The 71695-nt window shown below is 40.3% G+C and overlaps 3 protein-coding genes across 5 annotated transcripts in view; 2 read left to right on the plus strand and 1 right to left on the minus strand.

The window, feature by feature from the left end:
- The window catches only part of FRS2 (fibroblast growth factor receptor substrate 2), a 111166-nt gene extending 83754 nt beyond the window's left edge, over positions 1 to 27412 (plus strand). For all 3 annotated transcript variants that reach the window (XM_047064926.1, XM_047064925.1, XM_047064927.1), the window contains 6 exons: positions 11103 to 11197; positions 17792 to 17883; positions 19135 to 19321; positions 20151 to 20309; positions 20697 to 20860; positions 22256 to 27412. In XM_047064926.1, the coding sequence (XP_046920882.1) occupies positions 17818 to 17883; positions 19135 to 19321; positions 20151 to 20309; positions 20697 to 20860; positions 22256 to 23206 (1527 nt within the window). In that variant the 5' untranslated portion in view covers positions 11103 to 11197; positions 17792 to 17817 and the 3' untranslated portion in view covers positions 23207 to 27412. The remainder of the gene's footprint in view (positions 1 to 11102; positions 11198 to 17791; positions 17884 to 19134; positions 19322 to 20150; positions 20310 to 20696; positions 20861 to 22255) is intronic.
- Positions 27413 to 31234: 3822 nt separating this feature from the next.
- Positions 31235 to 50046, plus strand: CCT2 (chaperonin containing TCP1 subunit 2). Its single transcript, XM_047066676.1, has 16 exons — positions 31235 to 31371; positions 32124 to 32198; positions 32300 to 32365; positions 33030 to 33141; positions 33464 to 33540; positions 33847 to 33959; positions 34945 to 35147; positions 36842 to 36942; positions 37380 to 37507; positions 41001 to 41104; positions 43708 to 43827; positions 44221 to 44349; positions 44546 to 44649; positions 44928 to 45027; positions 46702 to 46843; positions 49763 to 50046. The coding sequence occupies exons 1-16, from the start codon at positions 31369 to 31371 to the stop codon at positions 49791 to 49793; spliced, it is 1608 nt and encodes a 535-aa protein (XP_046922632.1). The 5' UTR covers positions 31235 to 31368; the 3' UTR covers positions 49794 to 50046.
- Positions 50047 to 56025: 5979 nt separating this feature from the next.
- On the minus strand, positions 56026 to 56865 carry LRRC10 (leucine rich repeat containing 10). The gene has a single exon (XM_047065494.1). It carries the CDS (start codon positions 56863 to 56865, stop codon positions 56026 to 56028), a length of 840 nt encoding a protein of 279 aa, XP_046921450.1.
- Positions 56866 to 71695: the final 14830 nt, after the last annotated feature.

Here is a 71695-nt window from a genome sequence, read left to right on the forward strand (position 1 = left end):
ATATGTATTTTATAAAGTAATATCCATGTTACAGCAAGATTATGGCTCCATGTAGTGTCTATAACTACATCTTTCCTTTCACTACCTCCAAGCACCTTTTGTAAGCCTTCTGCTTCTGGGAAGAAACCAAAGACAGTTAAGAAGTCATGGAGAGTATCTGAGACATTCATGTTTCAGAGTCAAAGGCAGGACACTGTGGTCCATTGGGTTGTTTCATTCCAGGAGTGCTTTGGTATATCAGTTATTCAGAACTCAGAATGTGTTCTTGTATATCCTTTTAAATGAGGCCATAATGTCTATTAATCCCTGATACAACTGACATACTAAATATTTGCGTAGAAAAAGCAAGCAAAGAACTTCATGGTACTTTGGCAGTGCTAATAATCAAGTAATAAAATAACAAAAATGAATATATATATTGATACTCAAAAAGAGGTTCAGAGAGAATTCTGGGAACATGGTAAAATAGGAAGCATCAGGAATCAATCTCCCCACATAGGCAACAGTTGCCCTGGCAGGATCTTACATAACTGTTTTGGTAAATTGGAGTTATTAAAGATTTGCATCTGCTAGGAGAAGTCTTGGCTATAAATTGTGATTAATTTTGGTCAGTTTCAGCTCTCAGCACAGCTACCCATCCTCTTCTCTAGTCCTGTGTAGCTTACACATAGCTTGTGAGAGCCAAGATAGGCAAAAAGGATCTTCTCTTCCAAATGTCAGAAATCTGTGCTTGGGTCACTGACTGCTGCTTCTGATCACAGAAGTACACAGGAAGAGATGGGCAATCAACCACTGTTGTTGAGCCTCTCCCTGTTGTTGTAAGCTCTTCCCCTCCAGCTGAAGTGACTTCTGGGAGATTTAAAGGGCTAGCACCTTCTTTTGCCCCATTCAGTTTTCTCTTTCTCCCCCTCTGGGAAACAGACATTAAAGACTACAACATTCTTTTTTTTTTTTTTTTAATTTTTTTTCAACGTTTATTTATTTTTTGGGACAGAAAGAGACAGAGCATGAATGGGGGAGGGGCAGAGAGAGAGGGAGACACAGAATCGGAAACAGGCTCCAGGCTCTGAGCCATCAGCCCAGAGCCCGACGCGGGGCTCGAACTCACGGACCGCGAGATCGTGACCTGGCTGAAGTCGGACGCCTAACCGACTGCGCCACCCAGGCGCCCCAAGACTACAACATTCTAAAACAACTGCATATACAGGAAGATTTCAAAAGTGACTACACATGCCCAGAAAAAGGCCCAGAAAAGACCTGAGAAGACCTTAAGTTTATATCTTAGGCTGACTGTTGGCAAAAGAGGGAGCCTATGACAATCAAAAAAATAAAATGGCAAGAAACAGCAAAGGGGAAAATCTGATTTCCAGAGTTACCACATTAGATTAAAATACCAGTTTTCAACAACAACAAAATCACAAGGCAAAGGAATAAGAAAGTATGGCCCATTTGAAGGAAAAAAAGAAATCAACAGAACTTGCCCTTGAAAAAGTCCTGATGACAGATGTATTACACAAAGACAAAAACAATTGTCTTAAAGATACTGAAAGAACTAAAGGAAGATTTGGAAAACAAATACCAATAAAGGAATAAATAAAAAGAAATCAAATCCTGGAGCTGAAAAGTACAATAACTAAAATGGAAAAATCAGTAGATTCAAAGGCAGATGTGAATAGGCAGAACAAAGAGTCAGCAAACATGAAGATAGGACCATGAAAATGATCAAGTCTGAGGAACAGAAAACAGATTGAAAAAAAGTGAACAGATCAAACAAACTGAAGAAAAATGAACAGAATCTAAGAGACCTGTAGGATACAGTCAAGTGGAGCAACATACATATTGGAGTGCTAGAAGAGAGAATATTTGAAGAAATAAGGGCTGAAAACATCCCAAATTTGATGAAAGAACCGATGAATGTAAACATCCAAGGAGCTCTTTGCACTCTGAATAATTTAGATTAACTCAAAGAGACACACATCAAGACACATTTTTAAAAATTTATTTATTTTTTAATTTACATCCAAATTAGCATATAGTGCAACAATGATTTCAGGGATAGGTTCCTTAAGCCCCTTACCCATTTAGCCCATCCCCCCCCTTCTACAACCCCTCCAGCAACCCTCTATTTATTCTCTATATTTAAGAGTTTCTTATGTTTTGTCCCCTCCATGTTTTTATATTATTTTTGATTCCCCTCCCTTATGTTCATCTGTGAACATATAATATTTTATGTTATAATATTTGTCTTTCTTTGACTAATTTCACTTAGCATAATACCCTCTAGGTCCATCCATGTAGTTGCAAATGGCAAGATTTCATTCTTTCTGATTGCTGAATAATCTCCATTGTATATATATACCACAGCTTCTTTATCCATTCATCCATCGATGGACATTTGGGCTCTTTTCATGCTTTGGCTATTGTCAGTAGCACTGTTATAAACATTGGGGTGCATGTGCCCCTTCAAAACAGCATACCTGTATCCTTTGGATAAATACCTAGTAGTGCAATTGCTGGGTTGTAGGGTAGTTCTATTTTTAATTTTTTGAGGAACCTCCATACTTACTGTTTTCCAGAGTGGCTGCACCATCTTGCTTTCCCACCAACAATGCAAAAGAGATCCTCTTTCTCCGCATCCTTGCCAACATCTGTTGTTGCCTGAGTTGTTAATGTTAGCCATTCTGACAGGTGTGAGGTGGTATCTCATTGTGGTTTTAATTTGTATTTCCCTAATGATGAGTGATGTTGAACATTTTTTCACGTGTCGGTTGGCCATCTGGATGTCTTCTTTGGAGAAGTGTCTATCCATGGCTTTTGCCCATTTCTTCCCTGGATTATTTGTTTTTTGTGTGCTGAGTTTGGTAAGTTCTTTATAGACTTTGGATACTAACCCTTTATCTGATATGTCGTTTGCAGATATCATCTCCCATTCCATCGGTTGCCTTTTAGTTTTGCTGATTGTTTCCTTTGCTGTGCAAAAGCTTTTTATCTTGATGAGGTCCCAGTAGTTCATTTTTGCTTTTGTTTCCCTTGCCTCTGGAGACGTGTTGAGTAAGAAGTTGATGCAGCCAAGGTCAAAGAGGTTTTTGCCTGCTTTCTTCTTGAGGATTTTGATGGCTTCCTGTCTTATATTTAGGTCTTTCATCCATTTTTGGTTTATTTTTGTGTATGGTATAAGAAAGTGGTGCAGGTTCATTTTTCTACATGTCGCTGTCCAGGTTTCCCAGCACCATTTGCTAAAGAGACCGTCTTTATTCCATTGGATATTCTTTCCTGCTTTGTCAAAGATTAGTTGACCATATGTTTGTGGGTCCATTTCTGGGTTCTCTATTCTGTTCCATTGATCTGAGTGTTCTTGTGCCGGTACCATACTGTCTTGATGATTACAGCTTTGTAATACAGCTTGAAGTCTGGGATTGTAATGCCTCCAGCTTTGGTTTTCTTTTTCAAGATAGCTTTGGCTATTTGGGTGTTTTTTTTTGTTTGTTTTTTGGTTCCAAATTTTAGGATTGTTTATCCTAGCTCTGTAAAGAATGCTGGTGTTGTTTTGATAGGGATTGCCACATCAAGATACATTTTAATTAAACTTTCTAAAGCCAAACACAAGGAATCTTGAAAGCAGCAAGAGAGAAGCAAATCATCATATATAAGGGATCTTCAATAAAGTTATCAGCAAATTGCAAAGTTAAAAACTTTGGAGGCCAGGTGGCAGTGGGCTTATATATTCAAAGTGCTAAAAGAAAAAAACTGCCTGGGGCACCTGGGTGGCTCAATGGTTAACCATCCGACTTCGACTCAGGTCATGATCTCACAGTTCATGAGTTTGAGCCCTGTGTTGGGCTCTGTGCTGACAGCTCAGAGACTGTAGCCTGCTTTGAATTCTGCGTCTCCCTCTCTCTCTGCCCCTTCCCTGCTTGCATTCTGTCTGTCTCTCTGAAAAATAAATAAACATAGAAAAAAAGTGCCAACCAAGAATTCTGTATCTGGCCAAACTGTCCTCTAAAAGTAAGGGAGAAATTAAGACATTCCCAGATAAACAAAAGCTGAGGAAGTTCATTATCACTAGACCTGCTCTGTAAGAAATTTGCAAGGGAGTTCTGCAACGTGAAATGAAAGGATGCTAGACAGTAACTTGAAGCCATATGGAGAAATGAAGATCTCACTCGAGATGAATACAGGGGAATTATAAAAACTAGTACTGTTGCAACAACGATTTATAACTGCATTTTTTGTTTTCTACATGATTGAGAGACAAATAACATTTAAAGGTGAAAAAAGGCTAATATTGTAATTGTGGCTTGTAATTCTTTTGTTTTCTATATAAGAAACTAATACATCGGAAAAGAATTATTAGTTTATCTTTTGGGGCACTATGAGTATAAGCACAGAGCTTTGGGACATCAGTAACTGAAAGGAGTGGGGATGGAGCTGTAAGAAAGCAGAGTTTTTATATGTTATTGATGTTAAGCTGGTATAAATTCACATTGGATTATTATAACTTTAGGATGTGATCTAATCCCCATGATAACCACAAAGAAAATATCTGTAGAAAACACACACAAAAGGAAATCAGAAAGAAATTTAAACATTTCACTACAGGAAAAAAAAAAAAACAAAAAACCTAAACACAAAAACAGTAATGTAGGAAATGAGGGACAAAAAACCTTAAGGCATATAGAGAACAAATAGCAAAATGACAGAAGTCCCTTCTTATCAGTAATTATTTTAATTGTAAATTCATTAAACTCTCCAATCAAAAGACAGATTGGCATAATGGATAAAAACACATGATCCAACTATATGCTGTCTACAAGAGGCTCACTTTAGAGATCCAAAGACAAGTAGATTGAAAAGATGGAAATATATATTGCATTCAAATTGTAACCAAATGAGGTCAGAGGTGGCTGTACTAATATCAGATAAAATAGACTATAAATTTAAAAAGTTTGTAAGAGACAAGAATATTATATATTAATAAAATATTCAACAGAGCAAGAAAGTATAGCAATTATAAACATTTATGTACCTAATGACAGATCATCAAAATATACAAAGTAAAAACTGACAGAATTGAAGGGAGAAATAGACAGTTTTACAATAGTAGTTGGAGACTTCAGTACCCTACTCACAATAATGGATAGAACAACTAGACAATATCAGTAAGGAACTAGGGTGCATAACCAACCGAATCTAACAAACAAACGAAACACTCTACCCAACGATAGTAGCATCCACGTTTTTCTCAAGTACACATGGGACATTTTTCAGGATAGATGATATGTCAGGCTGTAGATTAATTCTTAATACATTTTAAAAAATAGATATCATACAAAGTATCTTCTCTAACCATGGGGGTGAAGTTAAAAATCAACAACAGAAGGAAAACTGGAGAAAAAATCATAAAATTCTGGAAATTAACACACTTTTAAACAATCAGTGTATCAAAGAAGAAATCACAAGGAAAATTAGATAATACTTAGAGATAAATGAAAATAGAAACATGCCAAAAAGAATGGGATCCAGAGAAAGCAGTACTAAGGGGGAAATTTACAGCTATAAGTGCTTACATTAAAAAATTAGGAAAACTTCAAAATGACAATGTAACTAACTTAAGGAACTAGAAAAAGAAGAACAAACTGAAACCAAGGCTAACAGAAGGAAGGAAATAATGATGTTTAGAGCAGAGATACGTTATACAGAGAATAGGAAAAAAAGAAAAAGCAACGAAATAAAAAGTTAATTCTTTAAGACAACAAAGTTGGCAAATGTTTACTAGATAAAGAAAAAAGAGGGAAGATTCAAATTACTAAATTAAGAAATGAAAGAGATATTATTACTGATTTTACCAAAATAAAAAGTACTATAAGAGAGTACTATGAACAATTGTACACTAACAATGTATCTAACTATCAATTAGATAACATTGATGAAGGACAAATTCCTAGAAATAAAATCTACCAAGAAAATCACAAATAGAAAATCTGAATGGACCTAGTAAGGAGATTGAACCAGTAATCAAAAATATCCCGACTAGAAGAGGATTGGTTTCACTGTTGAGTTCTACCAAACATTTAAAGAGTTAACATTAGTCCTTCTCAAACTTTTCCAAAAAACTGAAGAGGGAACACCTCTTAATTCATTCCATGAGGACAGCATTACCCTGATGCCAAACCCAGACAAAGACACTGAAAACTACAGACCAAGATCCTTTTTTTTTTACAGATTTTATTTTTAAGTAATCTCTACACCCAGCATGGGGCTTGGACTCACAACCCCAGGATCGAGTCGCATAGTCCACTGCCTGAGTCAGTCAGCCAAGTGCCCCCCGATATCCCTTATGAACATTGATGCAAAAATCCTCCCCAAAATACTAGCAAATACAAGCATACATTTAATATGTAAATCAGAAACATATTAAATCCCACATGACAAAGTGAGATTTATTCTTGAAATGCAAGAGTGGTACAACATAGAAAAATCAATCATCATAATGTATCATATTAATGACGTGAAGGGAAAAAACCACATGATCATCTCAACTGATGCAGAACAAGCATTTGACAAAATTGAATATTTTTTCATCGTAGAAAAATTTAAAAAATGAGGAATAGAAGGAAACTACCTCAACATGACAAAATCCACCTCTAAAAACACACAGTGAACATCATACTCAGTACTGAAAGACTGTAAGACTTTCCTCTAAGATTGGAACAAGTCAAGGATGCCTGCTTTCACCACTTTTATTCAACATAGTACTGGAAGTTCTAGCCAGAGCAGTTAGGCAAGAAAGAGAAATAGAAGGCATCCAAATTGGAAAGGAAGAAGTAAAACTATCTGTTTGCAGATGATATGATCTCATATGTATTGAAAGATTCCACACACAAAAATTTTTTAGGACTAATAAATTCAGCAAAATACTAGGATACAAAGTCAATATGCAAAAAATAGTTACATTTCTATATACTAGCAGTGAACAATCTGAATGGAAATTACAAAAACAGTTCCATTTACAGTAGCATCAATAAAATACTTACGAATTAAGTTAACCAAGGTGGTGAAAGACTTGTACAATAAAATCTACAAAACATTGCTGAAAGACATTAAGGAAGACATAACTAAACACACCTGTGTTCATGGATTAGAAGATGTAATATTGTTAAAATGTGAGTGCTCCTCAAAGAGAGCTGCAGATTCAGTGCAACCCCTATCAAAATCCAGTGGTGTTTTTTTTTTCAAAAAATAGAAAAACCCACCCTAAAATTTATATAGAATCTCAGGGGACCCCAAATAGCCAAAACATTTTTTTGAAAAAGAACAGGGGGCGCTTGGGTGGCTCAGTTGGTTAAGCATTCGACTCTTGATTTTAAAGCTTGGGTCACGATCTCGTGGTTTGTGGGATCGAACCCCACATTGGATCTGTGCTGACACACAGAGCCTACTTAGGATTCCCTCTTTTCTCTCTTTGTCTCAGTCCCCCTGCTCACACTCTCTTTTTCTCTTTCTCAAAATAAATAAACATTTTTTTAAAGTATTTTTAAAAAGGCAAAACAGGGCGACTCACACTTCCAGATTTCAAAACTTATTACATAGCTACAGTAATCAAACAGTATGGTATTGGCATAAAGACAGACTGATAGACCAGTGGAATAGAATAGAGAATCCAGAAACAAACCCTCACATACATGGTCAACTAAGTTTTGACAAAAGTGCCAATACCATTCAATGGGGAAAGGACAATCTTTTCAAAACATGGTGCTCGGGAAACTCTATATCCATATGCAAAAGAATGAACTTGTACCCTCACCTAACACCCATACAAAAATTAACTCAAAAAGGATCAAAGACCTAAATATAACATAAAACAATATAGTTCTTAGAAAAAAAAAAACATTAAACAAAAGCTTCACGACATTGAATCTGGCACTGCTTTCTTGGGTATGACACCAGAAGCATAGGCAACAAAGGCAAAAATAGACAAATTGGACTTCACGAAAAATAAAAAATTTTGTACATGAAAAGACACTATTCAACAGACTGAAAATGGCAACCCACGGAATGGGGGGAAATATTTGCAAACCATATATTTGATAAGAGATTAATATGCAAAATATATAGAGAACTTCTAAAAGTCCGGAACAGGGGCGGGCGCCTGGGTGGCTCAGTTGGTTAAGCGTCCGATTCTTGGCTTCGGCTCAGGTCATGATCTCATGGTTCATGAGTTCAAGCCCCACATCAGGCTCCATACTGACAGCACGGAGCCTGCCTGGGATTCTCTGTCTCCCTCCCCCTCTGCCCCTCCCCTGCTCACTCTCTCTGTCTCTCTCTCAAAATCAGTAAACTTAAAAAAAATTTTTAGAGTCCAAAACTAAAAAACATACCAACTCAAAAATAGGCCAAGGACTTGTATAGACATTTCACCAAAGAAGATATATGAATGATTACTAAGCACATAAAAAGATTCTCAAGATCACTAATTATTAAGGAAATGCAAATCAAAACTACATGGAGATAACATCTCATACCCATTAGGATGGCTAATACCAACAAACAAAAACAGAAAACATGTTGGTGAGGATGTGGAGAAATTGGAACTCTTAGGCATACTCGTGGGAACATCAGTGGTACAGCTGCTGAGGAAAACAGAATGGCAGTTCCTCACAAAATAAAAAATAGAATTACCATGTGATCAGCAGCATTGAATTGAAAGCACAGTCTCAAAGATATTTGTACATTCACATTAGCAGCTGCATTATTCACAGTAGCTAAAAGGTGGATAAATGTCCATCAATAGATGAATGGATAAGCAAAATCGTGTGTGTGTGTGTGTGTGTGTGTGTGTGTGTGTGTGTGTAGTGGAATATTGTTCCAGCTTTAAAAGGAAACTGTGACACCTGTTACAGCATGGATAAGCTTTAAGGACATCATGCCTAGTGAAATAAGGCAGGCACAAAAAAGATAAATACTATGATCTCATTTATATACAGTACCTAGAGTAGTCAAACTCATAAAAACAGAAAGTAGAATGGTGGTTGCCAGCATTCGTTGGGAGGGGAAATGAGCTATTTAATGGGTACAGAGTTTCGATCTTTTAAGATGAAGAAGGTCTAGATATTGGTTGCACAACAATATTGAATATATCTAACTCTCCTAAACTGTGCACTTAAAAATAGATAGGATAATCAATTTTATGTTATGTGTCTTTTACTCAAATAAAAAAAAATTAGGAAAAGAAAAAAAAAGAGGACTGAAGGTAGGACAGAATAAAAAGTTTTCATAGATTTTGTTGGATGCTTTTCAATATTTTCTAGAGCCTTATAGGTTGGTACACTGATTCTTTGATATATTTTATTTCAAAACTTAAGATTATTCCTTGGTATAGGGTTATAGAAGGGTCACTGTCACTTCTGTTAGTCATATTTACTATAATTAAACTTATTTCAGAAGGGAGGTTGTGAGATGCTTGTAAGTGGAATCAATGAGAAGAGAGATTTTCCTGAGTTAATTGGCTGACATCTCTCAGGAGAGAGAGATGAACAAACAATGTGTATTCTTGTAAGAGCAATGATTTGTGTTGGAATTAGCCACATAATTTTATAAGCCAAAAAGCATGATATATGTTAATCTCCTGGAGAAAAGAAGGGTGTGCTAAAGCAGAGGCACTGGGTAGCCGCCTGCTCTAACATGGGCTGTAGCAGCAGCTTATGAGGGGCACAAACACACCTGGCTGAACTGCTGATTTTGTATATAGGTTCGAAGTCCAAAATTGAAAATTTTGTTTGCATGTGGATTCATGATTTAAAAATGTTCATTTTGTAGTTTCTTAAATTTATTTTATTTATCTAATTTTTATCTTCTTAGAGAGTGGGGGGAGGGAGAGAGAGAGAGAATCTTTTTTTTTTAATGTTTATTTTTGAGAGAGATAGAGTGTGAATGGGGGAGGGGCAGTGAGAGGGGGAGACACAGAATCTGAAGCAGGCTCCAGGCTCTGAGCTGTCAGCACAGGGCCGAACACAGGGCTCAAACCCACAAACTGCCAGATCATGACCTGAGCCAAAGTTAGACACTTAATCCACTGAGCCAGTCAGGTGCCCTGAGAGAGAGAGAGAGAGAAAGAGAATGAATCTTAAGTAGGCTCCACGCTCAGTGCAGAGCCCGATGCAGGGCTCAATCCTGTGACCGTGACCCTGGGATCATAACCTGAGCCATATCAAGAATCAAACGCCCAACAGACTGAGCCGGCCAGGTATACCTGGAAATGTTCATTTTGGGAATCAATCATTTGTTAACTCTAGTTAATATATAGATTAAAATGAGACTATTTGCAAAACCCCTAATGCCTGATACAGTGTAGTTATTCAGTAAATGTTAGTGCCCATGTTTAAGTTTGATATTTTTCTGTGTTATAAAAAGGGAATTGATTGACCAGAAATTTCCCAAAAGTATGTTGGAATCTCTTGAAACTTTAAATTGTAATTTATTGCTATAAGTTATACCATTATCCTGTGACTCTATGACATGCTTGTTCTAATGACCGACTAATGACTGACTTGACTAATGACAGTCCTAATGACTGACTCCTCTGATTTGGTTCTGGAGGGGTCTTGTAGACTAGGAAGGTACAGCAAGTGGACTCTCAAGTCTGCTCTTTGGGAGGAGTGCCAGAAAGGTTTAAGAAAAGTGACTGGAAGTGGAGAATTAGCCTGCCACAGGATGAAATGGGGTTTTAGAGTTGGAAAGGAACGTCGGAGGTGGTTTAGTCTGACCTCTCATTTTATGGCTGAGGAGATAAGTATAGAGAAGTGAGTTGTCCAGTGTCATAGCTGTAGTGGAGAAGCCAGTCAATGCCTTATGAAGGTTCTGATATCCAAACATTACAGAACTTAGACTATATAGCATGTTTACTTCTTCCTTTGAAAAGGCTGTGTGAATGGTAACATGTACATGTCATTTTAATTTTAAAAATAGATCTTCTATATTTGTCAGATTTTTATACTTTTGAGTTTATTTAAATAGATTAACTGAACTAACAGTGCTACTGGAAGTCTTATAAGGAAAATCATTGCTTTAAGAGAAATAAATTCTTGCCTTTTTTCTGTTTCTAGGTTAAGTCACCAAACAAAGAAAACATGGTATTTTGAAGAATGATTAAACTCCTGATGCTGCAGAAGAGGCTAAGAATATTAATGGCTAGATCTAGGTAAGTTGAGGTTTATCTTAAAAAAAAAAAGAAAAACATTAAGTTCACAAATTATATTCTCTTTTTTTCCCCCACAAATTAAACAGGATATTTTAATTGTTTTCTTGAATGTAGTCACATTGCGGCCTGAGTTGCTGTCCCCTCCAAAGAATAAGGACAAGTGGCTTTAATTAAACTAATCCAATGTTTACAAATTTAAAATAATCGGGGCGCCTCAGTGGCTCAGTCAGTTGAGCATCTGACTTTGCCTCAGGTCATGATCTCACGGTTTGTGACTTTGAGCCCGGAGCCCTGTGTTGGACTCTGTGCTGACAGCTCAGAGCCTGGATCCTGCTTCAGATTCTGTGTCTCCTTCTTTCTCTGCGTGCACCCCCCCCCCCCACCAAATAAATAAACATTAAAAAAATAAAAATAAAAATAAAAATATTCAGGCAACTTGGTGCAATACCAATCTTCCCAAACGGTAGCTATCTTTTGTTCTTGAATGTAATCTCAGCTACTTTCTTGAGTGAGCATAGTTAGTCTATATAGGTTTTTGCTGAGTTATGAATTTGGTTGGGTAAGATGGTGAAATCATATGGTTTCTTATCAAGTATTTACAGTTTTAGTGCACATTATTAAGTCTTACATAACTCAGATGTGGTCTCCAAATACTAATCTGGTGGTCATAAATGCAGAATATCTAGTATCTTGCCTTTCCCCTTGCCTAGGAGTTTGTGGTTCTGGAGGAGGAGTCAGAGATGTGCAAGAGAGCTCCACACTAAAAAGTCTCCTTCTGTGTTGGAAGATTGACCACAACCTCCCGTTGCTCCAGCTGTCTAGTCTCTCACTCAGACTGAGCCTTTTCTTTAACCTTACGGAGGCCTCCTGTTCCTTTTTGCCTCTGGTTTGTCCATTTCATCAGCCCTCTTCTTTTTTTACTTCTTTCCCGACCGGACCTGATGTTCCATCACTTCAAACCCCCTTATTGCCAGTATCCTCTAATTTCCTTGTCCTCTTACCCTCTGAGCCTGGGTCGCCGGAACCATCTGCCCTCTGGACGGCTGAGCACTGCTGCAAAAACAGTGCCATCTTCCTCTCCAACCTCTGCTGAACTCTGAGTGCAGCCTACTGAATAATCCTGCTACCTTTCGTGGGTAGCCCCCTGGTGAATAATCCTACCGTTTGCCTCAAGTCCCTCATTCTGCAAACTTGCTTTCTATTTTACAAAGGGAATTTAGGATGATAAGTGTTACCTACTTCAGTTTTTCTGCTGGGTCCCACCCATTCTTATTTTCTTCCCTCTCTCCTCAGGACAAGGCAGTCCTACTTCTGTGGGCAGACTTCTCATTCTGAGCCCTGGAACTCCTCTTCTCCAGTCTCCCTGTCTGTCTTGATCTACCATATAACTCATTTTTTTCCTTTGGTTTTTTTTTTTTCCTAAAAATTTTAACCTTTCTTGACCTACTGATTACAAACCTGTGTAAATCTATGTCATCTGAAAACAAATAACTCAAGCAGCATATTTTCTTTTGAAACCATGTCTGTCTACGCTGTCACGCTCTGCCCTTCCCTTTCTGAACCTGTTCGGGAAAGAGCAGTTTCTGTTCTCTGGGGGGCTACTTCCTTATCTTCCATTTGTTCACTTCAGTTTGGTTTCCGCCTCTACCAGTCTCCCATGATGGAACCCTCCTTCTTGACACTTTCTTTTTTCAGTTTGTACAATTCTGGTTTTTTTTTTTTTTTCCTCCTTCACTCGCTTACCTCTAATCCAGTATTTCTACATTTGTATTCCCCAGAATTTTAACTGTAGACCACTCTCGATACTATCCTTGGGCAGTGTTTTCTGTTTGACAGCTTCAAATATTCTGTGTGTATCAATATTTTACCCCTTCCTCAAATCTATACTTGTGTATTTAACTCTCTGTTGTATATCTCCATTTGGTTGTTCTCTAGCATCTCAACATGGCTAAAACTGAGCTAACCACCATCACTTCCACTTGAAAACTACCATGCTTTTTTCTGTCTCAGGTAATGGAACCAGCCCCCTTCATCTGCCACACTGGAAGCTGCCTCTTCCTTTCCGTATGCCTAGCCAGCCACTTCGTGCTGCTCACTTGCCTTCCTAAATATTTTAAAAATTCATCTCTTGTGTCTCCCTACTACTGCTGCACTGGTTTTAGGTCTGTAGCATATTTCATTTCTCAATATTCCCTAACTGGTTTTTCTTCTCTGAACTGAACTGCCACTTCAATTTATTCTGCAGGTGGATATATTTAAAATGAAGTCATGAGCAACTCGCTTTCCTGCTTCCCATTCTTTACTGTGTTTCCATCATGTGTAGGATGAAATCCATTCTCCTTAGCATGGCACACGAGGCTTTTGTGTCACATATTAGGCTTTTCATTAATTGTTGTTGTGCCGAATTGAAACACTCAGTGTGGATAGAGTTTCTAAGTAGTTTGCACCGCCATTCAAATGTCCCTGACCGCACGGGAGGTGCTGCCTTAACAGGTAGCCCATGAAGGTGGCAAATAGAAGAATGATTTTCTAGGGGCGTTTAGTGGGCCAGCTGGTGGAGCGTGCGACTTTTGATCTCAGGCTTGTAGGTTTGAGCCCCAAGTTGGGTGTAGAGATAACTTAGAAAGATATTTAAAAATCTTTAAAACAAAACAATAACAACAACAACAAAAAAGAGGGATGATTTTTTATTTCATTTGAGGAATTGTTTAAAAACACTCCTTTGAATGTTTTGAGGCAGAAGCCACACTATAGTAATCTTTTAGCTCTTTATATTCATGAGCAGGTCATTGGTAAGGATAGATGTATAATTTTATTTAAAAAAAATTTTTTTTTCAACGTTTATTTATTTTTGGGACAGAGAGAGACAGAGCATGAACGGGGGAGGGGCAGAGAGAGAGGGAGACACAGAATCGGAAACAGGCTCCAGGCTCTGAGCCATCAGCCCAGAGCCTGACGTGGGGCTCGAACTCACGGACCGCGAGATCGTGACCTGGCTGAAGTCGGACGTTTAACCGACTGCGCCACCCAGGCGCCCCTAGATGTATAATTTTAAAAAGACTTTGTTTCTGTCAATTATCCCTCTACTTTAAAAAAATGTTTTAAATATTCTTTTGCCTCTTTCTCATCATATAATTTATTAAATATTTTCAGGCATACCTTGTTTTATTGTGCTTTGCTTATTGTGCTTTCCAGATACTGTGATTTTTATGAATTGAAGATTTGTGACACTCTTGCTTTGAACAAGCCTATCAATGCCATTTTCCCAACAGCATTTGCTCACTTTGTGTCTCTGTGTCACATTTTGGTAATTCACACAATAGTTAAAACTCTTTTATTATTGTATTTATTATGATAATCTGAGATCGGTGATGATGACTCACTGAAGAGCTTAAATGATGGTTAGCATTTTTAGCAGGAAGTCTTTTTTAATTAAAGTACATTGTTTTGTTGGACACACTACTACACATTTAATGGACTGTCATATAGTGTAAACATAACTTTTTTTTTAAAGGTTTATTTATTTTGAGAGAGAAAGAAAGAACGAGCAGGGGAAGTGCAGAGAGAGAGGGAGAGAGAGAGACAGAATCCCAAGCAGGCTCTGTGTCATCAGTACAGAGCCCAACATGGGGCTCAGTCTCACAAACCATGAGATCATGACCTGAGCCGAAATCAAGAGTTGGAGGTTTAATGGACTGAGCCCCCCAGGTGCCCCTAAACATAACTTTTATATGCACTGGAAACCAAAAAGTTGATTTCACTTGCTTTATTGCAATACTTGCTTTTTTACTGTGGTCTAGAACCAAACCTGCAGTATCCCCAAGGTACGCCTGTATTAATTTTTCCATGTTTGTTTATTTTAAGAAAGAGAGAGAGAGAGTGGGAGAAGAGTAGAGAGAGAGGAAGAGAGAATCCCAAGCAGGCTCCAAGCTGTCATTGCAGAGCCTGATGTGGGGCTCGATCTCACAAACCCATGAGATCATGACCTGAGCCGAAATTAAGAGTCAGGCACTTAACCAACTGAGTCACCCAGGTGTCTCCAGTTGCATTAATTTTTAAAAAGTAAATATTGATGAACCATGTGCTATGTCAGGTGATATGCTTAGTGCTTAGAGAAGGCTCCTATCTTTAGGGAAATTACAGTGAAGTGAATGTTGAGACAGATAAACAGTACAATAGAATATGATAAATGCCATGATAGAGTCATGTCCGTGTGACTGTGAGGACACTGAAGGATGTCTAGCTAGTTGGAGTCCCAGATCCTACCTCATTGTTCAGGACCCTTTATATGGTTTGGCCCCTGCTCTTTGTTACAGCCTGCCTGTATTCTAGCTGTATTGGACACCTCACTTTCTCCTGAATGCAAGATCACCTTTCATGATCTTTCATGACCTTACCTTTGTACTCTTTTATCTGTCTCAACTACCTATTTCTGTTCTGTGTCCAGCACACCGTTTCTGCTCACCTTTTTAAGTACCAGTTCAAATGGTGCTTCCTGCCCTGTTAACCCAGAAAGTTATTTGCTCCCTTTACTGTGCCCACAGAACTCTTCTCAGATTCTAATATAAGGTTTAAACATAATGCATTATCTATTTACATCTCTGTCTCTCCCTTTAGACTCATGACTTTTCAGAAGTACATACTGTGACTTAATCATCTTTTTTTGTTGTTGTTAATGTTTGTTTTATGTATTTTAAGAGAGAGAGAATGGGAGCTGAGGAGGGGCAGAGAGAGTGGGGGAGAGAGAGAGAGAATCCCAAGCAGGCTCCATGCTGTCAGCACAAAGCCCAATGCAGGGCTCAAACTCACGAACTGTGAGATCATGACCTGAGCCGAGATCAAGAATTGGATACTTACCTGACTGAGCCACTCAGGTGCCCCTGTGACTTAATCATCTTTATGCCATGATATTTAGCTGGCATATTACCTGGAGCAAACTACCAAACATGAGTCTTAACTTTACTATTTATCACTTCTTTTGGTTTGTACGCTAATGTACTTTTTCATCTGCCTCATACTTATACCTGCCAGCCTTTTTTATCTTTATTTAGTACAGTTCAATTCATTCAGCTCACAAGAGACTTAGAGCTTCCCGCTCTGTGGTGCTAGGTGGTGTGTTAGGGCATGGGGAATGCAAAAACTGGATAAGGTCTGTCCCTGCTTAGGAAGGAGCTTACGGGGCGGGGGGTGGGGGGTGGGGGAGCAGGGAGAATAATACTTAAATAAACAGTGTGAAAATGCTGTGATATTGGGAAGCCCAGGGTGCCTTGGGGGATACATAAAAAGTGTAACCCTCCCAGTTTGCTTAGAATCAGCGAAGCCTCCCTAAATCACTGTACTCTGATTGGATCTTAAGAAAGGAAAGGAGCAGCATGGAAGGGTGTGAGGGGACAAGCTGCTCTGGGGACTGTTTAGTATGACTGGGTAGGGCTTGAAGCAGAGACAAGGAGAGTTCAGACTAGATCTGTGTCCAGGGATGAGATTGTGAAGAACCTCATGTCATACGGACAAGCTTCAAATTTTTTTCCTGAAGATAATGAAGAACGACTGAAGAATTTTAAACCAATTTTACCAGATTTATGTTTTTGAATATTTAGTAGCTTTTTGTGCTTCCTTTCCTTCCACTTTTTCAAATATTATCACATTCGTTCTGATTCTTTCCCTTGTTTGTAAGTAGTGTTTTGAATTTTATCTTTGTTCATTTGCAGTGTTCTTGAACACTAATGTCACCTATAACCTACTGTCTCTGACCTTGTGTGGGAAAGTAGGATTACACAGACATGCTGTATCAATTTGCCAATATTCTCTGTGTTAAGTTACCGCTTGATTTTTGGGTTGTCTTTCTCTCTTAATGAACTGTTCCAAATTTGTTTTTGTATCTTATTTACCAGTCAGCTTTGGCCTGGTTAGGTACATAAAGGATACTACAGTGAATAATAAGAATCAAAATACCTGCCAACCTAGAAGTCCAACATCCCTTTAGAAATTTATTAAAAGAAAGACATGAAATTCCTGACAAACCATAAAGGGTTAATTCCATAAATGACTTCATTTAAATAGTGTTACATATGAGATAAGACCTTAAATTGGTTTTTGTTAAGGTAATTTAAAAATAGGCAGACCTTTGCAAATTAAACTGGAAATTTGAGATTTCTGTGAAGTCTGCCTCATGCAACTATTCTCATTATCACTGAGCAAAATTCAGCAGCTGAATGTGTGAAATCTAGCTTAGCCCTATACCTTCTTGGGCTTAATTTTCCTCATCAAAGTAATGCAGGACTTGTGTTAGGTGGTTTCTTTCTTTTTTTTTTTAAGTTTATTTATTTTTAGAGACAGAGAGTGAGTGGGGGAGGGGCAGAGCGAGAGGGAGAGAGAGAATCCCTAGCAGGCTCCATGTTGTCAGCGAAGAGTCCGTCGCAGGGGCTGGAACCCACAAGCCGTGAGATCATGACCTGAAGTGAAATCAAGAGTCCGGCACATAACCGAGTGAGCCACCTGGGTGCCCCTGTGTTAGATGGTTTCTAAAGTCTTTTTCTGTTTTACGATTTTTATATCCTACATTTAATAATTTTTTCCAAATTGTCTTTCATGTAGCGCTCACATGGTCTTCTGAAGAAGCCATGGGTAGCTGTTGTAGCTGTCCAGATAAAGACACTGTCCCAGATAACCATCGGAACAAGTTTAAGGTTAGTAAAACTGGTTGAGTTACATCTCTCACTGCCTACTTGGATGTTCTTTTTCTTCGCTTAATATATCTTACTTCCTTACCCTTTTATTTCTGGACCCTTTTATTTCTCTTTGTGTCCACTCTGCCTTTTCTTGTTTTAACAAATGATGACAGTATGTTCTTACTGACAGTGTGGAATCCTCTTTTACTTTTCCTTTGGTCCTGAGTATCCAACTAGCCATACAGTTCTAGAAATACTTTTTTAAATGCCATTTTATAGGTGCCTCTTCAGTCTGGTCACCACATCCCAGTCATTGCTTCATGTGCCTGGATAATTTCTTAGCTGGACTCTACCCTTGAGTCCGTCACCTTTGTGATCCATCCTGCAGTTGACATCATATTGATCTTACTCTTTCATCATCGTAAAACTTCCATGGTGTTCTGTTACCTAGAGCATAAATGTTCCATTTCTTACCTATTCACAGCCATTTAGTGTCTCTCGTAGTCTGACCTCAAGTTGTCGTAAGTCATAGCCTCTGGATCACACAAACCTAGGTGTAAGTTGAAACCCTGTGGCTTTGTAGCTTTGTGACCTTGGGCAGGTTTGTTCCGTTTGTGTACAGTACAGTGGAGAAAATCGTATTACCTGCAGTTTAGGATTGTTACGAGGATTAAATGGGAAAAGTATGTGCAAAGCGCTCTGCCTACCCCAGGAATATAGACAGTTCTCCTGAAGTGTTACCTGTCTGGCCATTTTCAGAAACTCAGCAGTGCAAGGCCTTCCCTTCCATGAACTCTGTGCCAGTCTTGTCTTGGTCTCTCTGAAACATACCTTCTTTGTGCTGTAGCACTGCATCGTCAGGATATGCCCTACAAGCCCTGACCCACCAGCTCTCTCCTGAGGCCCAGCTGAAGTCCCTCCTCCTCTTTGGTGAAGACTTCTCCAGCAACCCTAGGCCACAGTTGCTGTCTTTTGCAACCTCTGTTGCACTCATTTGTCTACTACTCCTATACAGCTTTGTATTGTTGATTTCATGTTTGTATATCTTATATTCTCACTGGGAATGTGAGTCGCTTGTGGATAGAAGCAGATCTTACATTGCTACATAGTTCGTGCCCTGAAAACACATTGGTTGATGAATGAGCTAACAAAAGAGCGAATAACTGAACCAATCAACAATAGTGCATTTTGCTGACAAATTGGTGAAATGTGTGTATGACCGTCAAGTGGGAGCATCAGGTTAGCATTAATTGAACTTTCTTTTTTTAGGTCATTAATGTGGATGATGATGGGAATGAGTTAGGTTCTGGCATTATGGAACTTACAGACACAGAACTGATTTTATACACTCGCAAACGTGATTCAGTAAAATGGCACTACCTCTGCCTGCGGCGCTATGGCTATGATTCAAATCTCTTTTCTTTTGAAAGTGGTCGAAGGTGTCAAACTGGACAAGGTAGGTAGAGCCTTTAATTTTGTTTTTCTAGAAACATTTTCACATTTGAAAATTGTTCTTTCATTTATCCTGTATAGAATGTTTACATTAATACTTTAGTTCTCTCCTGTCAGAAAAAAAATTCCCCCAAAGAAGTGGATTGTTCAGAGATATAATAAGCTATGTATTCATTTATCAGGCATTCATTAAGCATATTCTCTGTGTCCAGAATTTTGACTCATATTATTAACTTTAAGATTTTCAGCATATGATTAGTTGCAGTAAATTGGCTATGTTTCTTTACTGTTATTACTTTTTGGGGAAAGAACCTAAACTTTGGAGTCAAAGAGAACATAGTTTGGTTTTTTTGCTGCCTACTGTGTGAAAGGCCCGGACAAGTTACACAATTTCTGTCAAACATCAGGTTTCTGCTTTATCAGAGAGGTATGCTAATGCCTACCTTACAGAATTGTTGTAATAATTAAACAAGGTAAGGATCGTAAACCACCAAGTAAGGGACGGTCAAATGGTAAAGGATCATCTGCCCATAACGGTGATTTGGGCTCCCCCTGCTGTTAAGAAACAGTCTAAAGTAAGTGTTCAAATCTTGTTTTTGTCTGCCTTGTTTTGGGCCATCTCTCTTAGACATATGAAAATTATTCTGTGAATTTCCTTTTGGGCTTATGTTTTGAAACAGAATGTCATTAATTTATCAGACATTTATTTAAAAGGCCTTTCTTGCTGTCAGTGCATAGAATACTTAACTTCACAATTTTGTTCTTTGACAGGTGCTCCTGTATCTTTTTTAAAGCTGTGGCTACTATTTTTCCCTTCTATTTTGTATTTGTAGGAATCTTCGCCTTTAAGTGTGCTCGTGCAGAAGAATTATTTAACATGTTGCAAGAGATTATGCAAAATAATAGTATAAATGTGGTGGAAGAGCCAGTTGTAGAAAGGAATAATCATCAGACAGAGTTGGAAGTCCCCAGAACACCTCGAACACCTACAAGTAAGTACCTGTTTTTTCTCTTGTATTTTGAATAACAGACATTTATAAACTATGAATTATGGATTATTTAATCTGTAACATGTTAGAGATCACCATTGGCTAACATAAGCATAATGGTCATCAGTTTTAAAAAACTGTTACGTCTATAATTAGAAACATTTTAAATATTTTAATTAGGAAAACATTAGAAGTTCCATATTATCTAAAATGTGAATGGAAAGTTGGGAGTGGAAGGGGATGTTATTTGTGCTCTGGTTTCTGCTGTGTCTTACCAGAAACACCTTGCTTAATTCTCTCCAGGCCTATTCGATTCTCATTCATTTTTATTCTGTCTGTCCTGCCCCCCATATCCTGCTTTCCTTCTTAAACCAATAAACAAAAACTCAGCTCCAGGGTTTGCTGCTCAGAATTTACCTAATGGATATCCCCGATATCCCTCATTTGGAGATGCTTCCTCGCATCCTTCAAGCAGACATCCTTCTGTGGGAAGTGCACGCCTGCCTTCAGTGGGTGAAGAATCTACTCATCCTTTGCTTGTGGCTGAGGAGCAAGTAAGTGTGCGCTGCTGTCTGATGCGATAATAGATTGTGTGGGGTTAGAGCGTTGCTGCGCCAATACTTGAACATTTTAGTCAATTTGAATTGTAGCTTTCACTGTTTGCATGTGACTTTTGTGGTGAAGAGTCAGAGGAAACAGCATATATTTTCTGACATAGGCCAAATATCTACAAGCGTGGAGGGAAACGTAGCATTACGGTAGTTTTTAGGCTCACAGGAGAGATGTGTCTATGGATAAAGGCAAATATAACTAATGGCCAGTTCCTGTTATAATAACCTCCAATGCTTTTGGAATTTTTGCTGCTTTTTATATTAGTGGACTACTAGCAGAAAGGTAGATTTTGTTGTCAGGGTTTTTATGAAGCTATTTAATATCCCAGAGTATTACTCCCAGAGTATTTCATTTGAGAAATGAAGTATTTGGTTGAATATTGTCTCTATATTAATTAGTTATACATATCTTTGTATATCTTTGTATGTCTTTGTATATCTCCATATGTATATCTCCATATCATTAGGAGATTTTTACTGTTTTGAAACCTATTTCTTTGTGTTCTTTACATAGTAAATGAATTCTTGTGTTATTTACTATAATTATACTTCCCTCAGTTTTGCATTTTGAGTTTTTCACATTTTATGTATAGTCTCCCAAATGTTTTTGTGTTGTTCCCTCACGATACCATTGACCTTTTCTAAATAGTGATGATTTCTTAGCAGGTGGTATTTATTTTATATCTATGCATTTTACAGTACTCTTATTAAATCCAGTAGATGCTCTTTTTATAGTCACAGCGTCTGTAAATCATGATAAATTTGTCTCTTCTTTTTAATACTTGTTATTCTGTATTTCTTTTTTTCTTTTTAAGTCTATTTATTTATTTTGAGAGAGAGAGCGTACACTCACACGGGGAAGGGACGGAGAGAGAGAATCCCAAGCAGGCTGTGCACCATCAGCATGGAGCCCAATGTGGGGCTCAAACCCATGAACCACGAGATCATAACCTGAACTGAAGTCAGATGCTTAACCAACTGAGCCACACAGGCGCCACTATTCCTTATTTCCGAATCATGTTTTAATGCATTGATGAGAATTTCTAAAACAACATCAAAACGATAATCCCAATTTGTTCCTGATTTTTTTTTTAACAGACTGATTTTCATGTATCAAGTACAATGTGATGTGTTATTTTAGAGTATTTTTTTTATCAAGTGAGGAAGATCTTTCTACATTCCTCCCCTCTCCCCACCTTTTTATTAGTGAAAAATGGATACAAAAGCTTTGAAGGAAGAGTATATCAAGAAAGTTAATCGATAAACTTAACTGATACGGTCACCGATTTTTGTTTTTGTTTTAAGCAAGTTATTGATTCACTTTCCTGCTTGTTTTAGGTCCATACCTATGTCAACACCACAGGAGTGCAGGAAGAGCGGAAACACCGCACAAGCGTGCACGTCCCATTGGAGGCGAGGATTTCTAATGCTGAAAGCAACACACCAAAAGAAGAACCAAGTAGTATTGAGGACAGGGACCCTCAGATTCTTCTCGAACCTGAAGGAGTCAAATTTGTCTTAGGACCAACCCCTGTTCAAAAGCAGTTAATGGAAAAAGAGAAACTGGAGCAACTTGGAAGAGACCAAGTCAGTGGGAGTGGTGCAAACAGCACGGAATGGGACACTGGGTATGACAGCGATGAGCGCAGAGAGGCACCCTCTGTGAACAAACTGGTGTATGAGAATATAAATGGGTTATCTATCCCTAGTGCCTCAGGGGTCAGGAGAGGTCGTCTGACATCCAGCAGTACCTCAGATACCCAGAATATCAACAACTCAGCTCAGAGAAGAACTGCATTATTAAACTATGAAAATTTACCATCTTTGCCTCCTGTTTGGGAAGCCCGCAAGCTAAGTAGGGATGAAGATGACAATTTAGGACCAAAGACCCCATCTCTAAATGGCTACCATAATAATCTAGATCCAATGCATAACTATGTAAATACAGAGAATGTAACAGTGCCGGCAAGTGCTCACAAAATAGAGTTTTCCAGGCGTCGGGACTGTACGCCGACGGTCTTTAACTTTGATATCAGGCGCCCAAGTTTAGAACACAGGCAGCTCAATTACATACAGGTCGACTTGGAAGGTGGCAGTGACTCTGACAACCCTCAGACTCCAAAAACGCCTACCACTCCCCTTCCACAGACCCCTACCAGGCGCACAGAGCTGTATGCTGTGATCGACATCGAGAGAACTGCTGCTATGTCAAGTTTGCAGAAAGCACTGCCACGAGACGATGGCACATCTAGGAAGACTAGACATAATAGTACTGATCTGCCCATGTGAGCCGGGAAAGCATTACCTTGTTTGCACCTTTGTGAAGTTTTCAAAAATGAAGATGCGAGTGCTTCATTTTCATTTCTAAACACTAACTCCTTTTATAGACTGATAAGATTTTTTTTTTTCTGAATATTTCCTGTGCTTCTTTAACTAAAGGGAATTAATGTAGAGCAGGTACTCCTTAAAGAACACTCATTTCAGTATATACTACTCATTACTGTCCAGCAGCACCCCCATTCTCACAGTGCCTATTTAAAATGAGAGTTGAAGTGAGTGACAATGCTGGTTGATTTGTATCAATATTCCGGACGTACGCACATCATTCATGTCTAAGTCATGGTTGGCGTTTAAGACATTTTATAAAGCCTCTTGATAATGTGCATTGCTAACAGATAACTCTAGGCTTTGAAAGTAATATTTGTAGATTCACTATTCATGGTATATGGCCTCCAGCATGTAACGTGAGGAATCCTTTATTTCGTTAATTGTAGGCTTTTTGACTTGAGCCAAAACATATGTAAAGGAAGTAGAAGTACCACACCTCCTTATATACCAGTCAGTTCCTTTGCCTTCTGCGTTACTAGAAAGAGTCCTATGTCCGTGAATGTGGTTTGCTCTTGGTGTGTTGAAGGGCAGGAAGGAGTCAAGATTTTCTGTTCACTCATCTCATGATGTCATTTGAAGGGCATGCCCCGATATCTTAATGAGAATTCCACTAGACTCAAGAATCAGTCTCAGGTCACTTTACCCAAAAACTTTGGAAATCTGAACCACGATCTCTTGAAAGTTTCTCTCCTATAGATTATTAACCATAACATTGTTTTCTGGAGGCATCTGTGACATCAGGTTGCCATTTACCTTCGGTTTTTTTCCTTTGGTGTTTGGGATGTCTTATTTTGTTGCTTGATGTCTTTTTCAATTTAAAATGTTTGAGTTTGTATATAGTTTTGAAATTGGATTATGTGTTCATTGTTTAGTTTGCATTTTTGTCAAATTGTGGTTTTGAAGGTTCATTTGGAACTTACTGTTATTCTATAACAGGGTTGCCCTTGTCCAGTATTTATTTATATGCTGTTTACTTTTCAAGTTGATAAAAACATTCGCTCGATTTGAAATTTCCCTTGCGTCCATTGGTGATCTCTTTAACAGCTGAGACAAAAAGGAAGCAACTTTTAACACGCAGAGCTCCCTAACGGTACTGTTTCTCTGTGGGCGCTCCCCCCCCCCCCGGCACTTTAGCAGTGATTCCCTCGTCACACGGCTGCGGTTTTACTCTGCCCACGGTAGTGCTCCTCGGCTCGGCTGTCCTTTCTCACAGCTGGGTCTTTGATTATCCCTTGATTTCAGGAGAGTGTTAGCATTGTTGCCAGCATAGCAGGTACAGTGGAAGTCTTCTAGCAATGAGATTGTGTCATAATTTAGGATTTAAACCGAATTGAAGTGTCTATAAACTGATGAGACTCCACATGCCTAACTCTTAGAAAATCAGAATGTTCCAGTTTCTCAAACAGTAGAGAAGACAAGAGAAGGTAGAGTGGAAAGGTTAGGGTACTGTTTTCTCTAAATATGAGGGCGTTTGAGGTCATGATTTGGATCTATCTGATGTAACTAACGTTAATTTAGCATGAAAAGGTTTCAGTCATATAGCACCCAACCTGATCAGTAAATAACCTAATTATATAGGACAGTGACTGGATTAGCAGAATAATAGAGTGGGACCATTATAAAGAAAATAAATTATTAAAGGTGTCTGTTATTTTCAGTGCCATCGGTTTATGTGCATAGCAGAATTTTCTTCTTTTCTTTTCTGTGAACTTGGTGCTTGACTAAAGTGTTCACTGTTCTCTAAAAAGAGAATAGCGGTATAGGTGTGCAGTTTCCATTTTTAATATATTGTTCCATTTATGCTTTCTTCTGAGTAGAATGCTAATCGTGCCAAATTTATGTGTTGGTTTTTGTAACGAGGAATAAGAATAATAATGGAACCAGTACACGTGGTTTTCTCCAAAACAAGCGGGCAAGACAGAGCCTCCAAATGAAAGGGCTGACCTATTGATTCATTTTGGAGGTTGGATACTTTATTTTCTTTCTTTTCCTCATCATTTTCCTTTTCCTTCCAGATTCTAATTAGTCTTTATATATTTTAGGTAGCTCCGATATAATCATTGCAGTTTATGCTTTAAATACTGTGTGCTTTAAAAATGAAAATGGGACCAATTTGTCTGCTAAGAATTTGATTTTAGGTACTATGAGTATTAGGAAGATGTATACAACTGGTGTTTATTTCTAGATGTCTCTGGAAATCACCCGTGTTCCTATTTAATAAAAAGTAATGTGGAACACTACTTGTCCTTTGCAGTAGTCTAGCCATGGGCATTAAGCTCTGTCCTGGAAGAATGTACCAGTTACTAGGTACATTTTAGAACGAGATATTTTATTGGGATATAATTGTGGCCATAAGTTTCAGATTTTCTGAGACAGACCTAATTTTAGCTATTCTGTTCTTTGATAGACCATACGATCCCACTTACTGGTTTTGGAAATATACTCATTGTTTATATGCTCTCCCCCTGATAGAGTCCTCTTTTATCCATACAGGTGATAACAGCTTTTTATCCCAGATCAGGGGTTGGAAATTGATATGGGTATTACCTGTGTTTTTTCTTCATGTGTTTTATTTCCCAGTTTCATCTTCTTTTAAAAATGAAAATATGGTGCCTTCCCTCCCTCCAGGAAGATTGGCAAATAGTTCCTTTTATTTACTGCTGCTGTGGAGTGATGAGATATGCACTTTACTCTTGAAGACTCAGCAAAAAGCTTTTCACTTCCCAGTATATCCAGAATAGATCACATTTGGGACTTAAGAAAATTTGCCAAGCAATCTTTGTTTTTATAGATATTAATGTTGACCCCACAGTTCAATGTTATAAGTCAAGCTAGTGTTTGTTTATTCCTTCCCCCTCAAAAAAATCTGTGGCACAACATATAAAAATGTACCTCAATAATGTTCTATTAAAAATGGGACAGGGGCCTTATGTTTTCATAATTTCCCAATAATGTGCCACCGTATTTTTGCCTCAAGGTAAAGGTTTTAACAAGCTAAAAAGTACTTCCCACTTCCCCCTGTGCAGTTCGTAATCCGTAATGCCCAGTTGTTTTGTGCAATGTGTAGTGTGTGTGTGTATAAATATATATGTATGTATGTGTGGATATACATACATATATATATCTATATCTATATCTATATATATCTCCTTGAAATAGACATACCATCAAAGACAACATTCAGAAGTAACTGATGTATTGGCATCTTATTCATATTTCTGATATGTGAGGTATATGGTACTAATTACCCTTTCTCTGATTTTTGCCAAATTTGAATAAAGGCATTGGTACGAAATTACAGAATGTATAGAAAATGTTTTTGGCTTGAAAAATTAACAGATATTTTACAACATACTACAATATACTCTGCCCAAACCAGCACCCTATCTATCCTTCTTCTTCACATCCCTATTCCCCATTCCTGTTTCCTCATATTTTGGGGGTATAACACAATTCTTTTGTAGCATTGATACAATTGCAATTCTATGACAATTGGACAACAATAGCATGGAAACAGACTGGTATTAATAGTACAGTAGTCACCGGTGTGCCACATTTGCATTAGTAAATGCAAAATATACATTTTATAAAGGAAAAATTTTGTGTTATGTTTTTATTTTCATTACATTGTATAATATTGTAAGATTATTGTATGTCCTAATTTGCATTATAAATGTTTTTTTCCTACGTAAAGGCATAAATATAGCAACTTTGTATAAAGGTAGCTTATTAGATTTTTAATTTTTTCTTTTATAAAAAATTGTCTAACAGTGGGACTACCATTGCCAAATTGTATATGAAATAGGAATTTTATCCCCTATGGTTAATTTCTTTTATAAACATTCCATATTTCTCTAATAAAAGACATAAGTGATACTGTACTATGCATAAATTGTATATTAATGCTGTTTCATATCAGCATTTTAAATTTTGGTTTGCATTTTTAATATTGGCAAAATTTACCACTGTTGATTAAAACCTTGTTATATACATGTAACAACATCTTTTGCCCTCTTTCCCTTCCCGCCCTTTGTTCTCTGTTTTTCCCTATCAGTGCCAACTTCATACATTTTGTAGCATGGCAATAAAATATAACTTTTACACTGAGGCCAAGTGTGGCTTTTTGGAGGACGTGGAGCTGGGAGGATTGCCCTCTAGTTGTTCTTTGCATATGACTTTTTGCCATATAAACCATATCTCCAGGCATGAGAAGTTATTTCATATATGATGTAAACATGCTTTTAAGGACAAGTGTGAATGTGCTTTTAAGCTTAATTTTTGTCATAACAAATAAGAACTAATTTTTTATCTTTGGAAAAGTCAGAGTTCTTGAAGTACAATCAAACCTTTATTAACTGGAGTACTTAAAGAATAAGCTAATAATTGAATTTAGTTCAACAAGGGCTAAGCAACACATTTTAAAAATCCTTATTTATTGTAGAGTATTAGTATTCTGTCCTAAAAGTTATATGTAAAATATGGTTTAATCTTAGATGATTTAGGATCTTGCAATGCCTTACTGTTGTCATTCTGGCATAAATTTCCGTAATGAGGTACTCAAGTTGATACTGGAAGCTGAGCTGACTATACACTGACCTTAAGCATTCATGAAAAACTGCTTTGTTGAATAAAATCTGATCGGAGTTCTTATGGTTACTTTCCCCTTATTGCCGAAAGTAGATTGCAATAAAACCCCAATAAAAGTTTGGTTGGATACCAATTTAAAGTTTTCCTGTATTTATATTTTACACATTTCTTAAAACTTTATGATAAGAGGTTTTCTTAGTCTTATATCGGTGCATCCATTTTCAAAGTGAACATATAATAGGTTAATGATCACGTTTCATCAGAGAAATGAAATTACAAGTATTTGACAGACCCTCACAGTTTTATCTATGTGGTCATTCAAACGAGTAGTTCTCAGCTTTGGAACTCCAAACCTAGTCAATAGGTTGGTACTGCAAAGCCTATTTGGGTACAGCTCAAGATGGAGATCACTTAAACAATGAAGGGTATAGACAAGTCCAAGTCCACAAATGATTGGCTATTTACTATGTGCCAGATACCATGGGACCCATAAATTGGTTAAGATGTGGCAGAGACTGCATCTTGGAAAATTTGGACATTCATTCTCAGAAGTTAAAAACTTCTTTGGATTATTTCTGTATTTTTCCTTTGAGTTCCTTTGAAGACAGCTATTCATAGCTCATTTAATGAATGAGCACAAACAGGCCCTATGCTACTAATAAAGATAGTCCTTGCACTCGAAAGAATTTGTGGTTTAGAATAGCCCTTCTAATGAGGGTAATGCCCATCCTCCCCCCGCAGGGAACTAAGCCCTAAGACAAATTGTATATAATAAATTCTCTCTGATACCTCTAGAATGGTACTAACTATATACCTTAGGAGAATTGAAAAAAGTGTTTCTCCCAATTCCTAGTATAAGTGGTATGATAAAGGCACATACAAAAGAAGGGCATCAAACTCAGTCTAAGAATGGAGATTTTCAAGAAAAGCCTAGAGGTGGTAATCCCTAAGGTTTTTGATGAGAGTCTTCACAGATTTAAAAGAAGAGAGGATAGGATGTCTTAAGGAGAAGGAAGAACATGTGCAAAGACACAGAGGTACACAAAGATCATGGTTGCTCAATGTTGGCAAGGGGTTTCATATGACTGGAGCATAGGTTGCAAAGGCAGGATGGGAGATAGAGAAGAAGGAAGAAATGAGATCACATAGGAATTTTGTCTTAATTAAAATGGTGAGTATTTGGAGGATGTTAAACATTGGAGAAACAATAGTTGAGAAAGATTACTCTGACATCAACATGGAGGAACATTGGAGGGCATGACATTTTAATAAAGCAGGGATGGGGCGCCTGGGTGGCGCAGTCGGTTAAGCATCCGACTTCAGCCAGGTCACGATCTCGCGGTCCATGAGTTCGAGCCCCGCGTCGGGCTCTGCGCTGATGGCTCAGAGCCTGGAGCCTGTTTCCGATTCTGTGTCTCCCTCTCTCTCTGCCCCTCCCCCGTTCATGCTCTGTCTCTCTCTGTCCCAAAAATAAATAAACGTTGAAAAAAAAAAAATTTAAGAAAAAAAAAAAAAAGAAATAAAGCAGGGAGACTGATTCAGAAGCTCTTACAAAAATGGAAACATAACTGGATAAACGCCTATTCAAAGGCATTGTTGAAAGAGTATGTAGGTTAGTTATTGCTGTGTGACAAAGTTACAAAGTTACAAAACTAGTAAATAGAAAAACTGAAATCCAAACCCTTGCAGCCTGATTCCAGAAACTTGAGTGTTTAACCCCTAGGGGACAAGGGTGAAGAGTCAAAACACATGCAATGGGGAAAGGACAAATTGCTGAGAGTCCCCTCATAGGGAGTCTCCTCCTGGTGGTCTCTGGCCTAGCACCACTGGGAGCAAGGCCATTAAAGTGCATTTCTTAAAAGAAGAGCAAGTTTAAACAAAACAAAACTCTTGATAGATTTAAAACAACAATTTGTCCAGTATGAACAACTTTTCACGATGGACCTGAGTTGAGCATAGTGTAAACCAGGGTCAGCAAGCTTTTTCTGTAAAGGATCAAATAGTGACTATTTTAGGCTTTATGGGCTAGACAGTCTGTCACAACCACTCTGCCATTGTATAATTCTATATCACATTGCACAGTATAAAAATGAATGGGTAGGGGCACCTGGCTGGTTCAGTCAGAAGAGCACACAATCCTTGACTTTGGGGTTGTGAGTTCGAGCCCCACATTGGTGTAGAGATTACTAAAAAATTAAACTTTAAAAATATATATTATTTTAAAAATGGGTATGCTTGTGTTCCACCAAGCTTTATGGACACCAAAATACAAGTTTCATATAATCTTAATGTATCATGAAATATTCACCTTTTTTACCCCAACCATTTAAATATATAACACCCAATCTTAACTCTCTGGCCATAAAAAACCAGGTGGCAGGTTGGATTTGGTTCCCTCACCATCCCTCCCCGATGTAAACTAACCCTCTTAAATCTGAAAGGTGAAAACGATTAAAAATTGAAAACATCTATCAATGTTAACAAGCTTGCTGAGTGATGCATTAGTCAAAGGGAGAAAAGGTATCAGTGGATGATAGAAAACCAATAGGTTTTTTTAAGGACAAAAATTTTAACTGTCCTAGGGGGTCAACTTGGGAGTAAGTAGAAAATTTTGTTTTTTAATAAACTGAAATATTTGGGATTGATCTTGGTCTCTATCAACACATTATGTAAGAGGGTATTGGTCATCTCTACTAGTGGAGGGGGAAAAATCGAGTGAAAGCTAAGACCTGAAAATGAGCAAGCAGGGCAAAGATAAAGTAAATGTCTCCATGAGAGTTCACAAGACTTTGTCCCGGACAGTCAACGTCCAATTAAAACAGCTTTTTAAAATTCAACAAAAGGAATGTAAGTCTTCCTCGTAATACTCAATAAATAACGTTTAAAATTAAAATAGCAATAAAATATTATTTAGTAATATAATGGTAAGTAATCAAAGAAACAAAACCCGAAAAAGCTGAATGTAGTTGTCTCCCGGGAAAGAAGTGGTGAGGTTGGTGAATTGTCTTTCGTTATTAGTATATAACACTTTAAATTGTGTATATGTGGTACTTTCAGGCAAATTTTAAAAGATTAAATTTAAGAAAAATTAAACGCACGAGCAAGAACGCCGTTGCTGTGGCAGCCCGACGTCCCGAGATCCCCTTTGTTCTTCGCGAATTCAACTCCCAACCTGCCCCGCTGCAAGCTAGATGTCGGACCCACCCCTTCCAGGTCTCTGGCAGGCGGATCCACAGGGGGCGGGGCGCGAGACGAAGCCCCGCCCCCCAGCGTAAGGAGCCGCGCTTCCGACCGCGTTGCTCCACTCAAAGTGGCACCACTCACTGCTCCAGCTGGCGGCGCCTGGCCCGAGCTCCGCGCTGGTCGGAGCTCCGCCCCCTGCAGTAGAGCGTGTGCCGTCATTTCCGGCTTCTCTTACCTCCGGTCCCGGGCGTGAGCTGTGAGGGATTAGCGTGTGTGCCGAACTCCACGGAACCATGGTGAGTCTGGCCCCGCTAGCCCTGTCTAAGCCCCGCCACGTCTCGCCGTGCCCTGCCGCCTCGCTGTCCCCTCTGTTTTCCCTTTGCCGCGGACTCCTTGTGTCTGTCTCCTTAGGCCGCCGCACATGGCGCGGGCCGCGGCGTGTGGCCTGCGCCGGGCCCGCCGGTGAAGCCCTCCATGCCTAGCAGGGGGAGGGGCGGGCCTCCATGCCAGCGTCTTGGGCCTACTAGGCCTCTCCCCAGTACCAGAACCCGGGGCCCGGGGCTCAACCCAAGCGAAGAAATTTCTAGTGCCCCGGGCGGGTCGGCGCGGCAGGCCGCGCCCTCTCTTGGGGAGGAGCCTATGGCGACCGGGCTGGAGGGACCGGACGGTGAAGATGGAGGCGGGTCGACCGCGTTGCCTGGTCCACTGGGCGGTTGTTGAGCTGGTGGCTTACAACTCTTGCCTGCCTTATGCTTAGCTTAAAACCATTTTAAGTCTTGCCATGTTTAACAGTCTCTTTGGTATAGAATTTTTACTCGCAGAGCGCTAGTAGATCCCAAAAGCAAGGTCGTCTTGCCGTGCAGCTTGCATAAGTCCCTCACTCCCCCCTTAAGTAAACGCCCCAGTGATGGAGAACGTCACATTTTTGAAAAAGTATGTTATGCTGTAAATTAAACTTGTCTTTAATATCTGCATATTTTATCTCCATGCATCTGAATATACCTGTTAAATATTGGTATTCAAACTGATTGTTGATTTTCCTTTTTAGGCGTCCCTTTCCCTCGCACCTGTTAACATCTTCAAGGCTGGAGCTGATGAAGAGAGAGCAGAGACCGCTCGGCTGGTAAGCCTTGTTCTCCCATTCTTTTAAAGATTCGATTGTACTTTTTGAATTTTAAGATTGTAAAATTGATTCTTCCCTTCAATCTCTGATTTTTACTCCAGTCCTCTTTTATTGGTGCCATCGCTATTGGAGACTTGGTAAAGAGCACCTTGGGACCTAAGGGCATGGTAAGGAAAACTAGGAATTTTTATGTTTTGATACTGTTTTAGAGCTGTTGGTGGAAATACAGTTAATAACTCAATTTGGGGGGTGCTTTTTAATGTTGGAAAGTTAACTCTTACTTACACATGTAAGATGTGGATATATTCTTCTTGCTAAAAATGAAAACAGTGCTTATAAAGCTAAAGTTCCCTTGGATCACCATCCTGGATCCTCTCCCCAGTGACAACCACTGTTATATCTGGATGTAAGTCTTCCCAATGTATTTATGTAGATTTATCTGTGCGTTATGTGTTTTGTTGCATATGTTTTGTTTTATCATAGGCACTACGCGTGTGTACTTTATCTGTAGGTAGCTTTTTAAAATTCCTTTCAGCGTTAATGTTTAAATTTTATTTATGACCACATTGAGGGACATTTAGTTTGTTTCCATTGTTTTTGCTATTACAATGCTGAGACAACCTTGTTAATATTTCCCTGTTCTAGTGTTTTTAGGGGTAGACACCAGGATTTGCTTATGGAGTGTATGCATTGAAAAATTTGAATGGATACTGCCAAATAGCCATCCAGAGTATTTACACATTAACAGTATATGAGAATACGGGTTGACCCATGCATTTTTCCAGATATATTTATATCTTGAACCACATATTTATTATTTATTCCTTTTAGGATAAAATTCTACTAAGCAGTGGACGAGATGCCTCTCTCATGGTAACCAATGATGGTGCAACTATTCTAAAAAACATTGGTGTGGACAACCCAGCAGCTAAAGTTTTAGTTGGTGAGTATGAGGATGATAAGGTTTCGTTAACATTTTGAAACACATTTTTAAATAGGTTGTGTTGATGAACTATACTTGTGATTAATTGATGTCTACTTTTTAATTGTTATCATTATTACAAGCTTCTGGAGTACCATGCATTTATTAATGATAAAACATTTCAGACTGAGAATTTCCAGAGTTTGTCAGGTGAGGAAACCTAGATAAGTGAGATTCAGATTGGTGGTGGGTATGTTTAGAGAATTAGGTAAGCTATGGAGAAGTAATTTAGAATGCAGAATCTCATAAGAATGAGCTAGTAACTATAGCTTCCTTTTTGTAGATATGTCAAGGGTTCAAGATGATGAAGTTGGTGATGGCACTACCTCTGTTACTGTGTTAGCAGCAGAATTGCTAAGGGTAAGAATATCTGAGCAACTTCAACCTCCTTTTATTGTTTTTTGCTCTTGGACCGGAAGTCATTGGGTCCTGCTTCAGTTTATTTGTTTTGAGAGAGCGTGCATGCACATGAGCAAGGGTGGGGGAGAGAGAGAATTGCAAGCAGGCTCTGGTGACAGAGCAGAGCCCAAAGTGGGGTTCAGTCCCATGAACCAGGAGATTATGACCTGAGCTGAAATCAAGAGTTAGATGCTTAACTGACTGAGCTACCCAGGAACCCCTTTATGTCTTTACTGTTGATGAATGTTTTCTGCTCTTTATTAATAGGAAGCAGAATCTTTAATTGCAAAAAAGATTCACCCACAGACCATCATTGCTGGTTGGAGAGAAGCCACAAAGGCGGCAAGACAGGCTCTGTTGAATTCTGCAGTTGATCATGGGTTGGTATACCAAAATAATGCTATTTTTAAGTATTTAACATTTCTTCTTTGTTTGTTTTTGAGAGATTTAGAGAATCTTACAAGCAGGCTCCATGCTTGGCACTGAGCCTGACTCAGGGCTCAGTCTCATGACCGTGAAGTCATGACCAGAGCCAAAGTCAGGAGTCAGATGTTTAACTTACTGAGCCACCCAGGTGCCCCTTAACATTCTTTTCAAAATATGCTCCATACAGAAAGTCTGGAGAATAAAAGCATTTACAAACATGACCCTGTTGCCTCATCCTGCCCTGATAACAAAACAAACCCTCCATGTGACACTTCACATACAGGCTGGGTTTCCAGTTTCCTGTGTATATAATCACACAACACACAGAAACAAATAGTATCGTGTAGAGAATTTACAGCTTCTAACTTAGTTGAATAATAAGGATATTTCTGAGTGTTAGTATTTTCTGCATTATTAGTTTTAATAGAGGTATGCATTTGATTATAGTATAATTTATCTATTTGTGTTTGGAAATCTGTGTTTTGATTGATAATTTTTAGCTTTATAGTAATGTGACAAATCTCTTTCCTAAAAAAAGTGTTTCAAGAAGTATAATTGGTGGGTCCAAAGGTATATGTGTATTTTAAGGCATTTTTATTTACAAGTAACTCTCTAGAAAACATTAATTCTCCCAATATCTGTATATTAATACCTATTTTTTCCATGCTCTTGGAGTATTTGCTATTTTTTTGTTGGCTTATTTGTTTTTTGGTATTTTGCCAGATAGGTGGGAAATTAGTAACTTTTAATTTCGCATTTCTTGATTATTGGTGGTGAGCTCTAATTCTTTTTCTGTGGCTTAGAGCCCTGACTGGGGTGAAATGATCTACTGACACCTATTTGGATAAATTTCAAAAAGAAAAATAGGATTGATATCTTTGGAGAAGCATTTTAAGAACAGGCATGAGTCTTCTGTTTTTTTGTTTTTTGTTTTTTTAGTTCTGACGAAGTTAAGTTCCGTCAGGATTTAATGAACATTGCAGGAACAACATTATCCTCAAAACTTCTTACTCATCACAAAGACCACTTTACTCAGTTAGCTGTAGAAGCTGTTCTCAGACTGAAAGGCTCTGGTAATTTGGAGGCAATTCATGTCATCAAGAAGCTAGGAGGAAGTCTGGCAGATTCCTATTTAGATGAAGGTATGTATATGTTAAATATGGGAAAACAAGGTTTGATCAGATGTTGAGGGCTAAATAGCGAATCCTGTGTTTAGTCAGGACTAGTGACACTTCACAAAGCCAGAAAACTTGTCTTTAAGAATACAAATAATATAATAACCATTTTTGTCATTCTGATCCATTTATTATGTGTAACTGTGTGCTTCATCTCACTCCATCCCAGCATTTCTTTGATAATCTCTAGGTTTTACTTATGCCAAGAAGTTATTACTTGCAGTTTCTAATAAAGAGAAATTGTAGTCTTAGTGGAAATCAGCTACTCTGAAATAGCACTTTTTCCAGGAAGGGTTTGTGTTAAGTCATATCATTTAGTTGGTGTAGGTATTGAGGGTATAGTTGCTGGTGTTTTTTTTTTTTTTTTTTTTAAATGTTTATTTATTTTTGGGACAGAGAGAGACAGAGCATGAACGGGGGAGGGGCAGAGAGAGAGGGAGACACAGAATCGGAAACAGGCTCCAGGCTCTGAGCCATCAGCCCAGAGCCTGACACGGGGCTCGAACTCATGGACCGCAAGATCGTGACCTGGCTGAAGTCGGACGCTTAACCGACTGCGCCACCCAGGCGCCCCTAGTTGCTGGTGTTTTTTAAAGTGATACAGAAGTCTTAGCAATTGCTATTTTCTTACTAATGGTGTATTTCGTTCTTAAAGTATGAATTTTTCAAAACATCTTTACATTGTATTTACTTCACAAAATGACTTCTGGAGTGGAATGTGTAGGCGTTCTCTTCTATAGAGGAGAAACAGGAACAAGTTGTGTTTTACCAGTGATTCGTACTTCATTTATAGGTCATTTGTATTTCAAGGCAGTAACAATTCTGAAAGTACTCTGTGTTGAATTTATCTATGAGGGCTGTGTAGCATTTCTAAAAGAGGCTAGTGGGTAGGTAAGGATAATGAAAACAAAGATAGCTACCATTCTTGAATGCTACATTCTTGAATGTTTTAAAATTTTATTTATCCCTCATTATGTTGTTGACCCAGTGATTTGAGAATTAGGTTCATCTTAATAGGGTGGAAAACCCAACATGAAAATGGAAAAGGTAAAAGTTATGCATGCCTCTAAAAGAAGCTTGGAGAGAGAGTTCCAAATCATCAGGCCTCTAGGCTGGAAACGAGCATCTGTGCCACTGGTGATACTCCTGTTTTACAGATGACTAGCTAAGGTTGATTAATTTGTCCAAGAGTGTGTACATAGCCTGTAAGCAGCATGAGTATGATTGGGGCAGGTTTGTCTGACTCCATTATACATGACTTTTTCATTTTCTTAACCGGCTTCAGTGCTTCAAAAAGTTCAGTAATCTCTAGCAATACCTTGTTTTTCTGAATCCTCAATTTTTCTGTTGTGTTGGCTTTAAAGGAATGAAAGTGGATTTATTAGCATTATGTTGTAATCCACATCTGCATATGTTGTATATATGTGGAACAAAAGTCTCAAAATACTGTGTTTATTCTTAAAGTTTGTGCTGTACTCTTACATTTCCACCTGCTAAATTGATTTTTATGATCACTGCTTTAATGGAATGCTTTATAGGTTCTAGGAGCTTGAAGAATTGGACTCAAATGTGTTCTTTGAAAGTAATTTGATAAAGCAGACATCTATAGAAGATTTATCAATATAGCTTTGAAGTATTTAATATAGTATTCTGTATTGTAGGCTTTCTGTTGGATAAAAAAATTGGAGTAAATCAACCAAAGCGAATTGAAAATGCTAAAATTCTTATTGCAAACACGGGTATGGATACAGATAAAATAAAGGTATGTTAACTACATTTCTTGGAATTCTAATTGTTAGCTGCTTTATAAACTCAGGCTGGGAAAAGCATAAGAGACTCTTAAAAACTGAGAACAAACTGAGGGTGGATGGGGGGTGGGAGGGAGGGGAGGGTGGGTGATGGGTATTGAGGAGGGCACCTTTTGGGATGAGCACTGGGTGTTGTGTGACTATAAATTTCATATATTGAAAAAAAAATAAACTAATAAAACCAAAATAATATAAAAAAAGTAAAAGTAAGAAGTTTACTTTCCAAAAAAAATAAAAAAATAAAAAAAATAAACTCAGGCTGGGAATCATTTGCACTTAAAAAACCTAGAATATATATGAATGTATCCAAATACATAATTTCAGTGTATTTATGTGAAAATGTTTATGTTGAGACTCTTAAGTGTTGTTTTTATGCTTTCCTTTGTTTTAGATATTTGGTTCCAGGGTAAGAGTTGATTCTACAGCAAAAGTGGCTGAAATAGAACACGCAGAAAAGGAAAAAATGAAGGAGAAAGTTGAACGTATTCTTAAGCATGGGATAAATTGCTTTATTAACAGGTCCGTATGTGGTTTTGCTAACAATAGTTATAATAATGTAATACATGATTTATGTCTTTGAAGGCTTATGGAAATACTTAATATTGAATTAGTGACTTGTTATTTAGAAACGTGTTTTTTCTGAATATAATTAGAATTTTATGGCAAGGCACTTTTATTATGATTTTGGTGATGTTTTATGTTACTACACTTTACTAAACCTTTTTTTATTAATAACAAAATAGTTAAAAAAAAGAAAAAGTTTTTTGATGTTTGTTTATTTTTGAGAGAGACAGAGACAGAATGCAAGTGGGTTGGGACAGAGACAGAGGGAGGCACAGAATCAGAAGCAAGCTCCAGGCTCCTAGCTGTCAGCACAGAGCCTGACGCGAGGCTCGAACTCATGAGCTGTGAGATCATGACCTGAGCCAAAGTCGGATGCTCAACCGACTGAGCCACCCAGGCACCCCACAAAATAGTTTTTTGATTTGACAGTTACAGTTTTAGAGTTTTGGACTAATTGTGTGTGTGTGTGTGTGATATATATATCTGGTGGAGAGGTTCAATTCCCATATCAAATGATGAGAGTTTGAAGTGGCAAAAAATTAATACCAAAGAAAACAAGAATGAGGAGACCCAAGTTTTAGATAAGAATTTTGTCTTGTGTTTTTTAAAATCATTTATTTTGATTTTTTTTAATGTTTATCTTTGAAAGAGAGCACAAGCAGGGGAGGGGCAGAGAGAGGGAGACACAGAATCCAAAGCAGGCTCCAGGCTCCAAGCTGTCTGCACAGAACCCGATCAGGGCTCGAACTTACGAACCATGAGAGAGTGACGTGAGCTGAAGTTGGATGCTTAACCGACTGAGCCACCCAGGCACCCTGAAGTTTGTTTTTAAGAGAGTGCATGCTTTTGCACAAGTAAGGTAGGGAGGGACAGAGAGAGAGGAAACAGAATTCCAAGCAGTCTCCATGCTGAGAGTCTGATGCGGGGCTTGAACTCATGAACTGTGAGATCATGACCTGAGCTGAAGTCAAGGGTCAGACACTTAACTGAGTCACTCAGGCACCTGTTTTCTTTAATTTCTGTGAAAAAGTATGTGTATGCTTCTTCTGTGTATTCTTTTTTTTTCAAAGTTTATTTATTTTGAGAGAGCATGCACGCAGGGAAGGGGCAAGGTGGGGGAGAGAATCCCAAGTAGACTCAGTGCTGTCAGCACAGAGTCCAAGGTGGGGCTTAAACCCACGAACTGTGAGGTCATGACCTGAGCTGAAATCAAGAGTTGGATGCTTAACTGACTGAGTCACCCAGGTGCCTTTCCCCATGTGTTCTTAATTGTTAGTGTCTAAGGCATTTTTGGGTTTTTTTTCCCCCACAAAGGCAATGGAAATTTATTTTCAGTAAAACTAGAAAAGAGTCAATAAAAAGTCACGACTCTATCCACTCCAGTGGTCTGAGGCAACATAAAATAGAATCAGTGTCCAGGTGGCAGGCACTCCGGGCCCCGTAGCTTGCTTCCATGGCTCTCAGACCAGCTTCCATCTTTGGGACCCTGATGTTATAGGGCCGAACATGTAGGATCCAATAGTAGTGAGGGCCATTTCCTGGCAAGGCCTAGAGGCAAGAACTCTAGACTGGAGTTTTGGCAAGGAGTCCTCTATTCTCTTCCAGGTTCAGGGGGCCTAAAACCACTGCTTTGAATTCAGTTTGCTCATTCCCACCTCAGGGCCTCTAATGTACCTAATTTTCCCTCTGGTTGGCTCCCTTGGATTGTTTTAAATGGTGAAAATGCCAAGAGGAACAACATGTTTCTGTCAGTGAACTTTGACAGTTAATATTTGATGAAAAATAATTGTTCTAGGCCAGATGTTTGTGGGCTTTTTTTGTTTGTTTTAATGTTTATTTATATTGTTAGAGCATGTGCAAGGGAGACAGAATCCCAAGCAGGCTCCATGCCACTAGCATAGAGCCCCATGCTGGGCTTGATCTCACAAATGTGAGATCATGACCTGAGCCCAAATGAAGAGTCAGATGCTTAACCCACTGAGCCACCCAGGCACGCTTGTGGGCTTTTTAAAAAGAAGTTTGTAAACTTCTGTGTGATCTGTGAATCTGAGAACATGCATTTTGCGTAACAGTGCTTTATAATGATTATTTTTAAAACTTTTTTTAGCCTTTTTTTTTAATTAAGTTTCAAACTTTTAAACATGTCCTTTTTATAAAACTCCTGATAGAAAAATAATAACCCATTGGGGCACCTGAGTGGCTCAGTTGGTTAAGGGCCTGGCTCTTGGTTTCAGCTTGGGTGGTGATCTCACATATTATGAATTCAAGCCCCACATTGGGCTCTGCGCTGACAGTGTGGAGCCTGCTTGAGATTCTCTCTCCCCTCTCTCTCCCCTCTGCCTCTACCCCGCTTGTGCACCCTCTGTCTCTCAAAACAAACTTTAAAAAAAATCTCATTTTGGAAAATAGAAACGTATAAAGAAGGAACAGAGTCTAGGGTCTGACCTTCCTGAAATTCTTTTATTAAGCTGATCTGTGTGTGTAGTGTTCTAGCTTCAGTGTTTCACTTACGATGGCATGCTGTAAACTTTTGTAACTTGGTTTTTTTTTCAATCTAATATATTTTTAAAATTACAGAGTTCTTATAACTGGTAAATTGTGATCTGCACAAACACTCCCCAGTGGACATTAAGGTCATTGGCAGGTTTTGCTGTTCTCTAAAAATTTTTTTACAAATATCATTAAAATCTTTTAACATTTATTTTTTTTTTTGAAAGACAGAGCATGAGAGGGGGAGAGGCAGAGAGAGAGGGAGACACAGGATCCGAAGCAGGCTCCAGGCTCTGAGCTGTCAGTGCAGAGCCTGATGCAGGGCTCGAACCCACGAACTGTGAGATCATGACCTCAGCTGAAGTCAGGTGCTTAACTGACTGAACCACCTGGCACCCCAAAATCTTTTAATATCTAAATTTATTTTCCTACTGTAGAGCCTCAGGAGTGGAATTAAAGCATGTGAACATTGATGTGTTTTTTTTTTGTTTGTTTTTAAGTTTTTTTTTTAATGCTTATTTATTTTCGAGAGAGAGGGAAAAAGGGCAGGCAGAGAGAGAGGGAGACACAGAATGTGAAGCAGTCTCTAGGCTCCCACTGTCAGCACAGAACCCAATGTGGGGCTCAAACTCAGGAACTGTGAGATATGACCTGAGCCGAAGTCGGATATTTAATTGACTGAGATACCCGGGCACCCCTGACGTGGTTTTTGATGCATTTTTTGCTACATTACTTTTCAGAATTATGGGTCTAGTTTATCCTATTAGTTAACAATATAAAATACCTGTTTTCAGTACTAGCATGAATGCACTAAGTTTTGTAATTTATAAATTATTGCATACGGAAGATACGGTAAAATTTGTATTGGTGAGGTAAAAATGGTTCCATGTTTTTTAGTCTGTTGAATTTTAGACTTGTGAAATAACAATTTTGAACAATATTTTTATTTTATTTATAGGCAGTTAATTTATAATTATCCTGAACAGCTCTTTGGTGCTGCTGGTGTTATGGCTATTGAACATGCAGATTTTGCGGGTGTGGAACGCTTAGCTCTTGTCACAGGTATGGGAAAAAGGCATTAATTTCTTTTTTCTTTCTTTATTTTATTTATTTTTTTAAGTTTATTTTGATAAAGGGAGAGAGGCAGAGAGAAAATCCCAAACAGGCTCCGTGAGGTCAGTGTAGAGCGCGATGCAGGTCTTGATCTCACAACCCTTGAGATCCTGACCTGAGCAAAAAGGAAGAGCTTAACCAACTGAGCCACCCAGGCACCCTAAAAGGCATTAATTTCTAACAAACACTAATTGCTCTTGGATTTATTAAATGTTAGTGTATGGAACTTATTGCTGAGAGTACAAAGAAGTACCTTTAGGGGGCTTAGAAAATAAACCATTATTCTGAAATCTGATTTATGGTTTTTTGACATCTTTAGTTGTGTTATTTTACTATATACCAAATTATATGCTAGGTTTGCCCTCTCTTTTTTTGTTACATTGTTTTAAAGATACTAGATCTTTTCTCACAAACCCACAGGACCATTGTTCTATACCTAAAGAAACAAAAACTTAAAAAAGGAGTGTTCGGTTTTTAGTTTATTTTTAGTGGTGAGTAGTCCAATGCTTTGTGCCTGTGTGGTAGTAAGTTACAATAATAACCTTTATTGAACACTTAACTGTATGTCAGAGAGTGGGTCAAGGGCTTGCACATTGTTTTTGTTAATTCATTTAAATTTGTGGAAGGAATCAATGTTGAACTAAGTGTGAAAACAATTCAGCAATGAATAATGAAAAATTTCGTATGCTCTAATATGCTTCGGTAGAGGTATGAGTTTCATAATCCCAGTTGTGTGGAATAAAAATATATTTATGAGTAAGATCACATCTACATCAAAATGACAGAGTGTAATTTGTTTATGTTGGGATAATAGTTTTTAAAGTAACCTTAAAGACATAAGTGTAGCAACCTTTATTCTCTAATTTTTAGGCCCTTGAAAATAAATGAATATGTTGGAAAGGTGGTTTGGGATCTGGCAATGAGAATTTAAGGAGAGGGGTTTGAGATGTAAAGGCACTAGGAATGTTGAATTTTCAAGTGCCATGAGTATTAGAAATAAAAGTATACTAACTATGGTAAAGGGTAGGATTGGTTTCATGTCAGAGTAACTTCTTCAGCCATTTTTAATAATTCTGAGAAGTGTGGTCTTCTGACCTAAAAAAAGACTTTTTTCTTTCATTAGTTACTTTGAAATGGGTTTATTCTTTCTTTAATTACTTTGAAATAGGTTTACTTTAAAGTTCTTTAAGAGCAATTACATACTTGATGCTTAAGGTAATAAAATTTAGGGTGTAATTCCTCCTTTAAGATAACAAAATTAAAGATACGACCTAAGAATTAAATGTGAATGATAGCACATTCATAGGATAAGTTGATCTCATAAGGACTTGATACATGAAATTGCCACATACACTCAGAGGAGAACTGACTGCACCAAGCACACCCAACTGCAAAGTTGATCTTACCCCATTGGTGCCTCCTATCTTTAGCTTACTTGTTTTTAAGATGTGTGAAATTGGTTCTCGTAAACATCAAGGATATACATACATATTTTTTCTAAGCCAGTATAGAGAAGTTAGTGAATTTAAGATAAGTGAAAATTCTCATAAGCCAAATTAGTCTCATTTTGGGGATGTGATGTCCCAAATGTATTGTGTCTCACATCTAGAACGCAAAGCAGTCTCAGGAATTTGCCAATCAAAAGTCAAAAGAACTTCAGCTGTACGGATGAGTATAAATCAGTATAAAAATGACCCAGAGTCTTTTTCTATAATTTTTTTTGTAAAATAGATATAAAGCATCCATTATTCTGAGTTAAAAGAGGGGTTGGTTGATGGTAGAGGAAATCTACTTTATTAGATGAGAGTAGTGAGGTAGAGAAAGGGACTTTAAAATGGAAGTTTAACTTTTGCCTAATTAACGAGGAAAGGAAATGGCTGAACTTCTCAGTTTACACCATGGAAGATGGAGGGAAAATAGGAATAGAAATAAGACATAGGAGTAAAGTAAGATTTTTTTTGACATCTCATTAGGGTTGCTCTGGGAAATTTTCAGTATACGTTTTCCCTTTTTCTAGGCTTTCTGAGATTGTAGTTACTGTAATGATTAGCAGCTATCAGGTGCTCCTTTAAGCAGTTTCTAAGGTTTACATCTGTTGACATAGTAGAATTAGTCAAATATCTTATGTTTTGAGAAATTGGATCATAAGGGTACTGGTTTTCTAGACAGGATTCAAAAGGGAATCTGAATTTAAATTCAGATTTAAAAATAGATGTTAAAGTCCCAGTTTAACCTTTGAGAAACAGTATTCTACAGTGTGCTGCACATACAGGTCTAAAGAGACTGCTTGGATTTGAATTCCACTTTACTATATTTGTTAGTGCTACATAATCTTGAACAAGAAACTAAATATCTCTTTGCCTCGATTTTAGTATTTCCTAACAGTATCTGTGAGGGTTGTAAAGATTAAATAATTAGATTATGTGAAGTGCTTCAAAGTGCTTGGCATGTAGTAAGCAGTCAACTTTAAAAATGTCAGTTCATTAGTTTTTACTGGAAAACAGATTTTTAAATGCGTTGTGCATTTAATTAATGTGTATTTATGTTCATAGGTGGTGAAATTGCTTCTACCTTTGACCACCCAGAACTAGTGAAGCTTGGAAGTTGCAAGCTTATTGAGGAAGTCATGATTGGAGAAGATAAACTGATCCACTTTTCTGGGGTAGCACTTGGTGAGTGATTATATAGATCCTGATTTAGGTTCCTAAATGTTTGTTTGATAGACTCTGTTGAAGTTAAAAGAAGTAGTTACTGTATTTACTAGAATATGATGTGTCTTAATTCTTGAGAGGCATGATGTATATTAATCTCAGTTTCTTTTGAGATAAGCCTCATGTTAATCTTGCCTTTGTGAACAGTATATTCAACATGATTGTTTTCTAGGTACCTTAGAACTACTGTGAACATGGATTATTAGCAAAAAGAATGTACAACAGCAGAGGACATGTCCGCTTTTAAAACCAAAGAATAATTATAACCAATATCTACATAAAGATTAGAAGGCAAACTTATTTTTTATAACTAAGTGTTCACTGTGACCTAAGAATCTTATCTTTTAACTTTAGGTGAAGCTTGTACCATTGTTCTTCGTGGTGCCACTCAACAAATTTTAGATGAAGCAGAAAGATCTTTGCATGATGCTCTCTGTGTTCTTGCCCAAACTGTGAAGGATTCTAGAACAGTTTATGGAGGAGGTAAGCGTTTTAAAAATACTGAACGTGGTTTATTCAAGTATAGTAATGGTTTTGGCTTTAATGATTTTTAGAAAGTTTATATATAGTACTTTTGAGTTTAATTTTAAAATGTTTGACGTATCTTAAGGGAAATCAGTAATTCAGGGTCTTGGAGATTAAATAAAATATTTAATTGGAATTTAATTTTAATCTGCAGGCTGTTCCGAGATGCTGATGGCTCATGCTGTGACACAGCTTGCCAGTAGAACACCAGGCAAAGAAGCTGTTGCAATGGAGTCTTATGCTAAAGCACTGAGAATGGTAAGTTGATAAAGAGATCTGAACTCCCATTTTGTGAGTATTGATGGTTTTTTAAATGAATACATTTTCCTATCGTAGAAAATGTTTGCCTTTTTGGCATTAAGAAAACTGGTTCACACCACTTAAATTTGATTCTGGAGTTTATCTTTTTTATGAGCAGTAATTAAAAGGAACAATTTTACATTGTTTCTAAATGTATAATTTTAAAAAGGTGTCCTGGTTAGAAGTAAATCCACTTTCTTATAGAATATTTGCTATTTGTCTTTCTCACCTTGTAGTTGCCAACTATCATCGCCGATAACGCAGGCTATGACAGTGCAGATCTGGTGGCGCAGCTCCGAGCTGCCCATAGTGAAGGCAATACAACTGCTGGACTGGGTAAGAAATTGCATGAAACCTTGTAGTAATTTTGGTAGTAACTTTACCAAGTTATTCTTTTTTTTCTTTAAGCTGAATTCTCATAATAACCATAAAAAAGTTTCCTGTGGCCCTTGCCTCTGTAATTGTTACATATTTTAGGAAAATGTTTAACTTCATATTCTCAACACTACCAGAACTGTTTTTCCATAAAGGGTATAAAACTAATTAGAAGATTTGTAACTAGTTTATTATGACTGTGAGATTGAAATACATAAACAGTACTAATATTTTCAAATAAGTGTAAACTTAATGTTAAGTTTCTTACAGTGTAATCAACATTCAATTTTAATCTCCTAGGAAACTTACTGTGAGACATTCTTGAGTGTGGATCTTTGATACATAGATAAAAGTGGCCAAAAGGGCAGATTTTAATTCAAATTGAAAAATTTCCCAATGTACTGTCCAAGACAGGAATAGTAAGAGGGTAGATAATCCTGGCACTGCAGAAGAGAGGTAATGAAAATGATCTGTCAGAAGGTCAAGTAGGGATTCTCACAAGAAAAATAGATGACTTCTAAATTCTCTTCCAGTTTTAGGAGTCCATGGTAGGGGCACCTGGCTGGCTCAGTTGGTAGAGCATGTGACTCTTGATCTCAGGGTTGTGAGTTCGAGCCCCGCATTGGGTGTAGATTACTTCTAAAAATTAAAATCTTAAAAAAGAATCCATGGTAATTAGTGATAAGCACATCTTCTGTAGTAATTTTACTTTTATTTTTATTTTTTACTATTATTTTGAGAGCGAGAGAATCCCAAGCAGGCCCCATGCTGTCAGCACAGAGCCCATCATGGAGCTCAGTCCTACAAACCATGAGATCATGACCTGAGCTGAAAGCAAGAGTTGGAGGCTTAACTGACTAAGCCACCCAGGTGCTCCCTGCAGTAATTTTACACATGTAGGTACATATACACACGTGTATATATATGTACGTAGATAAAGATAGGTGATTGAGGGGTGCCTGGGTGGCTCAGTTGGTTAAGTGTCAACTCTTGGTTTCAGCTCAGGTCATAAACTTGCAGGTTGTGAGTTCGAGCCCTGTGTCGGGCTCTTCGCTGACATTGTGGAGCCTGCTTGGGATTCTCTCTCTCTCCCTTTCTGTCTGCCTCTCCCCAACTTGCTTTCTGTTTGTCTCTCAAAATAAATGAATAAACTTAAAAATGTTAAAAAAAACTGATGAGTGTTCTATATTCATTTTCCATTATTTGACCTAGTTGACCTTTTAATTTTCTCAAAGGCCTTGAGTGATAGGCTGATGAGAATGCTCTAATTAAATTGAGTGGTTGGGTCTTGTGATCTCATTTTTTATAAACGTTAATTTTATTTGTTGTAAGTAATTAGAGATATTTTGGTAATTTAGTTGCTAAAACTATAGTTTAGGGGTGCCTGGGTGGCTCAGTCGGTTGGGTGACTGACTTCGGGCTCAAGCCCCGATGTCACAGTTGGTGAGTTCGAGCCCCACGTCGGGCTCTGTGCTGACAGCTCAGAGCCTGGAGCCTGCTTCAGATTCTGTGTCTCCCCTTCTCTCTGCCCCTCCCTTGCTCATGCTCTATGTCTGTCTGTCTCTCAATAATAAATACATGTTTTTTAAAAAAAACAACTGTAGTTTATTTAGTAAATACTGTGTCTTTTTTCAGATATGAAGGAAGGTACCATTGGAGATATGGCAGCACTGGGTATAACAGAAAGTTTCCAAGTAAAGCGACAAGTTCTTTTGAGTGCAGCTGAAGCAGCAGAGGTGATTCTGCGTGTGGACAACATTATCAAAGCAGCACCAAGGTATTGTAGCACTTTAACACACATTTCTTAGAAAAAATTGTTTTTTAAAATTATTATTGTTTTTTAATGTTTACTTAGAGAGTGTGCCCACATGAGGGAGGGGCAGAGAGAGAGGGAGAGAGAGAATCCCGAATAGGCTCTGCACTGTCAGGGTGCAGCCCAGTGTGGGGCTTGATCCCATGATCTGTGAGATCATAACCAGAGCTGAAATCAAGAGTTGAATGCTCAACCAACTGAGCCACTAGGTGCCCCTCTAACAAAAAAATTAACACAGAAGCAAAAAATAGATAACTGGGTATGTTTGGTAATTGTAGTTGATAGAGCCATTTCTGCCTAACTAAACGTATTACGCATGTTATTTAAAATCTGTAGTCATATGGGGCGCCTGGGTGGCGCAGTCGGTTAAGCGTCCGACTTCAGCCAGGTCACGATCTCGCGGTCCGTGAGTTCGAGCCCCGCGTCAGGCTCTGGGCTGATGGCTCGGAGCCTGGAGCCTGTTTCCGATTCTGTGTCTCCCTCTCTCTCTGCCCCTCCCCCGTTCATGCTCTGTCTCTCTCCGTCCTAAAAATAAAAAAAAAAAAAAAAACGTTGAAAAAAAATAAATAAATAAAATAAAATCTGTAGTCATAACTCTTAAAGTCAAAAAAGTTCAGGGAGAGAGGGGTACAGGTAACACAGGAGAGCTCTCAGAATTGACATAAAGAGGCAGGCTTGGAAAGGTTAAGAACCATACTGCATGGGGGCGAGGGCTGTAGTAGTAAGAATGAATGTCTTTTTACCAGGATGAGTCCGCTATAGTCCTCTATCCTGGGTACACTTTTTCATATAGGTAATCTTAAGTACATGATGTCCAGAGTTCCTTATATGTTCCATTTCAGCAGTTTTTTTAAGGTGTCATATTTTTTCAGAAATTCACTCATGTAAAAAATGGTTAGCCAGAAAATCTTAACTTCTGAAGATTTAGTTAACTTCATTGTTCTTACTAGCAGTTATGAAAATATTAATTTTACCTGTTGAAGTGGTGGTTCATGAAATTGAGAGGGGATGGTGGCCTGCACCAGGAGATAAGAGGTGAGGGTGGTCAGGAGGTGTTGATCATAGATTTTGAAGGTGGAGCCCGCAGAATTTGATGATGGGCTGCATATAAGGTATAAGGAAAAGGAATGAAGGATAATCCAATCCAAGGTTCTTGTTGTTGGGAGAAATAAAGTTTCTCTTATGTGAGTCTCTTGTGAATAGAAGCAAGAGAAGTGGGATGGTAGCTAGAGGATGTGTGGGTCTTTACTGTGAATGTTCAGTGCTATGTGGAGTGATCTTGTAGGGGGAGATGAATGCAGAAGGAGGGAGCAGCCCACTGAGTAGCTGTGAGAAGGAGTGGGAGAATGAGAGGGGGGTGCTGGTTTTAGTTGGAAGCACGGGGAGTTCATCCCTGGGAACAGGAGGGAAGTAGGAACATCATTAGGAAATTGCACCTTAAATGGACTAAGGTACAAGGAATTTCTTTGTGCAGATCGTGCAGCATCCACTTGAGTGCTTTTTTCTGTTACATCCCATTACTGTTAGAAAGGGGAAAGAGTAGAAAGTAGTGATTTGGATGTGGAAAGAAAAGGGGGAAATGGTATTTAAATCTGTGGTGTAGTAGAAGGCCTGGGCTGAAAATAGTTTTTCTGTGGTAGGGAAATGAGCAGTCATTTTGAAATGGAAAGTTGGTGAGGGAAGGAGAAATTGAAAGTTTTGGAAGCTGTGCCAGCAGAGATGGTTGTGCAGTTGTTTTCGACTGTCTTTAATAAGCAGAATGATAACAAAAGGAAACTGGTCTGTAAAGTTTTCCTAATAGGCCACATAATCATGCCTGCCCTCATAAATCTTTGCGATGACTTGACACCCTCAACCACATTTGTAATATGTTCCTTGGTATACCTCATTTGATCTGATACCACTGTTTTAGTGGTTTAAGTGTCTATTAAATTTAGTAGACGTTCTCAGTAATTGCAGTAAAGAAACATGAATAATTTTGTTTAACTCAGCCTTCCCAAACATACTGGTCTGGGGACTCTTCATACCCATTATTAACCAGGGGACTCTTATTCCATTCCAGACCAGTTGCCCTGTAAACTGTCACAGCTTGATAAGTTTCTATATTGACATCTTTTAGTATCCTTTAGTCCTACTCCCATAAGCTTCCAAGGTTGAAAGATTTATTTCCTTATGTGGTCCCAGTATACTCTTTCAGTGTTTTTAGACTTTGTCTGCTTCTCTGGAATGATTGCTGTGTTTGTCTTTAGAAGCAGTGCTTATACAGGCAGTAAGTAAAATTCTGTTAGTACCTCTGCCATGCCTCCTTCCTGAGAGATTTGTTATTTTTTCACCAAAGAATAAAAGTTTAACATCTAAGATGTATATGAAAGGCACTGTTGACATACTTTAGTGAGTTTCCCAGCTTACCTACCGGCATTTGTTTTCATTCGTTTAGAATAGCAAGAAAAATAGAGATTTTTAATCTGGAGGCCCCAAAGTCTTGTCATTCTACATACAACTTGTGGTTAAGAGTACCTGTCTTTGTCTTTGACTAATTTAGTAGTAGAATTCCCTAACGCATTTGCTGAAAACATGCATTAACCTTTTAATGGAGAATATGTATTTGTAAAGTAGGTTGTTGGGATGAGAAATAGAGTATTGCTAAATACCTACAGGTCTTCACGTTCCATAGATTTGTAATGTCCTCTTACTAGTATAGTAATAATTGAGGGATATTAATTATGAGGTAGAAACAGCATCTTTTTTACAGAGAATTGGTTATAATGGTTTTAATAAAATTAAGAATTTAGCTGTGTTTGTATTTGCTATAAATCTTTGGTTACATGCTTTTCATTTTTACCATTGCCTTTTTCTTAAGTGTTTGTTTTATAATCCTTGCAGGAAACGTGTCCCTGATCACCACCCCTGTTAAACATTCCCATGTGCTGTTGAGCTCTGGACCAGGTAGTTCATAGCAAAGTTGTGTTTGAAAGACTTCCACCTGTTAAAGAAGACTGTGGTATTGAAGTTTATCTGTGGCTCTTGTATCCTTAAGTTTGGACATTTAACTGACCATCTGTTTTAACATTGGTCTAATTTATTTGCTGTTTCATTTTCCATAAAACTCAGTTGATTTAAAAGTTCATTTCTCATACTGTGCATCAAAATAAAAATTTGAACAATAATCTGTTCTCACCTGTCTTAGTGATTTGTACCCTGTTTTTAATTATTTAATGGGAGCAAATGATTATACTCTGTATAGAGTTGTTCAGCTTAACTAATGATTGACCTTACCTGATTATGAAATAATTATCAAGTCCAAGTCACACATGGTAAACATAGGTTAATCTCTTGGTTTTTAATCCTATATAACTTATTAGCTGTTTAATTTTGTTAGTGAAAGTACTCATTTAATTTTGTATAGTCTCAGTACCATCTCTTACTTATATAGGAAACAATTATGGTGTAAACATTATTTCAAGTTTGAAAGAGTCCTATATTACTTTTTAAATGTTACTTTTGAGAGAGTGCGTGAGCAGAAGAGGGCCAGAGAGAGAAGGGGACAGAGGATCTGAAGCGGGTTCTGTGCTGACAGCGAGCCCGGTATGGGGCTCATACTCCCCAACCATGAGATTGTGACCTGAGCCAAAGTCGGCCTCTTAACCGATTGAGCCACCCAGGTGTCCCGAAAGAGTCCTCTATTTTAAAAGTTGCTTGTTACAAGCTGCTTCTCAAGGACCTTTGATGCTTTAAAGGGTAATACCCTCTTAAAGAATATGGATGTGGTTAGATTTAAGCATTACTGATTGTTGTTTTGTTAATGCTTTTTGGTTTTGGCAAATGGCCGAGAGGAGAGAGAATGGGGATAGGTATGTACTTAGTTAATGGTTTAAAAGTGAATTTAGTTTTGGAAGTTATTTTAATGCATCGGTGTATAGCAGAATGCCCAAGAAATAAAGTGCAGCAGTAGGTTATAAGTTTTTACAGGGTATCTGTGCTAGCTTAATGGAGAGACATTTTATTCCCATAGAAGAGCAAAAGGGTTTTCAAGGAAACACTGATAAAATAACCTGTTTCTGTTGTGTTTTTGTTTTTTGAAGTAGGCTCCACATGGGGTTTGAACCCATGATCATGAGATCAAGAGTTACATGCTCTACTGATTGAGGCAGCCAGGTGCTCCCAACCTGTTTTGTTTTTGTCTAAAAAGTTTGTCTCCACATTTTAATACTACTATTGTAGAAGCTACTGAAACTAGGAAAACTTGGTTTTCTTTGTTTTGGTACTAGTTTATGTCTTCTAACATTCACATAAAGGAGGGACTTTTCCTGAGATTATCAAAGAGAATTGCACTGATCTTTTTTTTTTTAGTATATCACATCATGACATCAGTTTTCAGGTGGAACAAGTGAGCATATCATGACCAAGAAAACCTACAGGTTTCAGTGGAAGTGGGTTTAAATATCCGTCTTGAGGTACTAGATACCCTGGAGTAAGATCTTGATCTTTAAGGATACTTGGGCATGTTTTCTCTAAAGGTCTTAAAAAGAATACAACAATAAATGTTAATCTAAAAAGAGGTAGAAACATGGGAGCTTCATTGTTACATCCAAGAATAACCCGTGCCTCTTTACCTCTTTGAATTCATATGCTTTGAAGCCCTTACAGATGTATTCATAAACCGAGATTATCTCAAGTTTACAAATCTTAATGTCTTTTCACTTTCAGAGGTAAAATAGCAACCTATGCCCCTCTATAATTCCTCTAACAGTTTTAGGATAGAGTTTCTTTTAACTCAAACTGAATATGGAAGCAGTTTTTTGCAAAATTTTTGTGATATGGAATTAGAGGTTTGGAATAGTACCTATATAAAAAATTGAGTATTTAGGGTTTTTAAATCCATTCTAGGTACGCATGTGTTGACTAAAACTAAAATAATTTTTAAAAATCTAGGTAGCTTTCAGTTTTCCTTTGAAGGATAATATGTATACTGGTAATTCTTTTATTATCCTTAAGCCAGGATCCATTCTTTGCCTGCTGGGAGGCCATGGGCCCACTTAACCTTTGCTGACTGTCTCACACCTTCCTGTGGTTTAACTCGGGAGGTACTGGCAGGACATGGGGATAGGCATTCGGTATTTTCTTCCTGCGTAGCTTGCTCTTTGGAGATGACTGCATCCCTGTGAGACCTACCACTACAGCCTTGCTGGTAGATCTTCTCCCCACACACTCGTGGGAGGGGCAGAGAGAGGGAGAAAGAATCCCAAGCAGGCTCCGCACTGTCAGGACAGGGCCCAATGTGGGGCTCAATCTCACAAACCAGGAGGTTATGATCTGAGCCGAAATCAAGAATTGAGTCAGACGCTTAACCAACAAGGCTTCCCCAACACCCCTGGTAGCCTCTTTTTTCATGCCTTTTAGCTCTTAATAGGTGAAAGTAACATTTCCCTGTTCATCTAGCCTCACGGGTGGCAATTGCTACACTAGCTGCCTCAGTATTATCTTGAATCCCCTCTTCTCCCAATGTTGCCCAGCAGTAGTTCTTTGCTAAGGTCTCTCCATTTTCTTGCATTTTCTTGCCAGGATAAAATGCATTTTCTTGCTCTGATAAAAGTCAACAGAATACTCTTATCCAAAATCCTTTTCTTAAAGTCTGCCTTGTCTTGTACCTATTCTAGTGTATTAGAACATCAGTAAAAGTGTAAAGAGGACTTAACTTTTTTTTAATCATAGAATTACTATAGAATGTTTCAGGTTGTCAAAATAATAAGGACAGACCAGATTTTAGATTTCTTATTTTTTAATTTTATTTTTAATGTTTTATTTATTTTTGAGAGAGCACGAGTGGGGGAGGGACAGAGAGCAAGGGACATAGGATCTGAAGTGGGCTTCACTGACAGCAGAGAGCCTAGCCTGATGCAAGGCTCAAACTCATGAACCAGGAGGTCATGACCTGAGCTGAAGTCGGGCCCCTCAACCAACTGAGCCAGGCGCCCCATCAGATTTCTTATTTTTAAGTTGAGCAACACCTAACACTTCTTTCAAAGGTTTATTGAAAAGGTTATATGACTTAACTTACACAAGACTCTGAAGATAGTACCTGACTGCCCTACAGATGTGCTCCATAAATGTTTGTCCCCCTACCCTGTGGGCTGGCGCATGATAAAATCTCCAAAATCCAGGTAAACGTGGAAGAATTATACTAGGCACTGAGGATTCAAAATTTGTTTCCTATTCTGCAGAAGTGGATCCTCTAGAAAGGAAGAAAAGCATGTAAATTTAAGTTTTATAAATAGCATTAATACTCTTTCTACAGTAGTGAGATTATAGGGCGTATATATACAGTGACAAAAAGCAGAGAGTAATGTCCAGCAGACACATGCCCATGTCTTCGATTCCCATGCCTCCTGCCTCTCAGGATACATGGGTTTTGTGTCAAGAAATAGTCACATTTTCCAAGTATGTACCTTGGTGATTTTGCACATTCTAGAGTAACAGGAAAAGGGCAAAGTACATTCATTTAGAAATTGAATAAATCCTTGGTAATCATGTTGGTGTATTTTCCCAGTTAGATAAGCCAGAAGCATTTCACCACATTGTTGTTCTTTTTCTTATATTCAAGACTATAGATACTGTTGCTGGAAATTTTACCGAGCCAGAGAAGGCCTTTTTGTTCTATTAGCATCATGTTTTTCCCTTCAACCAAAGAATTAGACTGCTTGTAAGTAGAAATACCATGCTGCATGGTGTAACACTTCATAAAAAGAACATGTTACGTAAACATTAGCTGTCACCTGCCAGGCACTATTCTATGTGCCTTTTACACAGTAATTTGGTTAATCCTTACAGTGCCTTCAAAGATGGAAATCTGCCATTTTACTGATGAGCAACCTGAGACACACAGATGGTAAGTGACTAGGAAATGGCAAAGCTGGGATTTGAACTCACGTAGTTAGAAAGGCCATGCTCTTTACCATCATACTACACTGCTGTGTTACTGTGTGTAGGATATGTGCTTCTAGTTAAAATTTGCATATAGTTGATTTTTAGGGTGCAGGCCCACTTTTTAAGTGTAAAATTATGAACTGTTAGTGATGTTGCATTTCAGATAAAAGATTTTAGTGGGCATCATTTGTATTTAGAGAAGCTAAATAAAATTCTGTATAAATTTCTCTGGTGCATAACATTTCGTGTTTCAGGGCTTTTAAAATTAGGAGTAAAGTTACATTTGGTGCTTCATTTCCCCTTTTTAACTTTGTAATTATGTCAGAATTTCAAGAAAACATCAGAGAGGTATGGAAGTGTTAATATACATTTACATGGTTTTTTTTTTATAAGATTGACTGAAACCCTATAGTGAAAACATTTTTGGATAGCAGAATCAGTGTTGAACATTTAACCATTGTTTGGGAAATGTTCTGTATTATTTTAGAAGAAAACCATTTGTGTGCCAAATGTTTACCATTTGACATTTGATTCAGACCACTTAGCTCATTAGATCTGTTGGCTTCATGCTGTTATATGGCTTTAGCCTACAGTTGTACTGGAAGAGATGGGCACATTAATCTTTGGAGGAGGAAGACAGGGTCAAAGGTAAAAGTCTGAGCCATCTGTAAGGCTGGCTGTGGACCCAGTTCGGAGGCAATTCTGTTAGCATAAAGTTTTAAGCATCAACAGTATAGTTTTGTTTGTCATTAGGCATGAAAAAATAAACTATAAATCCTAGCTATGTAATGGGAATCTGGACTCGTTACGAAAGGAGTTAAATATTTGAAAACCTATAACATTTAAGATTAAAGGGATCTGTTAGCAGGCTAATCAGTGGGTTGCAGATATTCTATAGACTGGGAGGTGGTTTAGCAAGAAATATTTATGGTAGGAAAACATATGAAAATAGTCTGCTGGGTAACGTCATTCTAGAACCAAACTTTGCTGAGTTAAGATGCTTTTATGGCAAAAGTAACTTTAAAAGCCAAACACATGTAAGTTTTAGTTATGACACTTTTTGTGTTCTTGTGGGTTCAAGAACATGACTGTTATTAAATCATCCACAGACAGCAGTATCTTTAAGGTTGATGTATTTGTGGGAAGAAGAAAAGGTCACAATTTACTTCTAAAAAAATGGCCAAAATGTCTAAGCTTGTACACTGACCATCAAAAGGCCCTATCTAGAAAAATCAAATCCAAATAAAGGCTAAGAAACTGAGGCTAGAGGCAGAAGTGTCTTATATATACCACAACCTTCAACGCAGATTTCCAAATGCTTGTTTCAAGTAAACAGATTCCTCACCTGCTACCTTTAACCTAATATCCTGGAAAGTGGTTTCCCTCCACGGAAGGGGATTCAGTTCAGTTCTTCGTAAATGTGAATAAACGGGAGGGCTCTACGGAGGCAGGCAGGTTACAACTAGGCTCGATTTTAATAAGACCACATTGCCAACAAGAGGTTCTACTTTCTAGAGGACTTGTAGTATTATAGTGACAGTAAGCAGTTGAGAGCAGACGTGGGGTCAAACCTTGACCTTTAGGGAAAACCAGCTAAATCAGCATGAACCACTGTCAAGTGTATAAGGTGGCAGCCGTACTCCACCAGGAGGCATTTTCTATCAGAGGTCCTCTCAGCATTCACTCAACTGCAGGGGAAAAGCTTCATCTTGAGCCTTTGCAACAGCACGGAGTCTGAGAGTCTGACTAGGTAGAAATGTCTTTTGTAAGTGGCCTGAATTTGTCCCTATTTTCATATCACTTAAGGTCATTCCTAGTAAAATATATCCTGCAAAGGGCTGGAGCCAGGCCACCTGAACTCTCAGGTGAATTCTTTAGTAAATACCTTATTTGAGGAGTTCGTGAGCATCCTGACCAGCCGCTTGTGGAGTAGAGAAGGACAGAATGTCCTAGCCCTTCGTACTCTTCAATGTTGCAAAATACCTATTTGGAGGAGCTGATTTGCTTGCAGAGAGTGAGGCCGGCCATAGCACCCAACTTCACTTTGGGAGAAATGTTGGCCAGAAATTCTCCCTTAATGTGAGTGAGGCGATTCTTTGGACTTCCATCACTCCCCCCTGGCAGAGCATCCCGTGTGTCCCAGAGCAATCCTGTACCCTCTAAAGGAGAGATCAGAAGATGCTGGAGTCGGATCCTTGGCGTTGACCTACGACTGAAGCTCCTCAGGAGTTGGGAGGAAGAAGTAGAGGAGGCAGGACAAGCCCCTCTCCCTCCTGACTTTCCTCCCTGGCCAAGGCGTAGCGTCTGGCTTTTCTGGGGTCAGGCTCTGGCGTCTCCTCTGCCCATCTTCCCACGCGGCGCACGCCTTTGGCCACCTTGGGTGCGTTCCTGCAGGGATTGTGGTCATAGATGACCAGCTTCAGACTCGACAGGTGGGCCAGGCTGGGGAAGTAACGGATGCTGTTCCTGTCCACGTCGATCACCTCCAGGAAGGGCATGTGCAGCAGCACGGGGGGGAAGTCAGTCAGCAGGTTGCCTGAGAGCCAGATGGTCCGCAGCTCTCGGAGGCGCTGGAGCTGGCCTGGCAGCAGACGCAGAGAATTGGAGCCGGCATGCAGAGTCTTTAGGAGACTTAGCTCGCAGACCACCTCCGGCAGCTGGGTGAGGCAGTTGGCCTCGACCCACAGGGTCCGGAGATTCTGGAGCAGGCTCAGCTCACTGGGGAGGTCGCAAAGTTTGTTGTTACCCAAGTAGAGGATGCAGAGCTGTTTCAAAGTACACACCACCTGGGGCAGAGCCTTGAAGTTGTTGAAATCCAGGGCCAGGATCTGCAGATTCTGCAGCTGCCCCAGCTCAGGAGGCAGGCTGTTGAGGTGGTTGTCACTCAGGTAGAGCTTGACCAGCTCCCGGAAGGAGCACACGTGCCCGGGGAAATGGCGTAGCTGGGTCCCACTCAGATCTACCATCTTGTCCACGGGCATCTCCCGGAGATCTCTGACCACGTAGTTCTGGCAGCAGTCAGCAGGGATGAAGGCCACCAGGGCCCTGATGGTGTTCCCCATGAAGAGGCCGGAGGCAGGGTGAGCCCCAGCCCACCGACTCACCAACGGGGCCCACTGCGGGTTGGGGCTGCCGCCGACTGCCCTGAGGCCTATTTTCCTCTCCCATTATAACCTGGGGTTGGCGGGACAAAAGCCAGTCACTTCAACAGAGAAAAGTGCTCGTGATAGCGACTTGAGTGTCGGGTGACAGGCCCAACGCACAGGGTCTGGGGAGGCCAGGCCTGATTCGCGTACTCACTTTCAGTCACCTAAGCCCCAATTGCCTTTATCTACATTTTTTCTGTTTGTTTGTTTCAAGCTGAAAATAGCTTCGCTGTTTTTTCTAATGATAAAACAGTAAGACATCATGTAAAGGCGTAACAGGAGAAAATGAAAAACACGCACAGCCATATTCCCCAGGAATGAACACTAAACATTTTAAGGTATGTCCTCCAGCTTTTGCTACAAGTAACCAATTTATTAAAAAAAAATTCATACTGCTTAAGAGTCTTACTTTTTCATAACATGGACATATTTTTGTGTTTGCGGGTATCTACACAATTATTTTTAACACCTGTATTCCATTGTATGGAGGCATCGTTGAAGTGTAAACAGCTCTCTGCTGTCATCTATTGGCATCTAGATTGCTTACAATGTGTCACTATTATAAATATCCTCGTACATGCACTGTGAGAGTTAACCACTGATTTCTTTAGGAAATGGGCTTAGAAGTGTTCCTGAGTCAAAGATACGCATGTTTGTTTTTTTTTAATTTTTATAATGTTTATTCATTTTTGAGAGACAGAGACAGTGCAAATGGGGAAGGGGCAGAGAAAGGAGGACAGAATCCAAAGCAGGCTCCAGGCTCCGAGCTGTCAGTACAGAGCCCGATGAGGGGCTCAAATCCACAAACTGTGAGATTATGACCTGAGCCGAAGTCAGATGCTTAACCAACTGAGCCACCCAGGTTCTCCCCACCTCCTTTTTTTTTTTTGAGAGAGAGAGCGTGCAAGTGAGCGAGGGTCAGAGAGAGAGAGGGAGAAGGGGGGCTCACCCGAAGTGGGGCTTGAGCTCACCTGATGTGGGACTCAAACTCATGAACCGTGAGATCATGACCTGAGCCAAAGTCAGATGCTTAACCACTGAGCCACCCAGCCGCCAACAGGTGTCCATTTTCTGAACTCTTCATTCTTACCAGGTAATAGTTTTCCATAGTTTACAAATTTGCCTTTGACAAAAGACGAGTGGGAAAGCAGAAGAGAGGGAAGAGGAAAGTCAGACTCCCGAAGCTTAAATAAATGAGGATATAATTCTCCAGTTCATCTACGGCAGATAACAGCTAATTGCCCATCAAAGGTTTGTGCTTTTCTTCCACAGTGTCCAGTTGTGGGAAGCAGCTGCCCAGCCAGGACAATTTCTAGTATGAGTCTAGGTCAGAGAGTCTAATTCTGGCCAATGAAATGTGGGCAGAAGTGATACCTGTCTCTTCTAGGCCTGGCTCATTTAAAACCAACCCCGCCTACCTCCACGCTCTCTCCATCTGCCTGCTGGATATCAACACCCAGGGTGACCTTAACTGCCACCATGTGGAAGTCACATGTTGAAACTGACAGGGCCTTGGTCCTTCTGGATCCCTGGAAAGGTTAACATTCCTAACACCCTCAAAGCTTCAGGTCAATTCTGATCTTTCTGCAAGTACCCTCTTGTACTGTTCGAAATCTTTTTGTTTGAATGTTTTGTTTTGTTTTTTAACTATAGACATCTATTTAAAAACCATTCCAAATGAGACGATCCATCAACCTGCCTGCTGTATGGGAGAGAGCCGGGGCTGGGGGAGTCTCAGCAAACTCTTTACCATCCTCCAGTGCCTTTGCTGCTAAATTGCTCCTAATAGACTGAGCAGAGCAGAAGAACATTCCGCGGGAATGGCCATTCCACAGAGCTCTTTGGTGATGCAGTGCCACCACCCACCTTTCTCCTCAGTCACAACTGAAGCTGGTGTCCTTGGACTTTCTACACACTGAAAGTCAAAGGCTGTCATCTCGAGGCTCCTCCTTGCTGTGTTGATTTTTACTATAATAAATGGCCTCTCAAAATGAACAAATCAGGAGACTATAGATGCTGGAGAGGATGTGGAGAAACGGGAACCCTCTTGCACTGTTGGTGGGAATGCAAACTGGTGCAGCCGCTCTGGAAAACAGTGTGGAGGTTCCTCAGAAAATTAAAAATAGACCTACCCTATGACCCAGCAATAGCACTGCTAGGAATTTACCCAAGGGATGCAGGAGTACTGATGCATAGGGGCACTTGTACCCCAATGTTTATAGCAGCACTCTCAACAATAGCCAAATTATGGAAAGAGCCTAAATGTCCATCAACTGATGAATGGATAAAGAAATTGTGGTTTATATACACAATGGAATACTACGTGGCAATGAGAAAGAATGAAATATGGCCCTTTGTAGCAACGTGGATGGAACTGGAGAGTGTTATGCTAAGTGAAATAAGCCATACAGAGAAAGATACCATATGGTTTCACTCTTATGTGGATCCTGAGAAACTTAACAGGAACCCATGGGGGAGGGAAAGGGAAAAAAAAAAAAAAGTTAGAGTGGGAGAGAGCCAAAGCATAAGAGACTCTTATAAACAGAACAAACTGAGGGTTGATGGGGGGTGGGAGGGAGGAGAGGGTGGGGGATGGGTATTGAGGAGGGCACCTTTTGGGATGAGCACTGGGTGTTGTATGGAAACCAATTTGACCATAAACTTCATATATTGAAAAAAATAAATAAATAAATGGCCTCTCGACAAGTACTATGCTTTGCCTCTATATTTAGCCTGGCCACTGTGACCACAGATGGTCATGAAACAGCTGCCCTGTTGTCCCTAGAAGTAATGATGACAATGATTGCCACCTGTTATTATTTGTAACTAATTGGCTAAACTCTAAGCACTGTGCCAGGGGTTTACATATACTCTCTCTTCTCGGAAGCTGCCAGAGGAATATTTTTTATCCCCAATTTTCAGATGAGAAAACTGAGGGTCCGAGAGGTTGAATAATGACATCAAATGTTTATTGAGCACTTACTATGTTCTGGAGGCAAGGAATCTTGTGGCTAACGAGATAGACAGGATAGGACCTTGTCTCACAAACTACACAATTCCACCAGAGCCGGGGTGGGGTTCTCCTCCTGGAATTAAGGTCCCACCAGCTGACAAACTCTGGCCTCACACTCAGAACTTCCACTGGGCGCTTTAATGCCATCCCCTAAATACGAGCATGGAGCTAAGGATAACCAAATGGTTGAGAAAGGCCTTTTGTGTGGACGGAGACAGAAATAAGCAGAAGAAAAGAAATCAAGAAAAAAAAAATGGAGAAAGCAGATTGTAACCAGCCACACTACAGTATTTTCAGAGTTTGTCCTGCCCTCATTTTTCATGCCTTTGTGTCAGGTTTAAAGTGAATGAAACGTCCCTTGGGAAGCGTGGAGGGTTATGGCTTGACCATTACCATGATTGTTCTATTGGCCCATCTCGACTGTTGTCCTTGGCAAGGGGACAGCCTGCAGATTCAATGGCATCTAGGTTGCTTACAGTGTGTCTGTGAAAGACCCACACGTCCCTCTTCACAAAGTCACTGGAAAGACCACATCCTCTCTGGCCACAGATGTCTGTGAGTCTATCAAATGGGTCACATGACCCCTGTGACCCCAGAGGGCTCTGAACTGGCCTATCTAAGGGACAGGTGGGAGATGTTCAGGGCTCAGTTTAAGGACTGAAGTTGGTGATAATCTCTGAAAAGGAATGTCGGAACGGTGGCCTGGGTGTAAGGAGGCAGCAGTTTAAAGCAAGAGATAGGGGAGACAGGCCTGATCCTGACAATGACTAGTTCCTGGGGGGTTTGCAAAGGGCACAGCCTCCCATTGCTCAAGGCACACAGGGTTGTGATCTTGAAGCTTCCAGAAAGAGCACTGACCACGTCACCTCTGCCCTTCATCTGCTTAAATATCCACTGTGCCCTTCCCGACCCCCACCTACCTGTTTCCCCCCTGTCGGCCACAATGCCTCCTTGTGGGACCATAGAAGCCCCACCTCAAGTCTGGGCAGGGGCTTCCGATTCCCATAGAACGAAACCCAGACTCGTCAGTGAGGTTTACAGGACCCTAGAGGATGTGCCCCTGCCCAGCTCTCCAGCCCGCTGAGGGCTACCCTCCTCCTTTGCTGCCTCCTCTGGTTCATTGAATGTGCTCACCTTCCTCCTCATTAGGGCCTTCCCCCCTGCAGCCCCCTTTGCCCAGAACGCCCTCCCTCCCCCCCGCCCCTCCCCTCACTCTTACTCATTTGTGCTGTTGCACCATACATGTCGTTTCCTGACCTAGTGATTTTGCACCGTGCTGACAGTACTCCCCTGTAAAAACTTACTCATCACCCATCTCCCCGGCTGGATTCTAATCCCCACTCAGCACATCGGCTGGGATTGGCTTCCTGTTGAATCTGTCGTCTCCGCCTCAGTACCAGCAAGTGGCAGTAAATGAGCTGATGCTAATCGGCCGGTGAAGTCAGCCTTGATTTGCCCACAGAAAATTATTATTATTTTTTTTAATTTATTTTTAAGAGAGAGAGCGAGCGCACAAGCAGGGGAGGAGCAGAGAAAGACAGGGACAGAGGATCTGAAGCAGGCTCCCCGGTGACAGCAGCGAGCCCAATGTGGGGCTCGAACTCCCAAACTGCGAGATCAAGACCTGAACCGAAGTCACACGCTTAACTGACTGAGCCACCCAGGCACCCCACACAGGAAATTATTTTTAAGTACTAAAGACAGCACTAAATATAGGAAAGAACACAAATTTAACTTATTATCCCCATCAGCACTGCTATAGATCGTATCTTGCGTAAAAACCTTGAGTTGTACACACACACCCACTCCTGCTGGACTGCAAAGTCCCTGAGGCCTGTCCGCTCTGCTGCATTCTTAGCACAATGACAGCACCTCGGACAAAGTGGGCAGTGATTTATTCCACAAACAAGCGATGAACTACAGACAAAATTCCCTGCCTTCCTGGAACATTTGGATGAATGAATGAATGATGTATTACTTTCAGTTTGATAACAGAAACTCAAACTGCTAGTAGCCAGTAGCTTGACAATATACATTAATGAGTAGATTTTTTTCTACCATTGATCATCATTGAGGTTGAGACGGGGCTCTGAGAAAGACTCAGAATTTACTCAGAATAGTTGACCAGATCACGTAGCGTTGGAAGCACCCAGAAAGGAACTCACATTTGCTTGGTAACCTGTAGGACAAACTACCATTTTGTGCCTTCCGGAGCACAGTGCTGGGGCAGAGGCTGAGGGCTTGCTCTGGGGTTTCAGCCCCTGACTCTGGAGCATGCTGAGCCGGCTCTGCAGACAGGTCCAAAGGTGGATTCCAGAGTAGCCTCCCAGAACACTCTGAAGTTCATTAGATGCTCTGTCAGCGCTGAACTGCTGCAATCTGTTCAGTAGCAGCTGCTGAGCTAAGGCAATTATTCAGAGACAAGGGAGCTTCAAAAGTGAGCAGTGCAGTGAAACACAAACCCTGAAAGCGTTCCATCCACTCACCGGCTGGAGAGCCCGGGGAGAAAGGAACGCGATTGGAAAAGGCAGCCTTTTTCCAGCTTGCTTGTGAGTGATAGGAAGGAACATTGGCCTCGAAGGGATTCTGCCTGGCAACCCTTAGGAGCCAGCAGCGAGGGGATCCCTGCTCTGAAGCTGGGTTTCTTGACAGCCTGGGGTGATAGACCTTGCCCGTGATTACAGCTGAAGGCCGTTTCAGTGAGCCTCTCTGCTTCTCTACTTTATGGAGGGTAGGATTTGCTACCAGAACTCAGATCAGTACTTTCTATTTCACTGCAGTGTTTCACGGCTTTGTCAGGTTTAATGCAACTCTGGGAGTAAATAGGTCCTCCCCGTTTGTCGACCTTGGCCAGTGGTTCTTTTTTTTTTTTTTTTTTTTTTTGGCAATTAAAAAAATTTTTTTTATGTTTATTTTTGAGAGAGCACGAGAGAGAGACAGAGCGTGAGTGGGGGAGGGGCAGAGAGAGAGGGAGACACAGAATCTGAAACAGGCTCCAGGCTCTGAGCTGTCAGCACACAGCCCCACGTGGGGCTCGAACTATGCATGGCGAGATCATGACCTGAGCCGAAGTCGAGCGCTTAACCAGCTGAGCCGCCTAGGCGCCCTGCCAGTGTTTCTTAACTAGTGTTGATCTTGCCCTTCAAGAAATGCTTGACAATGTCTGAAGGCATTTTTGTTTCTCACGACTCAGAGTGCTCCTGGCATCTAGTGGGTAGAGGCCAGGACGCAACTGAACATTCTACAACGCACGGGAGAGCCCCCACAGCAAAGAATTGTCTGGGCCCAAATGTCAAAATGCCAAGGTTGAAAAACCCTGGGGTGTCCTAATGCCAGCCAGTCCTCCCCAGGAAAAGCAGCACCGTACTTGTAAACTGGATACAATAGCTAGTATTTTATCTTGACTGGAATGTATTCTTTTCAGTCATGGGGAAGATTTTCTTTCCATTTAATAAGGTCGAGTAGGATAGTACAGAAACACCCGTTATATAACTATACTCTCAAGAAATTCCTTTGGCATTCCTGAGATTCTTAGATCTTCCTGACAAGGGTTGATAATGTGAAAGCAGCTTTGGAAATTGGAATTGCTTACAAACTTTATAAAGGACTCATGAAGTCTCTTATAACTTGTTGGGTGTTTGTTTGTTTGTTTGTTTGTTTTTTGCAGAGTAGGGGTCAGGCAGTGGGTGAATCTTCCATGCATTTTCCAGTAGAAATGATACTATAAATGGTGACATCTCAGGTTGGCTTATTACAGAGAACAACAAAAGTATGGTGATGATACAGTGATTGCAGTCTTACTGACTTCTGTATATAGGATGGTTTCTATGAGGAAGGAAATGGATTCTGAACTGCAGCTCAAGCATCAGTCCCAGTAGCTAGAAGTGATTTCAGAGGATGGTCGATGCTGCTAAATTCTGGTACCACCTGGAACTGGGCACATTGCTGCCTCAATGCAACCACGGTTCTGTTAGCAAGGAAGAACAGAGAGGTTAGGTCGGAAACCAGCGGTGCCTGCCATGGGAACGTCTAGCATATGTAGGTTGGTAGTTTGGAGGCTCTGGGGTGGAGTTTCAGTTCTAGCATTTCCTGCCTGGATGGCCTTGGAGAGGTTGCTCAACACCTTTGAAGGTCTTTCTCCCTTTGTCAAATGGAGATGATAAGAATGTCATGGTGAGGTTTAAGTGATAGTAAATGCCCAGAACATACTAGAAGCTTAATACAGGTCAGCTTTCCCCCTTCCCCCGCTGCGTACTTTCTCTCTCATCAGTACTTGCTTGGTATGACGTCACATCTTTAAGGAATGTCAATATCTGCCCAAGTCTGTGGTCAGCTCCAACCGCATCATTAAACTTGCTGCTAACTTAGAACCTCCTGGAATGGATGGAGCAACCTCACAACTTTGCAACCAATGGTGAGTAGAGAGCAGCCACCGAACAAGGACAGTGAAGCTGATCTTGGTGGCTCTGCTGTGCCTTCAGATCATCATGGCATGGAGAGGTAAGGGAACATGGGCAAAGCTGAAGGCTGTGACATCGTCTCTCCTTGATGTCAACTGCTCTTCCCCACACAACTGCTGAACGGACACTGGGATGGGACAAATTGGAACGGGGGTTCTGATTTGGAGGGGCTGACCATGGAAGCTCACTCCTCCCTCTCTAGCTTGTCGGGATTTCTTTCGTCCAAGTGAAGCCCAGCAGGTGTCATGTTGGAGAAGGAGGGACTCTGGAGGAGTTCGCAAAAGACCACCAGCCACAAGTTTTTGTGGGTAGACATCTGTGACACTCCCCTGAGGAAGTGTGTTTACATGAGAGAATGACAGAAGAGCAGTTATGTGATTATGGGGGTACATTCTGTGAGTAGATTTTTGGGGGTCTGGAGACATCTAGCTCTGTAAGGCCACAAACCAACTTGGGCTCCCCAGAGGCCCAGGGCAAGCTGTGGTTTTTCTCCAGTTGAAGAGTTCCTCCCATCTACTTTTGGAGGGAGGAGGAGCATTCGTTCTGTGTTCCCCGATCGAGGGTGTCTTTCAGATAGTGGGGCTCAGTGTGAATCCTGAGTCACACCGATGGGTGGGCTGGTGCTATGGGAGAGACCCCTACGTGGACTCCAGGGATCTGTGTTCGAACTTCTCTAAATGGCTGTGTGCTCGTGGGCAAGTTGTTTAACTTCTCATGCTCTCCTTTCCCTCATCTGGAGACCAGAGGGTTGGACGAGATGGTCCCTAAGGTCCCCATCCAGTTTGGCAGTGGAGATTTCCGAATGCCACCAGAGGGTTGGACGAGATGGTCCCTAAGGTCCCCATCCAGCTTGGCAGTGGAGATTTCCAAATGACATTTCATGGCAAATGCAGGTCAGGGCGGGTGAATGGGGTGGGGACTGTGCTTGAGAAAAACAGCGTTGTTTTTGTTTTAAATTCCAGACACTAGGTTAAGATGGCAAAGACCTTGACCCAGCATTCCTTTTTTACTTTTTTTTTTTTTTAACATATTTCTGCCATTCCCTTCTCTGAGCCTCAGTTCACTCACCTGCAAAACTGGAGTAATTATACCCACTGCATGAGGCTGCCAGGACATAATGTATTTAAAGTGTCTTACACATAGAAGGCACTTAAAAAAATGGTTGATATTATTATCCTTTTATTACTAGTGTTATTATTAGCTCTTGGGCTGGGATTCCTCCAGGGAGTCCTAATGCATGATCAAGAGAGTGGAGCCCTGGGCCAGCCCTGGTGTTATTTCTCTCAGTTCCTGGGCCCTAGCTGGTTTCCCGATTTGGTGTTGGGGAGACCCAAAGCCTACTGGGCCAAGCCTATATCCTTTGGCCCACTATGGACTCCCCCAACATCTCCTCCCAGCAGGTGTATTAAAACAGAAATTAATCTTATGGTCTCCCTTGCAGACATTTGCCCCTTTACAGCAAAGACAGCTTTGTATTGACCTTGAATGGTATTCTTTGAAACGTTGGCAAGATGCTACCTTTTGAACAGTACCTTACAACGTCTGTATGTTCCCTTTCCAGGGGCAGAAATCAGCATTACACTGGGTTCTCTCAGCTGGAGAGTGAGCAAGCATTTTATTTTTTTTAAATATTTATTTTTGGGGGACAGAGTGCAAGCAGGGGAGGGGCAGAGAGAGAGGGAGACGCAGAATCTGAAGCAGGCTCCGAGCTGTCAGCACAGAGCCGGACGTGGGGCCCGAACCCACAAAGTGCGAGATCATGACCTGGGCCGAAGTCGGACGCTTAACCAACTGAGCCACCCAGGCTCCCCAAGTGAGCACCTTATAACTCCTTTGGTAAAATGCTTTGGATGGTGGTCCACACACCTGCAGAAAAACGAGCCCCACGTCAGGCAAACCAGTGGACGTGGCTTGATGTTCGCTGGCTGCCCCTTGGGCAGAGGGCTACCCTGCTCCTTTGTCAGAAGCACAGCCCGTGAAAGAATGCCTTTCTCTAAAAATAGGGCAGTTTCCGGAGGCATGTCTGCACCAGCACATTAGTCTTCCCGGCAGCCTCGGGACAGGCCAGCTGATAAAACTCTCTCCTCCTGGTGCCCCAATTACTCACAGCTGTTTTCCAGACCAAAGGGCCCAGGGGATGCTGGCCTCAGGCCACATGTCAGGTGCCTCTTGTCAAACACTCCGTGTGAGGCGGGAGTCGGCATCATCAGCCTGGAAGCCTGGCCGGCCCTCTAGAAAGGATTAGGAAAGCTTGGCGTCCTGAGCCGTGAGTACATTCCAAACCCCGACAATCTCTTTGTTTCCCTTCACATGTACCTGTTTTTTCTTTTGTCCTTCTATCCAAAGTTGGACTTTTCTTTCCGCTAGAAGCTGGAGGTTAGTATAGTCTAGTGGTTAAAGAGACGTGCTCTAGAGCCCCACTGCCTGGGTTTGAAGCTTGTTTTTTGTGGTTTTGGTTTTGTTTGTTTTTTTTTTAATTAGTAAATTTAATTTTTTAGAGTTTTGTGGTCACAGAAAAATTGAACAGAAGGTACAGAGAGTTCCTATATACCCCCTTCCCCACGCGTGAACATGCCGCATCCCCTATGGACATCCCCCACGCGGTGGTACATTTGTTAAAATCAATGAGCTCACACTGATGTGTCGTTAGTGCCCAAAGTTCAGAGTCTAACTGGGATTTGCTCTGGGGGTGGTACTTTCTATGGGTTTGGGCAGATGTGTGGTGATGCATCCACTATTGTAGTTTCATACAAAGTAGATTCACTGCCCTAAAAATCCTCTGTGCTCTGCCTACACATCTCTCTCTCTCCCTTAACAGGCAACCACTAATCTTTTCGCCGTCTCCATAGTTTCACCCTATCCAGAATGTCAAATTGTTGGAATCATACCGTATGTAGTCTGTTCAGATTGACTTCTTTCACTTAGTAATATGCCTTTAAATTTCCTCTATGCCTTTCCATGGCTTGATTGCTTATTTCTCGTTAGCGCCAACTAACATACCAGTGTCTGGATGTATCATAGTTTATCCCTCCGCTGATTAAAGGACATCTTGGTTACTTCCCAGTTTTTGTTTTTTGTTTTTGTTTTTTGGCAATCTTGAATAGAGTTTTCAGCTTCTTTGGGTAAATGCCGAGGAGCACGATCGCTGGATCTTATGGGAAGAGAATGCTTAGTTTTGTCAAAACCTGTCGAACTGTTTTCCAAAGTGGCTGTACCATTTTGCATTCTTACCCGCGATGAATGAGAGTTCCTGTTGCTCCCCATCCTTGCCAGCATTTGGTATTGTCAGTGTTCTACATTTTTGAAGCTTTTGATGACCTGAGGCAAGTTACCAGACCTCTCCACCTTGGTTTCCTAGTTTGCAAAACCTGGAAAACAGGGGCACCTTTATTATTGGGTTCTCATGAGAATGAAGTAAAACCACCCACATAATGCATGTAGGACGGGGCTGGAGTGTGTGAACTCTCAATAAATACGAACTATGATGTTTAGATTAGGTCACATTTCTTTTCTCAAAAACACTTGAGATTCTTGGGCACAAAATGGTGTTTATGTTGGGGGTGGATTCCATGATTTATTTAATTATTTATTTAATGTTTATTTTTTAGTTTTATTTTAGAGAGAGAGAGAGAGGGGGGGGGGAGGGAGGGAGTGTGTGCGTGCAAGCGGGGGAGAGGCAGAGAGAGAGACAGGGAGACTGAGGATCCCAAGCAGGCTCCGTACTAACAGCAAAGAACCCAGTGCAGGGCTCAAACTCACAAACTGTGAGATGGTGACCTGAGCCAAAGTCAGACACTTAACTGACCGAGCCACCTAGGTGCCCCTATTTATTATTTTTTTGAGTTTTTATTTATTTATTTTGAGAGAGAGCAGGGGAGGAGCAGAGAGGGAGAGAGAGAGAATCCTAAACAGGCTCCCACACGGTTGGTGCAAAGCCTAATGCAGGGCTCGAACTCATGAACAGCAAGATCATGACCTGAACTGGAACCAAGAATCGGACGCTGAATGGACTGAGCGTCCATTTTTTAATAATGAGAGTTGGCCCCATGCTCTTTCCCATGCTGAGGACTTCATATACTCTCTCATTTGATTACTACTGTGCTACAGAGTAGATACCAGCATCGTTCTCCATTTTCAGATGAGCAAGTTATAGCCTAGAGAGGTTGAACTGACTCAGTTAAAGTCACCCAGCTAAGAAGTAGAGTTGGGTGGGGCGCGAACATGCGTTCGGGTGACACCAATATCCAACACTTGCGACACTGCCTCCCTCCCAACCTGGTCTCCCTGCCAACCTGCATCTTTGGCTTGGAAATTTAGACTTACAGGGTTATAGTCTTTCCAGACCATTCTCTGGTTAAGCAAGAAGTTAGGCTCACAAGTTAAACATTAATTGCATCCCAATCTTGACACATCAAAATGATTATGTTGAAGTTCATGTCAACTGTTCTGTTCTTCTGGGGGCTCAGCCGGTGTCTAGTGTTTGCACGGGCTGCTGCCTGCTTCTCCCATCTCCTCACGCGGCCAGCTCCCGCTCCGCCCTCAGATCTTGGCCGGCACGTTATTTCCTGCAGTGAGTCTTCTGGGTTAGGTGCCCCCCTTTGCTCCCTTAGCACCCTGTCTTTTCCCTATTGTAGCTCTTGTCACCCTGTATTATGCTTTTATGTCTGGCTCCTCTGCTAGACTGAGCTCCATGAGGGCAGAGACGCTACTTGTCTTGCTCACTGTCGTCTGCGCGGCCCTCAGGCCAGCACCTGGCGCCTAATGTGGGATTAACGAGTGTTAGTGGAATTAATGACTGAATGACCATAAGGGCTGGTGCTGGACCGCAGCACTGAGTGTGGTGCTTCTTTTTCAGGTCCAGGCCAGAGGGTCACCGACACTGACATCCCACCTCAGGAATTCACCATGGTGTTTGACTTGGGATCATCCCACTTCTGGATCTCTTCTTCCTACTGCAACAGCCAGGCATGCAGTGAGGAATGACAGGGCTAGGGGCGTTTTAACACTCAAGCAGCCTCTTAGGCAGTAAAGCTCTTCTCCCCAACTCACTCACTCTGCAAGCAGGGCATGAACCCCAAATGGACTTAATCCATTCTCTGGCCCCTTGTATTCTTGGGAGGAGGGTCCCATAATGACCTTCTCAGGGTCTCAACTGGAGGCAAGTTGGTTGGCACATGGTGGTGTGGTCATATTTGTTGTTAAAATGTAAACACATTGCTATATTGGCTGGTAAAGAACCATTCCCTAGAGTCTGCTGAGGAATCTCCCCAGTGCGCCAGCTTCTCTGGACCCTCTCCTGAGACCCCTTACTTCCCTGAAATCTATAAAATAGGGTGGTGATGTCTGGTGCAACAGAAGGCTTCCAGGACCCTCTTTCAGCTCCATGGCCGACGTCATACTTCTTCAGTCTGAGTTTTTACATAATTTGAGTATTGCCCCTGGTAGAGTCCTTCCTGTGTTCTTGGGAAAGGGTCCAGGGAAGAGGGGAGAAAGGCAAGGAGGAGCAGGAAAGGATTCAGGCAGTATGCCTCTCTCCCTGGCATTTGCATGGAACTAAGAGGATGTGGGACTTCAGGCATTCCAGATGAATGATGAGTTGTTCACCCCGTGGTCTCCAGCTACCTGCTGCATAGACAGCCGCTCTACGCGTTCCTTCATGAGCCATCTCCCTGGAGAAGGTTTCCGGATCAATAGCCCCCACTTATTGAGCTTTTACTGTGTACTCAGTACTCAGATAAATGTCCATTTACCTCTCCTAACAACTCTGTGAATCTGAAGAGATTTTCCAGATGAAGAAACAGCTCTGAGACGGTCAGCCGTGCTCAGGTCATGGAGCTGGTAAGTGGCGGAGTTGGGAGTCTGCCTCAGATGCCACAGCTCTACAGGGACTACTCTGGAGGGGAGTATCTTAGTTCTAAGGTAGAGACACAGGAGCTTCTGGAGAGGTAGACACACTTTCCAAAAAACATTATGCTCATGATAAATGGTAGCCATTCTGGTCAGTGAAACAGATTCGCGGAGAGGGCTGCCACATGGCCGTGTCCCTATGGCGGCCAGAAGGAAACTTGCCAAGAATCTCAAGCCCTGTAGATGGCTGCCTGGGAGCTTGCCGTGCTCAGAGCTCGGTGCTAACCTCTGCTGGAAGGGAGCCAGGCACAAGTCCCTGAAGTTCACCCTCGACACCTGCCCTGAGGGCAGTGCACTTGGCTGACTGGCCCTGACCTGTCCTGAGGTTCCATGGCCACACTCTGTCTCTATAGCAACCCTGGCTCTTCGGGAAGCGCACTTGGGCAGGCTGGGACATAGAAGTCCTGGCGAGGACCTCTGGGCCAGATTCTTCCTGGAAATTCAAGTAAATACCTGTTGCTTTGACTAGGAAATGTGAAATTTGCATCTAACAACAGAAAATTCTTGGAGAAAAAAAATCTTTAAGAATATTTGTCATTGAAGAATTTATAACTATACCTTGAATACAGTTAGGGGGGAAAAAGATGGAAAGGAGAAAAAAAAGAGATTGAAAGGAAGCATGTTAAAATGCTATCAGTTGTTTTGGGGTGCCTGGGTGGCGCAGTCGGTTAAGCGTCCGACTTCAGCCAGGTCACGATCTCGCGGTCCGTGAGTTCGAGCCCCGCGTCGGGCTCTGGGCTGATGGCTCAGAGCCTGGAGCCTGTTTCCAGTTCTGTGTCTCCCTCTCTCTCTCTGCCCCTCCCCCGTTCATGCTCTGTCTCTCTCTGTCCCAAAAATAAATAAACGTTGAAAAAAAAAAATTTAAAAAAAAAAAATAAAATGCTATCAGTTGTTTTGACTTGGGGATATTTATTTTTCCTTCCAATTTTTCCAAAATAGTTACTGTGTTTACTTTTACAATGGAAAATATATGTTCTTTAAATTCCCCCCTTTCCTTCTGGGGTGGCTTATGTCTATTTTGAGGCGTTTGAAGGGGACAGGAACAGACCAGCCAACTTCCTCTGCCCTTTGTGACTTATTAGAGAAAATCATCTAATTGCTGTGATCAATTTCCTCACTTGTAATGTGGGCAAACAGAGTAGTAGGGCTTGATAAGGTTAGAATGAGCATTTAAGGGGATAATCTGGGTAAATTTTTTTTAAGTTTATTTATTTTGAGAGAGACAGAGGGAGCGTGAGTGGGAGTGGGGGTGGGGGAGGGCAGAGAGAGAGAATCCCAAGCAGGCTCCGCACTGTCAGCGCAGATCCCGAGGCGGGGCTCAAACTCACGAACCCATGAGATCATGACCTGAGCCGAAACCAAGAGT

The sequence above is a fragment of the Lynx rufus genome, unplaced genomic scaffold, assembly GCF_022079265.1.
Source record: "Lynx rufus isolate CCGP_SWC_20201006 ecotype Redwood Valley unplaced genomic scaffold, mLynRuf1.p SCAF_7, whole genome shotgun sequence".
Lineage (NCBI taxonomy): Eukaryota > Metazoa > Chordata > Mammalia > Carnivora > Felidae > Lynx > Lynx rufus.

Excerpts from the sequence above, each read along its gene's own strand:
- CCT2 (XM_047066676.1), top strand. Across the intron at positions 33,142-33,463 it reads AGCAGCTAAAGTTTTAGTTG|ATATGTCAAGGGTTCAAGAT; the intron begins GTGAGTATGAGG and ends TCCTTTTTGTAG. Across the intron at positions 41,105-43,707 it reads ACGCTTAGCTCTTGTCACAG|GTGGTGAAATTGCTTCTACC; the intron begins GTATGGGAAAAA and ends TTATGTTCATAG.
- LRRC10 (XM_047065494.1), bottom strand. The coding sequence starts at position 56,865 with ATGGGGAACACCATCAGGGCCCTGGTGGCCTTCATCCCTGCTGACTGC.